This window comes from Camelina sativa, chromosome 19 (assembly GCF_000633955.1).
Source record: "Camelina sativa cultivar DH55 chromosome 19, Cs, whole genome shotgun sequence".
Lineage (NCBI taxonomy): Eukaryota > Viridiplantae > Streptophyta > Magnoliopsida > Brassicales > Brassicaceae > Camelina > Camelina sativa.
Window position 1 is genome coordinate 21,670,057 of NC_025703.1, and position 72,089 is coordinate 21,742,145.

At 38.4% G+C, this 72,089-nt stretch overlaps 6 protein-coding genes and 2 pseudogenes across 6 annotated transcripts in view; 5 read left to right on the top strand and 3 right to left on the bottom strand.

Moving 5' to 3' along the window:
* LOC104768073 lies at window positions 6,029-6,467 on the top strand (annotated as a pseudogene).
* LOC104768074 lies at window positions 17,307-19,843 on the top strand (annotated as a pseudogene).
* Window positions 20,054-24,035, bottom strand: LOC104768075. Its single transcript, XM_019240972.1, has 3 exons — window positions 22,001-24,035; window positions 21,098-21,878; window positions 20,054-21,038 (listed from the first exon to the last, which is right to left on the bottom strand). Exons 1-3 carry the CDS (start codon window positions 24,033-24,035, stop codon window positions 20,054-20,056), a joined length of 3,801 nt encoding a protein of 1,266 aa, XP_019096517.1.
* On the top strand, window positions 44,804-51,241 carry LOC104768076 (F-box protein At2g23160-like). Its single transcript, XM_019240973.1, has 2 exons — window positions 44,804-44,878; window positions 50,162-51,241. Exons 1-2 carry the CDS (start codon window positions 44,804-44,806, stop codon window positions 51,239-51,241), a joined length of 1,155 nt encoding a protein of 384 aa, XP_019096518.1.
* Window positions 61,815-65,983, top strand: LOC104768078 (F-box protein At2g15640-like). Its single transcript, XM_019241242.1, has 2 exons — window positions 61,815-61,970; window positions 64,856-65,983. Exons 1-2 carry the CDS (start codon window positions 61,815-61,817, stop codon window positions 65,981-65,983), a joined length of 1,284 nt encoding a protein of 427 aa, XP_019096787.1.
* On the top strand, window positions 67,248-68,077 carry LOC104766891 (calmodulin-like protein 1). The gene has a single exon (XM_010490868.2). The coding sequence runs from the start codon at window positions 67,395-67,397 to the stop codon at window positions 67,956-67,958; it is 564 nt and encodes a 187-aa protein (XP_010489170.1). The 5' UTR covers window positions 67,248-67,394; the 3' UTR covers window positions 67,959-68,077.
* LOC104766890 (pentatricopeptide repeat-containing protein At2g15690) lies at window positions 68,078-69,982 on the bottom strand. Its single transcript, XM_010490867.2, has one exon. The coding sequence runs from the start codon at window positions 69,913-69,915 to the stop codon at window positions 68,272-68,274; it is 1,644 nt and encodes a 547-aa protein (XP_010489169.1). The 5' UTR covers window positions 69,916-69,982; the 3' UTR covers window positions 68,078-68,271.
* LOC104766892 overlaps window positions 70,414-72,089 on the bottom strand; it is a 2,378-nt gene continuing 702 nt past the window's right edge. The window contains exons 4-7 of the mRNA XM_010490869.2: window positions 71,980-72,015; window positions 71,612-71,851; window positions 71,378-71,519; window positions 70,414-71,216 (exon numbers count right to left, since the gene is read on the bottom strand). Of these exons, the coding sequence (XP_010489171.1) occupies window positions 70,711-71,216; window positions 71,378-71,519; window positions 71,612-71,851; window positions 71,980-72,015 (924 nt within the window). The 3' untranslated portion in view covers window positions 70,414-70,710. The remainder of the gene's footprint in view (window positions 71,217-71,377; window positions 71,520-71,611; window positions 71,852-71,979; window positions 72,016-72,089) is intronic.

Sequence of the window (72,089 nt, forward strand, 5' to 3'; positions counted from 1 at the left end):
GGATAAACTTAAACGAACACAAATTGAAAGAAGCAACAACACATCGGATATCATGGAGGATACCAGCAAGTTCATTTACTATCTTCCCTGTGTTTAGAAGGTCCACCAAAGTTTTAGAGTCTGATTTGACTAAAACGTCTGTGTGACCTCTTGTTGCAGCTGAAAGGATACCTCTTTTAAGAGTTAGGGCTTCTCCTTGTAGGACTGAAGCAACAAAGATCTCTGTTGCCATTTCCTTGAAGCTTAGCGACCCTTGGATACGTCCCACTATACCAATTCCGCACGTCAACGAGTCTTCTCTCCAAGCTGCGTCTGTCTCAATGGTCAACAGGTTGTCTTGAGCTATATGGGTGGAAAAGCCGATCGTGACTGCTGTGTTGGTTGTGGTGGTTGGGTCGAACCCAGAGAGCTCGTTTGGCTCTGCTGCCACTGGTGAGCATCTTGGACGGCTTTTCTGAGGACCTCATCAAAGGAAAAACTCATGTCCTCAAAGAGGAGTTTGTTTCGGGCTGTCCACAGGTTCCAGAGGATCTAGGGATAGAGGGGGACCAGGGTGAGTCCTGTCAGAGGGAGGTTTATGCTTTGCTTAAGGGTTCGAAGGAAGTCCATTGGGGTTATGTCACATTTATTGGATGGAAGCCGAGAGAGAGGAGCTTTGTTCCAGACTGAATTCGCAAAGGAACAGTGTTGGAGCAGGTGCATTATTGACTCTGGTTCGCCACACCTTTTGCAGTTTAGGGCAGTTTGGATTCCTCTGATGGCCAGTTGAGAGTCAACCGGCAGGGCACCTGCAGAGATTTTCCAGAGAAAAGTTTTTATCTTTGGAGTGGTCTTTACCTGCCAGATAGTGGTTCGCCAGTTTGTTAAGCCTTGAGCTGAGTTAATATCGTTCTTCTTGGTGAGATTGTACCCCGACTTTGAGGAGTAGATGCTTGATTTGTCTGGTAGCCAGACTAACGAGTCAGTTGTTTTCTGCGAGCTGGGGTGAAGGAGGCGAATATCAGTTTCATGTTGTGGTCGCAATATCTCGGAGATCGCTGACTCGGAGATTGACGTAATGTTCTGGTGGGGTCCAACGGGAATACTTGGTAGCGAGGTTGATAACCATGGTGATTCCCACAGTTTGATGTTGCTGCCATCTCCTACAAGCCAACCCATACCCTTCCTTATCACCTCTCTTCCTGCCATGATCCCTCGCCAACCGTGTGAGGGATTAGAAGGTATCGTGCAGTCCATGAAAGGGGTAGAGGAACTTTCCCCAGGAGGATCTTCCGAGAAGAGACTTTGGTTTGGTGAGCAACCTCCAACTGATCTTCGCCAGGAGGGCATCATTGAAATTCTCAATCTCCCGGAAGCCTAGTCCTCCATGTTTTGGTAAAGCTAGTTTGTTCCATGAGACCCAGCACATCTTTCGTTTTTCAGGGTTGTTATCCCACCAAAATCGTGTGAGAATGGATTGAATGCGGTTGCAGAGTGAGACTGGAAGCTTGAAGCTGGACATAGCATGAGTCGGCATAGCAGCGAGGACTGACTTTAATAGTACTTCTTTCCCAGCGCCGGACAAAAACTTGTTCTTGTATCCATGGGCTCTTTGGTGGATGCGATCCACTATGAAGGTAAAAATTTCGCTTTTGCGCTGTCCAAAGTGCTTCGGGAGCCCCAAATACTTGCCGATTCCATCTTCCCTTGTGATCTTTAGGATGGACTTGGCCCTGACCTTTATTGCATTTGGTGTTTTTGAGGAGAAGGTAAGGGTGGATTTTGAGAAATTTATGCATTGCCCTGAAGCTTGTTCATATTTGAGGATGATTGAGGCCAGTGCTTTACAACTTTGTTCATCCGATCGACAGAAGAACATGGTTTCATCCGCGAAGAGAAAGTGGTTAATAGGAGGGCTTCCTCTGGCAACCATCACCCCCTTTAGTGTGCCGTTTGCTTCACCTTGTTTGCAGAGAGTACAGAGAACTTCCGTACACAGGATGAACAAGTAGGGTGAGAGTGGGTCGCCTTGTCGGAGACCTCGTGTTGGATGGACCTTTCCTTGTGGGGTTCCATTTATCAATAAGGAGTATGAAACAGAGGTTACGCATTTCATAAGCCATGTGGTCTAGCTATTATTGAAACCCATTTTTGAGAGGACTGCCCTATGAAAGTTCCACTCATTACGGTCATATGCCTTGCTCATATCGGTTTTAACCGCCATATAGCATCTTATTCTTGCTTTGGACGTACGGAGGAAATGTAGAATTTCATGAGTGATGGGCACATTGTCTGAAATGTCTCTCCATGGTACAAATGCGGATTGGTGCTCCAAGATGAGGAGGTGTAGATGAGGTTGAAGGCGAGAAATTAAGATCTTGGCAATGATTTTGTAGGTGACATTACAGAGTGTTATTGGACGGTAATCGGAAACTTTCTTTGGTCATGTTCCTTTCGGGATCAGACAGACATGAGTCTCATTCAAGCGGGAAGAGAGGACTCCGGTCTCAAAAAAGGTAACAACCTCCCTGCAAATGTCTGGTCCCACAATATCCGAGTATGCTCTGTAGAAACCAGCCGAGAATCCGTCAGGGCCTGGTGCCTTGTCCGGGTTTATGTTAAAAAGAGCTGCTCTGATTTCCTCAGGTTGAGGAGGAGATGAGAGAAGGTCATTCACTTCCGGTGGGACTGTTGGCAGTTGTAGCTCCTCCAGGACGCTTAAGTCGCTTTGCGGGTTAGCTGTGAAGAGCTTTGTGTAGAATGAAGACACTGTCGCAGCAATCTCGCTTTCATCATGGAACGGCGATCCTGATTCATCTTCAATGATTGTAAGCCTGTTTCGTGATCGACGATCCCTAGTGGAGGCGTGAAAGAACCCTGTGTTTCTATCACCACTCTGTAGCCATAGAATTCTTGATCTCTGTCTCCAATACAGCTCCTCTGCTTTATATTCCGCTTCCAACTTTGCTGTGGTGCAAGTGATTAGCTTCGTATCAGGTGAAGGTGCTGAAAGGGCCGCCTCCAAAGTTTCCTGCAACTCTTTGATGAGCAGGGCGCTATTGGCTTGTTTCTCTCTTGACCATTGTACCAGACAGTGCCTATAGGCACTTGTTTTTGCGAGGAAAGTAGTGAGAGAGTTGTCATTCCACTACATCCTTTATCAGGGCTCGAATATCAGGATTGCTTTGGAGGCGCCTATTGAACCGGAAAACACCCTTCCTCTTTTTCCTGGAGGTATCTAGGAAAGTAACAAGCGGTTTGTGCTCAGACCCTTCATACCTGAGGTAAGAGCACCATCCCGAAGGATATTTCTCTGTCCAGGCTGCATTGCTAATGGTGCGATCTAGTCGGGAGCGGACAAAGTGATCGTATCTCATTCCTCTCCAGGACAGGATATTACGAGCGTGTTTGACGTCTTAAAGTCCTGTTTGCGAGATAAAACTTCGAAAGTGTAAGAAGGAGCCTTCATGTCGTGGGGGACCCCCTATTTTCTCAGAGTTGTTGAGTATGTCATTGAAATCTCCTGTTAAGCACCATGTTGAGGTTCTGGATTCGCCTACAACCAAAAGGAGTGACCAAAATTCTGCTCTGTTTTCACAGTTTGGGGGTCCATACACAAAGGTCATCCAGACAGGGGTCCCTCTATGGTTGATTTTGGTATCTATGAGGTTGGGAGAGGAGCTTATGACCTCCAACTCAACATCGCCTTTCTAGAACAGAACCAAACCGCCACTTAGACCTTGGGGAGGAACGGTAAAGGAGTTCTCATAACCTAACCATTGACGAACTTTGGAAATGTAGTCGTCTTTGTTTTTTGTTTCCATGAGGAACATTACATCCGGGAACAGACTGAGTCTAATCTCCCTTAAGCGATGAACTGTGAAGGTGTTCCCCACTCCTTGACAGCTCCAGCGCGCTACGACTAAGGAAACGGACCTGGTGGATACCGAAAATCCACCATTCCAGAGGATGCACCTGGGGTTAATACCATCGTTGGGGTTGTTGAGGCTCCCCGGGTTGATATATTTGGTTCCTGGACTAGAGGGGATGGATCCAGGCACAGTCGCCTATTTGGAGCAGCCCTGGCTTTGGGTGTGTTACGTTTGCGGAGATTAACTCCTTCTAGTGGACTGCTAGCTACTCTGTTGCGGCTGAGGGGTGCTTTCTTCTGGATTTTCCTCTTGGGGGTTTGTCTTGCCATGGTTTTCCGAGAGGGGTTCTTTGCTGGTGCTGTCTTGGAGGTAGAGGGTCCTGTAAAATCATTGGCGGGTTGAGATTTTTGTTTTTGTTTTCTTCTCGCCCTACGTGGAAGGGACACCTCAGGTGAAGCAGCTGGCAATGGTCCTAAGCGCAGAGAGGTGTTGATTCAGCATTGTTCAATCTCCTGGTGGCTGCTTTCATTTTGATGCAGTAGAGGAGCGTTGACTGCAGGTAGGAGAGGTTGGCTCTCTCTAGGGGAGAAGAAGCTTTGTTGGGGGTAAACGTGAAACGGGTTAGCGTGAGGGTCCCCATCCGCACATTGTATTGACACATCTTAGAGGTGTCCCAAACTAAGATTTCCTCCTCTTCCTTGGGAAGGAGATATTGTGCAGTCCGGTTGAGAGAGTCTCTCAAGTGCTGGTCTACGCAATTGTGTTGGTGGGGAGACCTCCGCTGGTGTTAACGAGTGATTTTCCCTTGGTGATAGGAGGATCATGGGTTCCCTCGGAGGGTTTTGTGGTGGCTTATGCCTACTGGTGATAATTTGGGAGAGGCGTTGTGGGTGGACTCGTTGGGAACTAGAGTGTGAATGTCCGTTAGAGTGTACTTGATCATCGTGATGAGATTTGGGCCTTCTCTCAGGAGGTGGTTCCTGTGATCTCTCCCGAGAGGCTCTCCTTGGTGAGTTCCCTTAGTCTCTGTTCCCTGTGTGGGGGTAACATCTGGGTGGGGTCCAGCTCTGCCGATTTGTCTCTTGGTGGTGGTGCATTTAGGATGTCGAGGGCTTGAATTCTGTTGGCCTCTTTTTGTCTGTCAAGAGGGATACGACGTTTATGGTTTAGTTCCCACCGTTGGTGTGAGCGTTGACGCATGGCTATCAAGGAAGAGAGCGTGTTTCTTTGGTTTACTTCCGTAGGGTTACTTGAGTCGTGGGGAACATTGTCTGTTATCTTCGTGTCTGTTTTCCGGAGGAGAGAACATTCCTTTTGCTCATGGGACAAGGATACACAGTGGAAGTAGTGTTTTCCCAGATTCTCGTATTCTAGTTCCACCGTCGCAATTTCCCCGGAGGGTAAACGAATAGAAACCTCTCGTTCCAAAGGTAGAAGACCATTGACTACAACTTTGACCCGACCTTGAGTAGCATCTTGTGCTACGATTCGTCCAACCTCCTGTCCAATATTGCGGACTGTCTGACTATCCCAAAGGAGGGCAGGCAGCTTATGGATAGTAATCAAGAACTCGATAGAATTGGGGAAGGAGGCAGAGATAATGGGTTCCCACGGATGAAGGATGAGCATCCATTTTTTGAACTGGTAGGGGGAGTTAGACATGACTGTTTTTAGGTCTGTCTCTGATTCAAAGCGAAACTGGAAAAGTTCCTTGCCTAGGGCTCTCCCGGAGACTCGGTTTGTTAGATTCCAGATCTGCGGCATATGCTCCACAATGTCCTTGGCTTTTTGGAACCGTGGGTTTGTTACCCGGCCGAGCAGGGTAAGGTTGTTTTCTGCTGCCAGAGCCAAGGTATCTCTTGTCGGGATTCTTACCGGGGATCTTCTTTGGACTCGGAGAGAGCCCGCCACCCATTTACCTTTTTCCGTGTGCGAAAACCGGTGAGACATGCTTTAGTTTCGAAGTTGATGGAGAGGAAGACGAAGAGGCCAGAGAGTAGAGAGGAGAGTGAACAGACTGCACAGAGGCAGTATCGTGGTTATACCCCTTTGACATGGAATCAGAAGATATTTATAGCATTGGCTATCGCACGGGGAATTCAGTATCTACATGGCTAGCCAGAAAAAATTATATCCATAGAGACTTAAAGCCTTCAAACATACTTATAGGAGATGGCATGAGAGCGAAGATCTCTGATTTTGGTTGTATGAAGCTCATACCCGAGGGAATAAACTCAGTTGAGATAGCAACAGTGGTCAGGACCTTTGGTTATATTGATCCACATATGGTAAGTTGGTGCAAATTTAATAATTTTTGAAATTATATTTATAGGTACGAAGAGGGTTACAAAAAGGCGGATGTTTATGCGGTTACATGAAGAAAATGTGGTCATGCGGTTACATCCTAATATAAAAGAAAATGACGATACATTGAGAGATTAGGAACAAAATGTGGTCATGCGGTTACATCCTAAGATAAAAGAGACAATGTTCTTGACGTTGATTGATGGTACCATAGCAAGGGAAGAAGAAACCATTGAGAGCATCAGGAAGATTGCCAAATTGGCCGAATACTGCACATCTCAAAAGGTTGAAAGTATACCGAATATGTTTTAAACAGTGAATTGGATGGTTCCTCTTGTGGAGCTTTGGGAGCCACGACTCTTCTAGAAAATTTGCATAGGTGGAAAATTGAAGCAGGCGAAAGAACATCAATAGCTTTTTATGGTTATATAATGTATGTCACATGTATGGCTTTCTATAGTAATATAAAATCGATTGAAAAAAATATATTAAAATATTATAAAGAAAATGACACATGTTGTAATAAGAGAGTTAACATAATGTATGTCATATAAAGATGTAATGCCCTCCAATCAGAATCCCGGTTTAGGGGATGCACCGATCGATGCGGGGTATGCATCGATCGATGCAAGTGTTGGTTTGTGCAGAGCGATTAAGTTAAACACTTGTTTTTGTTGCGTTTTGCTTTTGGAAAACCCTTGGGTCGGGCATTTAATGGAGAGAAGTCGACAAGTGATGGGGTTTGGCCGTTCTTTGTATCCATAAAGATTTAGAAACGTTTCTGAGTTTTCTGTGAGTTTTAGGAGCTTTCTAGGTTATTTTTGGCGTTCTTGGAGAGTGAACAAGGAGATCTGAGCATGGGTGTCGAGTAGGAGTCGTGGGAAGCTTGTTTCTCGTTGGTCTTCACCGATTTTTGTCATACTCAAGATGAGTGTATGACAATGGCTTATCTGAGCATGGGATCTCGGAGTTCTTTGTGTTTCTCTGTGATTTTGGGATGATTTTGCATATTTGTTATGATTTTCGTGTTTCTCTATGACTGGTTTTGCTTGTGGATGTGTTGTCGGTCATTTGCTGATGTTGGAGGAGGATTCTCGGTCGATGACGGTGTCTGAAACTGTCGCTAGGGCAGCTGCATTGGTCGATGTAAGGTGTGCACGGTCGATGCAGTCGTGAGGATTCGCGAGCAGTCGAGGCGATGCATCAGTCGATGCAAGGGTGTGCATCAGTCGACACAGCTAGGGATTTGGAGAGTTGCATCGTTTGATGCAAGGAGAGCGGCATCGGTCGACACAAAGCGTGTGTCATTTGTGGTTTGATTGAATTTTTTTATATTGCTATTGTCATTTGGTGCTTGGATTTCTTATTGCTTGTGTGTATAGCCTAGTAGATGGAAGGACTGCCTCACTATATATTTCTGGTAATACTTACGCCTCTATTTTGTATTGTGGCGTAGTAAAGGCAAAGTGTGATCGTGGAATCAGGGCGATGAAGAGGAGGATGTTATAGAGGCTTGATTGATTGTTAACTAGCAATGGTTAGGTTGCTAGAGTTGAGTCAATAGAACATTGTAGGATGTTGGATTTTGGTTATTGACTAATTTGGTTTATTGGTTATTCATTGTTGGAATTTTATTGGTATAATGGTATTCTTTTGGTTATCCACTGTTGTTGATTGATGCTAGGTTTTTAGTGGGTATGGTATCAGAGCCATTACGTTTCTAGATCTAGGGTTCACTGTAGCTTTTGTTGTTGATGTTTGGGGTTTCATGCTAGAGTTGATTATTTGATTTAGTCAATTGTGTGTGGCATGGGGTCCAAGAACATCCTCTTCGAGCCTTCAAGTGATTCCACGGTAAGTTGTGTTCCTTGTGTAGCTAGGATCGTTTTTGTTTACTTACCTTTTTGTTCTTGGTGATACAGATGGTTAGAGGCAGAGTTGTTGCTTGTCGTGGACAAGGTCGTGGACGCGGTCGTGGTCATGGTAGGAGCAGAGGCCCAGTTGTCAAAGAGACTGTGGACCAGAGTGTGTCAACGGAGGGCATCAGCGACTCACAGGTGTTTCAGGAGGGATTATTGGGTGTGGCTGGTAGTGGTATCGATGGGGGCCGTAAGAGCCGCTGGATTTGGTGGGGGCGGTGTCGGTGCCGGGTTTGCCGGTGATGTTGGGCTTCCAGGTGTGAGGGTCGCAGCAGGTGGAACCCCTGGTCGAGATGATTGTATTGCGGACTTGTTGACACAGGTGTTAGAGCGGTTAGCGGGAGCCGTCCTGGTGCAAGCTCAAGTGGTGCCACCAGTTGTGGTGGAGGTGCTGCAGCCGAGGGATGCTGGAGCAGGTGTTCACTCTTAGTATGTCGTTATGCTACGGGAGATGGGTAGGATCGGTATGATGTGGTTCTCAGGCGATACCGACCCTACAGTGGCTGATGCTTGGAGGACGAGGCTGGAATGCAACTTTTAGTCTCTCAAGTGTCCTGAGGAGTATCGGGTGGACATAGGGGTCCATCACCTGGCAGAAAATGCTTATGTGTGTTGGAGATCGGTGACTGCCAGGAGAGTGCAAAGGGACATCACTTGGGCTGACTTTGCGGAGCAGTTCAACCGCAACTACTTTCCCCGGTGTGACACCTCAGTTTACGAAGAGGTTTAAAAGCATTGATTTGGCCACCTATGTTACAAAAGTGCACTTATCTTTTCAGTCAAGGGTCCTGAGAGAACTCCACAATTAAGCATGCTTATGCTTGAGTAGTCTCAGGATGGGTGACCTTCTGGGAAATGACTGTCGGAACTGTGCGAGTGAGGACAAAATACATAGAACGATCATGTGGTGATTTGTAGGGACGGGGACGGTAACAAGTCTTTAAATCCTCCCAGACGTAGCCAATCTTCGGATATGGATGGGCTCATGGGCCTAGTGAGAGGACGTGAGGCCCATTAAAGAAGGTGGGCCCATGGACTAGAAGTGGATATGGGGTCCACAGAAAAGTGGCGGTCATGGAGTTACAAGTGGTATCAGAGCTGAACCAAGACGAGTGTGGATTCGAGTGGGCGCACACCATCGGGGGTGACGGTCTTGGTGCGCAACGAGGACATTGCGATCTATTAGTGGGGTGAATTGTGACACCTTGGTTTCCGGAGAGGTTTAAAAGAATTAATTTGGCCACCTATGTCACCAAAGTGCACTTATCTTTTCAGTATATGATCCTGAGAGAACTGCACAGTTAAACGTGCTTATCCTGGAGTAGTCTCAATATGGGTGACCTTCTGGGAAGTGATTGTCGAAACTATGCGAGTGAAGATAAAACACAGGAAAATATCATGTGAAGATTTGTAGGGACAATAACAAGTCTTTAAAACCTCACCGATGTAGCAAACTGATATCAGATATGGATGGACTCACGGTCCTAGTGAGAAGACGTGAAGTCCATTAAGGAAGGTGGACCCATGGACTGGGAATGGACATGGGATCCACTGAGAGGTGGCGGTTGAGGCGATACACCCTCGAGGCACTAGATCGGATGGGGTACAGTTCATGCAGCTTATGCAGGGGTCTCGGTCGGTTCGTGAGCTGGAAATGGAGTTTTAGTCGGCTTCCGGTGTATAGGGGCCAAGGAGTCACATATCCTGAGGTCTTTGAGGGTGCTTCAGGATGAATTGCGGGTCCATTTGAGAGGGTGTATTTATGCCTCCAGATCGGATTTGGTTGAGTTCGCGGATGAGATAAAGGAGGACATGAGAGCTTATGTGATGACAGCTAGTCTAGCGATTTAGTCTACGAAGGGTCAGTTTCCTGGTGGTTCCGGCAAGGACAGCAAGCCTGTGCAGAGAACCAAGAGGAAGTGGAAAGCTACTCAGAGACCGAGTAGTGCGGGATGCTACGGGTGCGATAGCACGGATCACAAAGTGGTCAAATTTCCATAGAGGGTTAAGCAGCGGGCAGTGACAGAGCATCGGGCGGATACCCAAGTATCTTACCACTGCAGGGAGATGGGGCATATCAAACCTCGTGTCCCCATGTTGCAGCAGATGGAAGTAGCGGCGGTGCAGGCTAGAGGGCAGCCAAGAGTGCAGCTGGGTGTGTAGCCGGTGGGGCGGATCGAGCCGACGACGCGGTTGTACTCGACCGTGGAGACCAGTGGCACCAGTGTCGGATCGATCACATGTATAACTTCTAAGAATCAGACTTGGTCAATTCAGTAGTTCAGATCTAATGTTTTTTACATGAGGTTTGTGTAGGGACCTTGTCGGTGGGAGGGTTTATGTCCCATGTCTTGTTTGATTCTGGAGCAATCCATTGCTTCATTACCCCAGAGTGCGTTGAGAACGCCAATATTAGAGGAGTTTCCATTGAGAGATCGGGAGTTGTCAGGGTTGCAGGAGGCAAGCTCCTAAAAGTCCTTGGACGGGCGAGGGACATGGATATTCAGATCATGGGGAAGTCGAGGCCGACAGATTTGATTATCAGTCCTGTTGAGTTGTATGATGTCATCCTAGGGATGGATTGGCTGCATCGTCACATGGTACATCTGGACTACTATAGGGGTAGAATGGTATTCGAGCGTCCCGAAGGAAAGTGTGATTTTCGAGGGGGGAGACCAACTTAGAAGAGTCTCGTGATCTCGGTCATACATGCCGGAAAGATGATCGAGAAGGGGCGTGAGGCTTATCTGGTTACGATTTCAATGCTGGAGATAGTAGGGCAGTCTTCTGTTGGAGGTATTTGGGTGGTGGGGAGTTTGAGGATGTGTTCTATTTGTTGCAGGGGTTACCACCATCTCGGTCTGACCCATTCACGATTGAGTTGGAACCAGGGACAATGCTGTTGTCCAAGGCGCCCTTCATGATGGCTTCAGCAGAGATGGCAGAGCTGAAGAAGAAGCTGGAGAATTTGCTGAGCAAAGGTTTCATCTGTCCTAGTTATTCACCATAGGGAGCACCTGTGATGTTTTGTCAAGCAGAAAGATGGGAGTTTCTGCTTGTGTATCGACTATCGGAGTCTGAACCGGATCACTATGAAGAATAAGTACCCTCTCCCAAGAATTGATGAGTTGTTGGATCAGTTGAGGGGTACTACTTGGTTCTCCAAGATCGATTTGGCATCGGGTTACCATCAGATCCCGATACATGAGGAAGATGTGAGGAAGACTGCCTTCAGGTCGAGATATGGGCATTATGAGTTCGTGGTGATGCTGTTCGGTTTGACGAACGCGCCCGCAACGTTTATGAGATTGATGAACAGCATGTTTCAAAAGTTTATGAACGTATCTGTCATCATTTTCATCGACGATATCCTGGTATATTCCAAGAGTCCTGAGGAGCATGCAGTTCATCTGAGAGCAGTTCTGGAGAAGCTGCGGGAGCAGAAGTTGTTTTCTAAGTTGAGTAAGTGCAGTTTCTAGCAGCAGGAGATGGGGTTCTAGTCATATTGTTTCATCGGAGGGGTTTTAGTGAACCCAGAGAAGATTAAAGCCATCAGGGAGTGGCCGAGACTGCAGAGTGCCACTGAGATCAGGAGTTTCCTGGAGTTGGCGGGCTACTACAGGAGATTCGTTCTGGTTTTTGCGAGTATTGCACAGCCGATGACCAAGTACACTAAAATATTAAAGAAAAATGACACATATCGCAGTAAATAATATAATGTATATCATATAAAATCAATTGAAAAAAAATATAAAAATATTGTAAAGAAAATGACACCTGTTGTAGTAAGAAAGTGTGACATGACAACTTATTACAGTTTGTCAAAATAGAACCTTACTTTATTATTATTAAAGAAAAAATATTATTATTTTAAATAATTAATATGCAATCAGTTGTTACATTTTAAAGAATTAATATGCAATCAACTCTCATATATGATATGAATTTCAACATAATCAAATTAATATGAGAGTTACAAAATATGTGATGGAATATGAAATTTAATAAAATATGTGAGAAGGTTCATAAATAAATACATTTATTATTTTTCAAATATAAATAGTTACAATAACTAATAATATATTATATGAGTTCCAAGCAAAGCAAATTATATACATCTTATTATATAAACATTGGTTCTCAAAGTTAGTAACTCACCAGATCGTGACACGTGTTAATTTTAATGATTAGAGATCAAACTTAAAAACTCACCAGATCATGACACGTGTCAATTTTAATGATTAAATATCAAAGTTAGAAACTCATCAAATCGTGACACATATCAATTTTAACAATCATAAATCACATTTTTCAACCTTGGTAAAAAACATAATATAATTGTAATCTTATTATATTAAAAAAAACAACTAAAATAAATATACTATGTGCCATCCATATCAAAGTTTCATTGTTACAAAGATTCTCAACAACTACATAGTAAAATAAATATACTACATGTTTCATCCATATTTGGTCGTATAATTATACTATATAACCTAACACATTAAATTTTATGTCTTTGTTTGCACAAAAAAAAAATTAGGTCTCTACGGTTAGCCAATTTTGGACACTAAGTACTGCAACAAGATTTGTTAAGGTACATACGAAAAAAATGATAATCATGAAGAACCAATTGGCAGTCTTAGGAAAAAAGCTTGAACTGAAGTTTGAACTAATGTTTTTATTATATTAAAAATTTTATTATATAAAGTTGGGTTTTCAAATTAGCCACATGTCAAGTATACTGATGAGATAATGACACGTGTCAAAAATTATTATTTTTCAAAACAGCTAATTAAGAAAATAACATTAAATCTAAATAAAATTTACATGTTTATATCTAAAAAAATTTCTAAATAAAAAATAATAATAAAACTAATCTATTTTCCATTGTACGCTAATTATATTATACGTGATTCCTCAATAAGATTTTGACATGTATAAACAAAAAATTAATTCACTAAGATGTATATTATTATTAATAAATAAATAGTGAATAACAAATTTAAAAAGAATAACGTAAGTTATATCAAAAGAATTATTGTTTTTGAAACATAATAAGACAGCTAATTAAGAAAATAACATTATATGTACATAACATTACATGTTTATATCAAAAACTTTGATCTTTGATTTTTTTTTTCTGATATAATTTTGCCAATCTATTGTGTGGATCTTTGATTCGTGCGGGTTTTTCGATAGAAGCTATCAGATGCAATGAAATGAAATCGAAGTATATAATGCCCTCTAATTTAATCGAGGATGGAGACACTGATGGAGGTTCCAAAAGTTATTCTACAGTTAGTAGCATTATAAGTTTGGAAGATAAGTCGGTGGTTGATGTATCTGGTCAAAATTTAGAGTTTTCTTTTCTAAATAATGTTGATGATTCCGGTACTGAAACAAGAGCTGCTTGATCGAGTTATTGAGAAGCAGTTTCAAATTTGGGAAGTTGGAATGGTATAGCATTTTAAAATTGGTTTCTAACTGGATTTATATGGTTTTCTATCGTATTAGGTTCGTAAACCGTTTAAACCAGGTATATGGAGAAATATATGAGAACTTTTGATTCGGGTAAAAATAAGTTGAGAATTTATGATTCGAGAATATTTGAGATGAGGTCATAACTTTAAGTTGTTTTGGTATAATTGGATACTTCTGAAGAGTAAATAGGTCGTTGCTCTTTAACGTGATTATGACATATGTCATGTTTTGGATTGTATATAAAGTTTCTATTTTGTATATTTGAATTATCTAAGACTTATATATACCATCATGATTATAATTTTCAAATTTTTATTTTTATTATATTATATTAAATTTCTTTTAATTTCTCAACTTTTATTGGGTTAGTCATAAAATCATTGTAATCGAGTAGATAATTTTCACCTGTTGTTCATCCAATATCTTTGGAGTAAAAGCAACTTCATGGTTAAAGAAACTATGTCACAAAACAAATTTAGTAATTATAAGAACATAAAATTTGTTTAATTTGTTTAGAAGATATTTTATAGGTGGTAATAAAGAGCATACTTTAACAATAATATAATTTTGGGTATAAGAACATATTTTCAATGGTAAAACATAGAGTAAAATTATATGTGGTTACTTATTAAATGTTGCTTTGATGAATTTGTTGCATGTAAAATATTTTGAGAATAAGTTGTGAAACATTTTTGAAATTTCACAATAATAATATCTGTAATGATAAATATTTGGCAAACGTTTTAGTGGGATATAATTTAGCTTTAAATAATTGTAATAATTGTTATAATTTATTAAAAATATATAAATATAAATAAATGTATGAAGGTAAATACAAATATTCGCTAACTTAAATTATTTGTATATTTATTTTAGGAAATAAAATTTCTTTATATATTTTAAAAAAATTATTTAAGATTTAGTATTTATTTTTTTCAACAATTTTTAAACCTGCACATTGTGCGGGCCTTATCTAGTATTAAAATATACTTTAGTTTATTTTAATTAAAATCAAATTTCAAAATTATGTAATAATCATATCATGTTAGTTATTTCTATTAAAGTAAAGAAATAGAAGAGAAAATCCTTATTTTGGGCAGAAAAAAATGCTACACAAATTAAAAATAAGTTGAACATCTTATAATCTATACTATCAAATTAGATTTTGTCCTAAATATAAATATAAATAATATAATGTATATCATATAAATTAAATTGAAAAAAATACACTAAAATACTAAAAAAAATGACACATGTCGCAATAAATAATATAATATATGTCATATACAATCAATTGAAAAAAATATACCAAAATATTATAAAGAAAATGACACGTGTTGTAATAAGAGAGTTAATATAATGTATGTCATATAAAGTTAATTTTTAAAAATACCCTAAAATATTAAAGAAAAAATGACACATATCGCAAGAAATAATATAATGTGTCATATAAAATGAATTGAAAAAAACCAAATGTTGATAACTCAACTGGTAAAAACTCTCTGGTAAAGTCTAGAGGTCGCCGGTTAGAAAAACGACGCTTGGAAAGAGACCATATAAAATGATCTGGTTTATGGCCTGAGAGGCCTGGAACCTCTTAGTAATTAAAAGAAAAAAAAAATCAATTGAAAAAATATACTAAAATATTATTAAAAAATGACACATTTTATAATAAGAGAGTGCCACTAGTTTATCACAATATATAGACTATTCTAGTGCGAGAGAAAGAAAAGAAATTGTAGTTTAAAGAACATATTGCTAAGTCAGTTTAGCTTCAGAGAAAACATTGTCGATCCTACAATATTCAGTCTCAACACTACAACATGATCAGGTGCCTCTTAAAATATTATGATATTTAATGTAATCCCGGTAGCCTAAATCCATGAGGCAAGTAGTGTTAGAACAATGAAAGAGACAGAGGAGTACGCGAAAATAAAGAGGGAGAAGAGAGTTATTCGAGGCTACGATATCAGCTTCTAATCTTGTTCTCCATAAACAAACCATGAATCAACGTGCTTTAAGTGTAAAACGTCGCAAAATCTGTCTCCAAATTTTCATTATTACTAAAACCAACCCAAAATTCGTGATATAAAGTTGACAATTGTAGGCTTAGTTTCAAAATCTACATGATCCCAATGTCCATCCATTGCTGCACTGTCTTTGAGTGCAGAGAAGACAAAGTCGTTTCTCATTGTAGTTTATCTTTTCTTTGCACCAATTTGACAGTACTAAAGAGACTGAATGAAGGTTTTGCTTTTGATAACAACTTGGGTTATGTGGAGCTGAGTTCTCCTCTTTGAAATCTTGCAATGGCACAGCTCATGTTGGACCCAAGCCATTCGGTGCAACTGTGACCGATGTTCCATCCCGGGATATACCAAAATCAGCTAATCTCCGGTTACCTTGTAATGGAACAAACTGTAATGCTCCTCCAAAATCCCACCAAGGTTCAATCCTTATCGGTTAGGTTGTCTCGACCATTGCCTTGTCCGCTGTTAGCATCCTCTTGTTCACGCATTATCGTAGACGCAAACAGAAGCTTTGAACCGCTTATGAAATGTCGGACACCCGTCTCAACAACTCCATAGGAGGAGGCTTTAGGAAGAACAATGGTTCTTATACCAAAGGTTGGGATCCACTTTCAGACAATAGGAACCTCAGTGTCTTTGCTCAACAAGTTATCCAGAGATTTCGATTCAGCCTAAGAGAGGTTGAAACCGCTACACAGTATTTCTCAGAAGTGGATCTGCTTAGAAAAAGCAACTTCTCTGCGACTTACAAAGGAATTTTGAGAGACTGTCGCGATCAAACGGTTAAGTAAAACCAGTTGCAAATCCGAAGAACCTGAGTGTGAGAACCGAAACTAAATTCTCCTCTCGAAGTGTTTTTTGAACGAAGGGACCTATCACCGTACTAATTTCGAACTAGAATTTAGAGACAGAATGTTTCAATTTCGAACTAGAATTTAGAGACAGAATGTTTCGAGAATGAAAATGAATATTATTGCTTTTTGGAAGTTTTTTCGATCCCATATCATATCAAATCACGACCCGCGAATCTCGCACTCCATAATAAATGAGATCTTTGACCGCTCTCCGGATCTCCGAAGTGACTTGCCCGCCGTTACGCTCTACTTCGCTTCTCCAACTGAACTTAATGGGCCGGACTCTTCTGTGGCCTCGGCCCATATTGCATGTTGGTCATGAGCTGAGGCCCACGACCCGAGGTAACTAACTGTTGGTACCAACACTGAGTTGCTTCTGGTGACCCCAATTCTTTGAGCACCAATGGCATTAACCTCCAATGCAAATACTCCCAGTTGGTTGAATACATACAGCCCACACAACAATCATAGAAAACATAAGATGAGAAAACTTACATTAACATAGGCTGCATATTGACTCAAAAAAAACCCTAATTACGGACAACAATTCCTAATTCACATAATCCTAATATTAATCACAACCCTAATTCATCTAGATCTTACCAGATAGGAGGTGTACTCTCCAAGATACGAAACGGCAGCGTAACGCTTAAAGAAGAGAGCCCGAAGCTGGCAGCTCACTAGCAAGTTAAATTAGCCCATCTATGTTTTTCTTAACCGACTATAAAATCGTAAAAATATATTCACGAGAATATAATGGTAACTAGGTCTCTTTAGTACGTGTATATATAGCTAGGTTTAGGTTTATGTAGGTCTTAAATACAAGTTTTTAATATATCTCTTTATTCGTTCGATCCGCAAATCATGAATGCATCATCATCTCCCATATCGATTGATCTCATCATGGAGATCCTGTCGAGACTGCCTTCAAAGTCAGTCGCGAGGTTTCGTTGCGTGTCGAAGCTATGGGGATCAATGTTGGCTAGTCTATATTTCAAGGAGTTGTTCCGGACCAGGTCCTTGGCTAAGCCACGCCTCTTATTCACCATCGTAGAACATGATAAGTGTCGCTTCTTCTCGTTGCCTCAGCTTCACAACCCATACGAAAAGTCGTCGTCGACTCTTGTAGCAGCCGCCGAATTTCATGTGAAGTTCCCTCGAAAGATCCTTCACAATAGTGACCGACGATATTTTCAACATGGCTACGCCTCTGGTTTGATCTATTTCTATGGTGCTACGTACGACGAAAATGTTGTGATATGTAACCCCAACACTGGAGCGTATGGAGTCTTACCTTTACTGAATCGTTACCGAAAGACGTATAGTTTTTTCATGTTTGAACCGATTGATAAGCAATACAAGGTGTTGTTCATGGCTTATCAGTCTGGTTGTGATCGTAATCATAAGATTATTACAGTAGGAACCAGAGATATGAAGTGGAGAACGATAAAATTTTCCTAGCGACATAGATATTAGGGAAGCAAGATATGTATCTTGCGGACCAAGTAATATGGACCGTAAAGTCCATTAATGAAGTGAAGTCCACCCGAAGAATATTCTAGATTTTGATATTACTTATTGTACAAACTATTTCCTTATGTGTTTAGGAAAGTTTACATTATACAATATTAGCAATATGTCAAAGCTAATCACTATATATATGTATGCCTTAAGCTTATGAAAGAGAACTCAATAAAATAATTCTATTTTTATTATATATGACATGGTATCAGAGTAATCGATCTAGTGGATCAAAACTAAAAGCTTCCGCATCTTGTGTGATCTTTTCGTGATCATGGAAAATCTCATGGACGAAGAAGATGCTGACGATGATGATGGGATTGATCGTTAAGTTATCTAGATTTTTTTTTTTTATTATTATTAATTTCTGTTTCTCTCTTAAATTAAGTATGGAGTTTGGTGTTTTTATTTTAATTATTATTTGGAGGTTAGTGGTACGTGTCTGCATTTTTTTTCAAAGGTTTAAGTATTTGGCTTTCTATATCTGATTATGGTTTTATTTCGTTTGTGCGAGAGTTGTTAAGTGGGGGATTCTTACGGGTGGCTATAGTTAAGGTTTTGTGGGTTTAAGAGGAATTAGTCATGATTTTAAAAATATTTCAATATTTTAGTTTGGTAATAGTTTTAACATTGTGGGGGAGTTTGGTTATAGTTTAATCATTAGGGGATTTATTAGAACACTTATGTTAGGTTATTATTAGTCCGATTTGTGCACTTCCAAGATAAGGACAATTGTTTGTGGAGTTGCAGGATATGCGTCCACGGGATGTTGTTATTTCCTTTTTACCAAAATCGAAGACGAGCTGAAATTCCATCCCTTTCTCAATACTGGAGTTTATACTTTGATGAGTTTGTTGACATGATTTGTCCGTCCTTGACAAGTGTCCACGACATAGGTGTTCCGCTTTGTGGTTGCATAGTTTGCGTTTTGCGTCCCACCTTTGTCGTGCGGGGGAGTATTAGGGAAGCAAGATGTGTATCTTGCGGACCAAGTAATATGGACCGTAAAGTCCATTAATGAAGTGAAGTCCTACCCAAAGAATATTATAGATCTTGATATTACTTATTGTACAAGCTATTTCCTTATGTGTTTAGGAAAGTTTACATTATACAGTATTAGCAATATGTCAAAGCTAATCACTATATATATGTATGCCTTAATCTTATGAAAGAGAACTCAATAAAATAATTCTATTTCTATTATATTTGAACATGAAATTGCGAGTGAAGGAATATGCATCGATGGGGTTTTGTATTACTTGGGTGACACGTCCTCTTGGGATAATGATGGTCATAATTTAAATTCTGATTATGTGATAGTATGCTTTGATATTAGATCTGAAAAATTCACCTTTTTTGACACTAAAAGGTTTTGTAGATTGATAAACTATAAGGGCAAATTAGCGGTGATTTATTTCGAAGATGATGTCGACATTCTTTCGTTTAAGTATGATGAGAAGAATCATGTCAAGGCTGATGCCATTAATAAGTTGCATGTGTGGGTTCTTGAGGATGTGGAGAATCAGGAATGGTCAGAATATGCCTACACTTGGACCGATGATAAATATTTCCGTCGTCAACACGTAAACGTCGTTGGAGTGACTGCTTGGGGTGAAATTGTCTTTTCGGTGGACAAGTATACACCTAAACAACCGTTTTATGTTTTCTACTTCAATCCAGAAAGGAACACTCTCCAACGTGTTGAAATCCAAGGTTTTGGTAAAGGGTGGTGTAACATTTACACATTTGTAGACCATGTAGAAGATCTTAATGTTAACGATTTAGAACTACTCAAGTCATTCCATGCTCCATCTGTGAAGAGAGAAGAATCAGAATTTGATTCAGATTATATAGATTCAGAGTCAGAATCAGACTACTGACTGACTGAAAAGGGACAAGGTGAAGAAACAATGGGCATGTCACTTTCTGCTCTTATCTATGTGTTTTGTTTTTTTATTTTAATCTTAATTATCTGTTCGTTTTTGCTCTTTTGATATGTACCCTTCACATTTTAGATATTATAATAAAGTAAGTCCGATCGACCCTATCTTTTTCTTTTTTTTTGTCAACAACAGATCAGCTCAAACGAGCTAATTGGTAGGAAAATCGTTTACAAACAATACTTGGTGCGGAGATGTACACGCTTGGCGTGCCAAAGAATCCGCCCTTAAATTAGCATTTCTAGGAATTAAAGATAAAGAAAAGGAAGAGAATTCCTCCCTATCAGTCTTGATGTCGTCAAGGTACGCCGAGAACGCTGGCCAGTCGGAAGGAGAAGACACCATCTTCACCAAGTCTGAGCAGTCAGTATAAAAAGCCACCTCTCTGAAGTCATGGCCGATCATGCAGCGCATCGCCCAAAGGAACGCTTCAACTTCAGTATGTAATGGAGATAGACTTCGCCTGAAATTCTTGGCACCCAAAAACGGCAACGTTGTCTGGATCGAGGTACAACACCAACCAGCACCTGCATACAAATCCCCTGCTTTCCAAGATCCAGCTATGAAGCATCGATATCCTGAAAAGACCGAAGGAAGGGAAACCGTAGGCACCCTAACTGGCAACTCCGAAACTACTGGAAAGGTGGGACTGGTCACTAGATCATCCTCTATCTGAGCCTGCTGCCATGCTGCAGCTTCACCCTCTGCTACCCTAACAATATCCTCTGGCCTTTCGGCAATATTGTCAAAGACACGTGCATTCCTTGCTTTCCAAATAAACCACATAAGCCAAGGGAAAGCCGCAATATGGGCTCCCGGATTCTGCTGCCCTAAAAAGTGATCAACATTTGCATATACTGATTCCGTCGGGAAGGAATTAGGTCCCACCGGCACATTTGCTAGCGCCCAAACCTGACGGGCCGGAGGACACACAAAGATGGCATGATTTATTGTCTCCGAATCCGCGCCGCATCGTACGCACCGTACATCACAAGCAATACCCCGTCGTCCCAAATTTGCCGAAACCGAAATACAACCAGATAAGACCTGCCACATAAAATGCTGGATCTTAGGTGGGCAACGAGCCCTCCACACACTAGCGAGTAGGGGGTAATTTCCGGGCCATAACCAGTGGCTGCAAAAGTCCGAACCACGTCATGACGTGCAGTATGATAGCCTGATTTGACTGTATACTTCCCAGTTTTCGTGAAATGCCAACCGAAGGGATCATCCCTTTGGTTACCACCCAACGGAATAGCCCTGATTAATGCAACATCAAGTGGATCAAAATGCTCATTGAGCATATCCAGACGCCAAGAATTATTTTGTCGATCAATTAATTGATTCATTTGAAGAGAAGGGTCCTTTAACGGCCCCTTGCTGGAAGCTGGTCTCGGGAATTGAGCTGGTACCCAAGGATCTGACCATATAGAAATGGTGTCCCCAGAACCAACCCGTTTAATAAGCCCTTTATTAACCAGAGAGCGAGCAGAACATATACTCCTCCATCCATAGGAGGGAGAGTATGACCTAATTGGATCCAACGGATGCGTATTCCTATAATACCTACTTTTGAAAACCCTGGCAAACAAAGACTCTGGAACGTCTATCAGACGCCAAAGTTGCTTGGCCAGTAATGCCGAATTAAAGTCATCCACATTCCTAAAACCAAGACCACCCAACTGTTTGCTAACACATAATTTCTCCCAGGCAAGCCAATGCATGCCCCCTGTCTGACCATTTGTACTCCACCAAAAATTTGCCACTGCACTGGTAAGCTTGGATGTAATTGTTTTTGGTAACCGAAAACTAGACATCACAAACGTTGGAACAGCAGTTGCAACAGATTTAATCATCACTTCCCTTCCCCCTTTTGAAAGCAAATTTGCCGTCCAACCATTCGTCCGACTTTGAATCCGCTCCCGAACAAAAGAGAAAACCTTGGTCTTAGCCCCACCCAAACTTTCGGGTAAACCTAGATAGGACCCCATACCACCCAAAGTTGTGATCCCGAGAACATCCTGGAGCTCGGTTTTTGTCTGCTCATCAATCTTGTGCCCAAATTGTACCGAAGATTTTGTAAATTTATTTGCTGACCCGAAACAGACTCATATTGTTTTAGAATATCTAAGATAACCCGACATTGTCCTCTGTCCACCTTACAGAAGAAAAGACTATCATCGGCAAACAACAAATGCGTAATTGGCGGACATTTGTTCGCCACTTTTATCCCTGTAATAAGCTTCTCCCTCTCTGCTTTCCGTATATTAGCAATTAACACCTCTGTGCATAAAATAAACAAATAAGGAGATAAAGGATCACCTTGTCGCAACCCCCTCTGTGGCACTATCAAACCATTCGGCTGGCCATTAATACGAACCCTATACTCGACTGAAGTGACACAAAACATTATCCATGAAACCCATGACTCTGCAAACCCCATCTTCTGTAACAGAGCTGCCACAAAATCCCACTCAACCCTATCGTATGCCTTACTCATGTCTGTTTTGATGGCCATAAATTTCCCTTTGCAAGACGGGTTTGTACGCAAGCCATGAAACATCTCTTGAGCAATAAGGATATTATCCGAGATCAGCCGACCCGGAACAAAAGCCGATTGAGTCTCGGAGATAAGACCAGGTAAAACCCTCTTTAGTCGCTGACATAAAATCTTAGAAATGATCTTATACCCAACGTTACACAGGCTAATCGGACGTAATTCTGCCATTCGAGTTGGCTTTGCCACCTTCGGAATAAGGCAAATATGAGTCCGATTGAGGTCCTTGTCAAAAACTCTCTCCACTAAAAACCTATTAACCAAATCCACAAGGTCCGTCTTAACTATATCCCATGCTTTTTGGAAAAATAAAGCTGTCATCCCGTTTGGGCCTGGGGCTTTATCCGGATGCATCGTAAATAAAGTAGATTTGACCTCAGCCTCCGTAGCAGGTCCTGTGAGCCACTCATTATCCTCGGCAGTAATCACAGTATTGACCTCCCTTAGGACCTCCTCAAAATTTTCTGGATTTGTTGAAGTGAACAAATCTTCAAAATATGAGACTGCCGTGTGACAGATATCAACATCCTCAGTGGACCAGATGTCGTCCCTATTAAACAAACCAGTAATCCGATTACGAGCCCGTCTCTGCTTTGTTAAGGCATGGAAATATTTGGAATTCTTATCCCCCAATTTCATCCATTTACTCCAACTCTTTTGATACCAGTAGATCTCTTCATCCCCATACGCTTGACGTAAACGATTCTGCAATTCCGAGATTGTAGAAGGAGGAATTGAGTCATCTGCCAGAGCCACCTCCAACTGCCGCTTTAAGTCCTCAATGGTTTCCCTACCGTATGGGACTTGTGATTTACGCCACTGAGAAACCGCCTTCCGACAATTCACAACTTTTTGCACGAAGTTATCTGAGTCCTGATCCAAATCCCTATCCCACCTCGATGCTATTGCATCCATCAGCCCCGCCTTACCAATCCAGCAGCGGTCAAACATAAAACTCCTCTTCCCCCGCGGCCTTTTAGCCCCAATATTAACCACTAGAGGCTTATGATCAGAGGCTATCATTGGTAAATACTCCGTCACCGTATCCGGGAACAAATCATGCCAATCCTCATTCCCTAAGGCTCTGGCTAACCGACAACGTATAGGTTTTTTATCCCGCCAACCCCTCCAAGACAAACAATCACCAATAAAAGGAAACTCCAAAAAGCCACAATCCCGAATCATCCCATTAAAGGAAAGAAAAGAGAAAGGATGATGTAATTCCCCCCCCCCCCGTTTTTCATGGTTCCCTGTCAGCTCATTAAAATCCCCAACCAAAAACCATGGGGTGGACCGATTAGAGCTAATTCTTAGAAGGCGTTCCCACACCATATCCCGATTCTTAGGGACGGGATCCCCATAAACGAAAGTTAAATGGATAATCCGGCCTTTGAAAACCGCTTCAATATCGATTAATCTGTTAGACTCAAATAAAATCGATACCTGAAAATCATCTTGATTATAAAAAAGAGCCATACCACCACTATAACCAATAGGATCAATTGTTTTCAGATTCTTATATCCGAAATGACCAACAAACTTTTCTAGAATAGAAGTAGGTTGTTTGGTCTCCATGAGGAACAAAAAATCCGGCCGATGTTTGGACCATAAATCCCTAAGATTACCAATTGTAGCCTTATTACCCAGGCCTTGACAATTCCAACTCACAATATTCATGAAATAAATAAAGATTTTTTAGGGTAAAAACACCCAAATACATCCCCTCCCACCCTGGAGATAATATAAAATTGAAAAGTAAACCATATTACAAATCTTCCTAAGAAAACCATATTACCACCAAAAAAGCCGTAAAGCAAATGTCCAGAAAAAAAAGATACCCAAAAAATACCCAATATTCAAGAGAAGCGTATGACCATGAAGCATAACGACATAATATTCAAAAGAAGATCCCCAAAAATAGGCCACCCAAAACCCATGGAACATCCGTAACCCAACGTACCGGAAAAAACCAATACGGAAGAAAACATCCAGAAATTAAAAACCTTACCATGCAAATATAGAAGCATGCGAAGGGGATAGAACACCTTTGCTGCCGAGGGAAAGATTAGCAGGCCCAATAAGAGCCCAAAACCGGACCCCCATAATTTGAACTTAACCAACAGGTGATTTAAACTATATGAAACCCAACACGGAGACAAACAAAAAATTGAGCCAATGTACCAAAAAAGAGGCCAACAGAGATTTATTCTTACTTGTATAAATAAAAAACATCGGGTACAACCCAGAATAATACAAACCAAAACCACAAAGAAAATCCAAAACGAGATACAACGACAACCATACGGAGCTGACATTGATAACCTATTCCAAAAAACAAAATGTGAGAAAGCCAAAAAAAACCAAAGAAAACAAATCTTGCTTCCGGAGGAAAGACCAAGTGAGGTAACCAGCGTCCTCATTCTCTTGCTGCCCGTTACGAACTAAACCCATTAATCAGCGGATGGGGTTGGAGGCTTCCCTCCTTGGTGAGAACCAAGTTTCCCATTTTGTCCACCACCCTTGGCAACAACCTTTTTGCGCGGAGATGTTAAAGAGCACATGTTCCGCTTCTTAGTACTAGCACCTGGGAGAGCACTTTTTTGCTTGACCTGTTTGGCTCGTAAAGGAGGCAATGTTCCCCCTCCTTCTTCACCCGTGACTTGTCCTCAGAGACCTTCTCCATAACACCACTAACTGGTTCACTAACTGCTTGATCAGGGACATCCACCTCACCGGTGCTCTCCTCCACAACCTGCTCATCCGTTTCCTGTTCATCCGTGAGGAGAAAATCCTCCTGGGGAAGCCCCTCTGACACCGCATCTTGCTCCTCCATGATAGTGTCCATGAAACCCAAGGTTTGATCCTCACTGAGAGGAAACTCCGGGCCTAACAATGCACTGAGATCATCAGAGAAATGTACCACTTGCTGTGACAGACTCATGGAGCCTGGCTCCGTGACACTTGCATCACCAGCACCAGGAAACAAAGCCTTACACAACCTCTTGTTAACACCTTGTGCAAGAACTGACAATGACTCCACGGGAGGATCACCCGTAGCAACAGCCTCATCCACATTAGGACCCAAAAACTCATCAAGCATTTTCTGCTCATCAGCCATAAAGGTGTGTCCCACATCACTTGTACCAAGTTGAACTTGACCATCCCCCGAGATAGGGACCTAAGAGGTTGAAGCGGTAACAGAGACCACAGGCATACTCTTCTTCACAAACCTTTCATCCGCAGGAGCCCCCCTTTTAGTCTTCCTCCACTTACCACTGAAACCCTGAGCAGCCCGATGATTAAAGCCCTGAGAACCACCACCCCGCCCATTTCCACTAGCAGACCCTTGGTGAGGCACCCCAGAACTAGCACCACTCACCCCCGAAGCATTACCACTCGCCACACCATTTACCATTGCTCCCTTGTAGCTCTGGAGCTTATCTTCGGGCCGAGGATCAAAACCTTCCTCCACCCTCTGTTTCCCCTTATCTCCAAAGAGTGGACAGCGGGATACATCATGACACAGGCTGAAACAGCGCCTGCAATACCCAAATAGACGCTCATAGCTCAGAGATATTATCGTCTCCTCTCCACTATGAAACTCGACTGTGGCATCAAAAGTTAATGGCTTGAAGCCATCCAGCAGAATCTTCACCCGTCCATTATCCAAGTCGACCTCCTCAACATCGCCCAAGTCAGCCCTGATGGTATGGAAAGTCTCATCTGCCCAAAAGTGCAGAGGAACTCCCATCACCCTAACCCAAAACTTGATGAAGCAGGGGTAATGCGGATCCACCACCAGCTCCCATCTGACCAAAGAAATCATCCAGTGATCAAAATGGTAGGGCTCCATCTTCAGTACCTCTTGAATGTCATTCTCTTGCTCAAAATCAAATTGAAACCGTCCCAAACCCAGATCAGCCCCAATCACTCGCTCCTCCATCTTCCATATCTTCGGCAGCATAAACAGCAGCGCCTTCATATCTTGCATCATTGGATTCATGCATCTACCAATCAAGGTTTTAGCATAACCCTCAATCAATGTCGTATTATCAAACTGAGGCACCTTAATCTTCAGCTTACCCCCTGACCCTGACGAACTCCCTTTCATACCCTGAAGCAACAAAGCACTTTGAGACATGACCCACGATGGTAACCAATACCAGAAAATGCACCCGCTCCGAGATAAAAGACAACCCCCGTAACACTCAAAAAGAAACCAAAGACAAGTAAATAGACAAGCTTGTTGAAGCAATGTAGGATGAGGAATAGACATAGACCGTGAACAATCTTTAAAGACAGTCGTGGAAGACCAAACCCCACTGTCACTTAATGCCGGAGCAACTTTAGGAGAGAAAACCTCCATCCCGCAAGAACCGCTACCGAGATCCCCCGAATCTCGACCCTGATTTACCGCCCATGATAAGCCGCAATCAAAAACTAGAGGAGCCAAAAGAATCCTCGAGGCATAATCTCCGATCCCTTGAGTCAACACCCTCTCGCTCCAATCTAAACGAATCTATACCAAATCGACGAACCCGATATCATCGCCAGAATACCACAACACAAAAAGGAAATTAACGGAAAAGCGCTCCTCCATAGAACCTCCCTGTGAATCCAAACAAAGATATAGAGATACCCGGTAAACCCTCAATGTAAGAAACCCAGGACCCGAAAATCTCCATCGCAGATCTACAAAATCGTATTCCAGCAAAACCGAATCAACCACAGAGGATCTCAAGGCAAGATCCACCCTCATCAAAACCCAATCAAAACCAGATCGAAAACCAAATCAAAATTCTTATACCTGGTAAACCCTATCTTCTTTTTTTTTGAAGCTCATATAATTTTTTGGTCGCACTCAAACTTCTAAAATGTTGGTTCATCGTTTCCTGCTTTGCTTTTGTTTGCATTGTGCATATGAGTATACTTGAAGCTATATATGTTCTTGAAGCTTTGGTTGCTGTATCTCAGTATCTGTATTTATCATTGTGCATAGTATACTTGACGGCACGTGTATAATTTAGATTTAACTAAGCGCCTCCCATATATTGATATCGGTTTCAATTTTGTTGATGCTGAATCAAGTTCTAAGAGGAATATATGCCCACTAGTTAATTATCACTATAAAGAGGATTCTTGTACGAGAGAAAAAAAAAAACAAAATTATAGTTTCAGTAACATATTGCTCAGTCAATTAGTTTAGAGACGACATTGTCAACCCTACAGTATTTTGTCTCAGCAGTAGAATGTGAGATGCCTCTTAAAAAATTATGTTATTTAATCATATAATGAAACCACAATCTCCTAAAGCAATGACGCAAGTAGTGCTTGAGCAGCATAAACAATCCATGAATCAATGTGATGTAAGTGTAGAACGTCGCAAAATGATCTGTCTCTAATTTTTCATTATTACTACAACCACGGATCAAAGTATTGTAAGTTACCCAATATTGATGATCCTTATAACTTCTTCAACTTTCTTTCTTGGCACAATACATCGAACAGTCTTTGAGTTTTGTTGAGAATCGCAGTCCTAGATTCACACCAAGTATGCCCATATGAACTAAACAAATACAACAATATTTAATTTTGATTACAAACTTAGAAAGCAATTACATGTTTCAGTTTACCAAAGCTTCTTTTATTTTCCCTTTGGCTTTATCCACCAATCTCATCAATTGACAGCAAAATCTCACCAGGAAATTGAAAAGAATGGTATTTTTAGTCTCGAAACGATCATGAGAAAGCACAAATTCATGAAATAAAATTCTCTAGTTGAGTTCTTAGAGCATCCTCTTCGGTAAAGTATCTCAACAAGCGTATCTGCTCCATAAAAAATATTATTTGGAAAATGATTTTATTATCTAATTAAATTTTGTATAACTAATAAGATTTCACCAATAAAACGAGAACAGCTGGCTAAAGGTTTCTCAAAGTATCTCAACGTCCCTCAAACGAGAGACGTATCAATCTCTATTTCCCTGTTTTCTATTTTTTTTCATTATTTTAATTGTCAAATACTATGTTAGAAATCTTCAATGGAGATACTCTTACAACCACTAACTTTACCACAGCGATGGGTAGTTCATCATATGATATTTAGGGTGAAGAAATCGCGATTTGTAAATAAATTAGAGTGTTTTAATTTTGTATATATGTGATCTCTCTATTCTCTTTTTCACAATCGCAACCAGACAACAACAATGGCGTGACCTTGTTTTTTTCTTTAAGACAGCGGTGTAACTTAATGTCGGGATAATTGTGTTTCTTTGTCATTCACGATGAAGTGAAAATTGTTGGGTTTATGGCCTTTAATAAATTGCTGGACTTTAAAATATGTCTGCCCAATTAAAATATGTCCAATTAAAACAAACATAAATCCAATTAAAATATGTCCAATATATATACAATATATCTACCCGGATATCCAAATATCCGGTTCTAGTTATTATCACTATCCGGCTCCGGCTCCGGCTCCGAATCTACCCGGATTTGTAAATCCATTATTCGGATCCGGATCCGCTTCTATCGGATATCTGGTTTTTCGAAGCGGATATGGACGGATTCCAGATCGGAGACCGGATTCTGGATAATAAATCTCAGGACTAATAACGAGGGTCAATCTGCTTGACTAAATAGAAATAGAATATAGATCTTGACGAGACTGAGAACAGTCATTGAAGCAAGGGAAGGTGTAGCTTTGTCGGCAAGGTGTTGCAAGAAAGGTCATTGAGAAGATCTAACTGAGATGATCCAGATATTCTGTGCTGGAATGTGGCTCCAGAACCTACTGTTTAATTTAGAATAATTTGTCCTGCAAAATTCCCAAAATTACAAGAATTATGTTTTCTGTCAAACCCACAAAATCATGTTTTCGGCCAAATGCCCAAAATTGTGGAATTACCTTTTTGACCAAAATCATAGAATTGCATAATTACATATTTTTTCAAAACCGCAAAAAATATATAAATTGTTAACTAATGCATTAATAGAATTTATATTTATGGACTAATGACGAGAGCCAAAAACCCTCCCAGACACGAAAATCGACACACTCTCCCCATCCTTGTTTTACGGTGCAAGTGGAGCATCTGCTCGCCAGCGTCAGAATCTATCAAAGCCTTTTAACCTCCTTCATTTTCTGTTAAACCTTTGGACTCTTTTATTTGATTTTTTTTTTGGTGTAAATCTCTCCAAAATCCAAATCTATTCTCTACTATGGCTCTCTCTTTCTCCCAATAAACCCAAATCCAGCAATGAAGGAAGCGAACTTTGGCGAAACCCTTTCTGATCCATCCTCCGGTTGCAGCTTACTTTCTGAAGTGGGAAAAAGAGAACCTCTATAAATCCAGCGGCGCCTTACCTTGCAAATTTGATACCAGCCTCTCTGTATCTCTGGAATCCTCCAAATCTGGATTCATGACACCCTACTTCGACGACTCTGCTCACCGGACAGCGATGGTTGTAAGGTGTTCTCCCCACATGCGCTTATATCGTGAAAAAACTCTGCTACTGTGGAGGCTGAGACCAGCAGCTGTTCTGATGGTGAGGGTGACGACAAACAGTGGCAAAACTCTAACTGCTTCAGTGAGCTCCCTTAATGGGCTAGGCCCATTACTTCTTTGTTTGCTCTTTGATCTGATTTCGTCGAAGCCCACTTACACATGTGAATCAACAACTTAGGCCCAGGTTTGTTTTATCCTCTTCTTCACAAAACAAGTCTTTTACGTATGCTTTTGTTGTTAAAAATGATCAACATCTGCTGGAGAATTTAACCCTAAAACCCCATGTTAAAATTTTGCAAAAAAACGGCATTACAATCCCGTCTCCAAGGAACGGTGATTACCGTTTCTTCTCCAATCTTTTCTCCTTGCTCCCTCTGAATTATGCTTCCAAGACAGTGCTGAAAAACAATCTTAAGGCTATTATTCACAAAACCCGAAGCTTGAGGATGATCGGTATTATGATCCCCTCTCTAAGGAGAGTTGATTACCGAAGATTCCTCAAATTTGTCTTCCCATCTCCCCTGTTCACCCAGCGCTCTCAAGTTCAAGTCATTAATTTCAGAGAGTTTTTTTGCACACCTAAAAGCTTGAAGAATAACAGCATTATGTCCCAACCTCCAAGAAGTAGTGGTTACCGAAACCTCTTCAAGCAACCTCCACCCGAAAATAGAACCAAATTCAACCTCCTCCTTGCCGATGAGCAGCTCAACCCTTCTCTTCTCGCACCGCCGAGAATCTCGTCCTTGGAACCCTCTTCAAAGTCACTTAGTCTGTTGACCATGACCATAACTTCATTTAACGCTTTGTTTCTGGATGAATGCTCGGCAAAATCACTTGCACCAATTCGCTTCCCAGCGTTGGTCTCCAAGCTCTCATGGCCTTCTCGTCGAACTAGTTTAGCTGTCTTCGTGTAGCTCCTATCCTTCCCTTGATGTTCTTCTTATTTTGTGTTAAACTCCATTATCGCTTTTCTTATGATTTGTATGAACTTTGTTTCGTTTGATAAATATGAAAGAAAGTGTTTGTCCAAAAAAAAATGCACTAATAGAATTCTAGTAGAGCTGACTTATGCAATTACAAACATTAATATGATTATAGTGGAGCTGACTAGTGCAATTGCTACTAATAAGCTAAAATTGTAAAATCCCATATGTACTAACAGCTTCGCAGTTGTAGTACTTGGGGGTCAAATCCACAAGACTCTAGACTCACAAAAGAAATTGTATTATTTTTTAATTACACTAAACAAGATGGTTTGTATATAAATAGCAATGCAAAAATAAATAACAGCTTTGTATGTTTTCTTAAAACGCTAGGTCTAGAAAAAAATTCAGGAAATCATAGAAAAATTAGATTAATTAATTAAATAGGATTCAATCAATTAAATTCGTTCTTGAACTCTAAACAAAATTGTAAAATAATTAGTTCTCACTGTAAGCATTATCTAAGTTTAAAACCAGAAATCTAAATCTTTTGGCAAAATCCAAGAATTAAACCAGCTTTGAAATCAATTTTGGTTTGATCAAAAAATTACAAAATCATATCTCTTTGTTCTCGAGACCCAACCTTTGTTCTTCATAAACCCTGGTCTGCTCCAAAATTTTCTTTGCTTTCTCGTAGCTTTCCCTTGTGTCGATTTATGATATCAATTGTCCGAAGACTGCAATTGGAACATAATCAACCATTGGTGCTCTGTTGTTGCAAAGTTCATTTGTGAACCTTGTCATTAGGTTTGTTTAGGGTGGGTCTTGATTCAACTTTTGATGAGGACTGGCATTATGACCCCGTCTCTATGGAGCGTTGGTTATCAGTGCCTCTCGAAATTTCCCTATATGTTTCAGCTGTTCACTGATCTAATTCAAGTGTTAACCTGCAATTTGTGCTTTGAAACCGAAAGCTCTAGGAAGATCGGCATTATGATCTTCTTTTCTCCAAGGAGAGGAGGTTACCGAAACCTTTCCACTCTTCTTCCCATACCTTTCATGTGCCCTGAACTTTGTCGAGTACAAAACACCACTTTCAGGAAGGTTAGTTCACCTTGGCAAAGGCTGAAGAGTATCAGCATTATGACCATATTTCCATGGAATGTGGTTACCGAAATATCCTCAAGCAAGCCATGTCCAAACTTAATCCCCCAATCACCCTATTCCTTGCCATTGAGCAGATCAAACCATCTTGTTTCTCGGCTATGGAAACTCCCTCAACATCCCAATGTCAGCTTGATAAGGACCGTTTACCACATTTCCGCTGCAACTGCGAATGTTACGTCGACTCATCTTGAGATAGCTTGTGGTTTGATGCTTCTTTGCTCACACCTTCAACTCCTCTTGGACATGATTGTTGATCTACCTATCTTTACTTTGATGTTTATGTTGGTTATCAATATTTGCTTTGGAAATCCTATTGTAAGCTCTGCTACTTTGTTTGTTTAAATGAAAGTAAGCTCTGTTTGTTCAAAAAAAAAAAGATCTCTTTGTAAAAAGTAATTTTGTTCATAATTTTTTATCAGGAAATCAATCAGGTTCTCGTATAAATCAATTATCCTAAGATCTAACTCTAGTTGCATGATCAATCCAAAATTCACATTAAGAATATCCAAAGATGAAGAACAAGAAAGATAATGAATCCAATTAAATCAATCAATCTAACAAAACATGAAATCCCTAGGGAGAATCCCTAAACCTAACAAGTGAATTGCTCAGACATAACTGTAGAAACACAAATCATAATCTGAATAAATTGCATAAAAAATCAAAAGAGTAATAAAGGAGTTTGAAATCTTTTCTCTAAAGATGAGTTCAGACTTGTCTCTTCAAAGCTCTCAAAGTCTCTCTCTCAAAGGTGGCAGCAAAAATAAAGCATAAGGGTTTCTAAAATCCAAAAAGTGATTATATATGTCTAATACACGTCAGGGACCTATATTGCAATAGGGTAAACTTTGGAGCAATTCAACAAGTCCATAGAAAGTCTGATTACTCTCATTGAGCTAGAAGATTCCAAAGAGAAGACTCAAGACGCATCATTTTTGCCGATCTTACAAGGAATGAAAGAATCCGTTCTTTTCATCATTTCCGAAACAATCAATGAAGGGCTGGAGCATGCATGAGAGCTATTACCAAGGTAAGTGTTTGAATTCAAATAATAAATAATGGTTCTTTTCTTGTTTTGCAGGAATCGTCCGTTGGGTCTTTATGAGTCTTTTATTTATTTAGGCCTAAAATCGAGTCTGTTTTTTTTGCAAGTTTAGTCTTTTTATTTGTAATAAATTTCGACCCTAGAAGATCCTCCGCTGTTGGATCGTTATATAAGGTCCCTTCTCGGCATTGTAACCTTTCAAGTTTTTATGAAATAAAATGAGAGTTTTCATATGTTTTCTTCTGAGATAGAAGCAACCACCCTTTTCTCCTTTTTCTTGTGTGTGAATCCCTGAAGACTAAGATTTGACTTATCATAGATCCTTTCACAGATCTGTGTGGCATCCTTCAATCCACCCATCTATCTTTTTTTCTTCCACTGCTACCGAATAGTGAAAACAGTGTTTTCCACCATTTGTTTATTCACCATCTCTTTGCTGCATTCCATCTATCATCCAACGAATAGGCAGAACAGTGTTATCAACCATTTGTCTATTTTCAACTATCCACATGGGTTCCCTCATCCGGTTCCTATATCATCTGGTATCAGAGCTAAATGATCCAAATCAGGTTTTACTATCCCTTTTGTTTCAGTTTATTTCGCTTTGTTTGCTTCAGTTTGTGTCTGTTTCAGTTCATTTTGTTTCATTTCATGTTTCCCCTTTAGATCTGCTATTTTTGTGTCTTTTTTCTATTTTGATTGTTCATCTTGTAAAAAGAAAACCCTAAAAAAAAATTCGTTAAGATCTGTTTATTTGATTGGCTAACCCCCNCCCCCCCCCCCCCCCAAATTCTAGACCTGTCAGTTTTTGGACGTTTTCTATATTTGGACCTTTCGACTTCCTGTGCACTTGATCTCTTTTCCTAGTCTTACAGAAAACGTTTTGAACCATGGGAGAGCAAGGAGGAGAGGTGAACATGGCTCAAATGCTTGCAGCTATCCAAGCCCAACTCCAAACGCTTGGTGATCGCATGACACGAATTGAACAGCCCCCACTTGCACCAAGAGCACCAGTCCGTAACTTGCCTAGAGGAAACCATGAGGTTGATATTGGAGATCAGTCTGATTTAAAGGAAGAACATCAAGATCTTAATCAACTCCAAAGACCAAGGAGACACTACCAAAAAGGCAGGGGACGAGATGAAGGCAACATTAGAGAAAGAGGCTATAATCTTAAGCTCAATCCGCCAACATCTGCTGGAAAGGTTAATCATGAAGCTTACATTGATTGGGAAAGACGTATGGAGCATATCTTTGGATACTACAACTATTCCGAACAGAGAAAGGTATCTTTAGCTGCTGCTCAACTCACCGACAATGCCTTAGCTCTGTGGGACAGAGATGTGTCTGAGAGGAGGAGACATAGACATATACCAACCACCACTTGGGATGATATGAGGTTTCAACTAAGAAAGAGATATGTCCCAGCTTATTACCACCGAGAGCTACAAAAGAAGTTCCGCAAGCTCTCACAAGGAAGCAAATTTGTTGAGAAATACTTTGAAGAGTTTGAATCTCTTAAAAACATATTGGAGGTAGAAGAGTCTGAGGAGAACTTGATGGCGCAGTTTCTAGATGGTCTTCATGATCAGATTGCTAGAAAGGCGGAAAGACAAACATAGCATGATCTTGAAGAGTTGTTGCACCTAGCAGTCCAAGCTGAACAACACATCAAGAGGAAGACAGCTTCTACTAACCGCAGTAAGACTCCATGGACACCGCCACCTCAAAAAACTTTAGACAAGGGAAAATCTCTTGATGTGGACCAGAGATTTAAAAGAGCTGCACCTGAGGCATCAAAGGTAATCAAACCAGAGCAATGTAAGCCTACTAACCAAAGAGCTCGCGATATTACTTGTTTTCAATGTCAGGGAAAAGGACAATATGCAAGGGAGTGCCCAAACCAGCGAGTAATGATCCTTAAAGCCAATGGAGAGTATGAATCACAAGATGAGGAAGAAGAACGTGATAAATCTGAGGAGGATATTGTGGACTATCCAGAGATGGGAGAGCTTCTAGTCATAAGGAGGGCTCTTAGCACTCTTTTTGATCTTGAAACAATTCAAAGAGAAAATATCTTCCACTCTCGCTGCTCCATAAACTCCAAGGTATGTAGCTTAATCATTGATGGTGGTTCATGTACTAATGTAGCCAGCAAGTATTTGGTTGATAAGCTAGGTCTCCAAAAGACAAAGCATCCCCATCGATATCGACTTAAGTGGCTCAATGATGAGAAGGATCTCCGAGCAAATCACCATACCATTCACCATAGGCAAATATTCAGATCAAGTTGTGTGTGATGTGGTTCCTATGCAAGCTGGACACCTTCTTCTAGGACGGCCATGGCAATTTGATAAGGAGACTTTACACAACGGCCGAACCAACTACTACACCTTCTCACACAACAACAGGAAGCATACTCTAGCTCCACTCACCCCTCAAGAAGTGCATGAAATGCAACAGACCATGTCAAAGGGAGCTAAGTCAAACAAAACTAATCTTTACATAACACCTTCTACTGTTTTGAAATCAATTAATTCCAAGGACAAGGTGCTACTAATGATCTTTAAGGAAGGTTTGTTTTTGAGGTCAAGAAGAGAAAGACTTACCACCAGAAGTCCTTGAACTATTAGGAAGGTTTAAAGAGGTCTTCCCTGAGGAGATACCACCTGGATTACTGCCTATAAGAGGAATCGAACATCAAATTGATCTAGTTCCGGGAGCACCACTACCTAATAGACCAGCCTACCAAGTAAACCCTGAAGAAGCAAAAGAGCTGGAAAAGCAAGTTCGTGATCTAATGTCAAAGGGCTACATTCGTGAAAGCCTAAACTATTGTGATGTACCGGTTCTTCTAGTGCCTAAGAAAGATGGAACTTGGAGAATGTGTGTAGACTGCAGAGCACTCAACAACATCACTGTAAAATATAGTCATCCCATTCCAAGGCTTGATGACATGCTAGATAAACTTAATGGAGCTACTGTTTTTTCTAAAATTTATCTAAGGAGTGGTTATCATCAAGTGTGAATGAAAGAAGGTGATGAATGGAAAACGGCTTTCAAGACAAAACAAGGGCTATATGAGTGGTTAGTCGTGCCATTCAGACTCACCAACGCCCCAAGCACCTTCATGAGGTTAATGAATCAGGTCCTAAGGGAGTACATCTGTAAGTTTGTGATTGTTTATCTTGATGATATCTTGATTTATAGCACAAGTCTTGAAATGGTGATAAAAGCGCTTAAGGTTGAACATCTCTATGCTAATCTTAAGAAATGCACATTTTACACTGATCAAGTTGTGTTTCTAGGATTTGTTGTGAGTTCGTAGGGACTAAAGATCGATGAGGAAAAGATCAAGGCTATAGAAAACTGGCCAACTCCAACAACCATTGGACATATTAGGAGCTTCCATGGGCTGGCTAGCTTCTATAGGAGATTTGTGAAGGATTTTAGTACCATTGTTGCACCCTTGACGTCGGTGATTAAAAAGAATGTGGGATTCAAATGGGGTCAAGCACAAGAGGATGCATTCAATCTGCTCAAAAACAGCCTCACACATGCACCCATTTTGGTACTTCCTAACTTTGATAAAATGTTTGAGATTGAATGTGATGCTTCTGGTACAGGAATAGGTGTTGTTCTAACTCAAGGAGGAAAACCAGTAGTATACTTCAGTGAGAAACTCAGTGGAACTGCACTTAATTATCCAACCCATGATAAAGAGCTCTACGCTTTGGTAAGATCTCTAGAAACTTGGCAACATTATTTGTTATCCAAAGAGTTTGTTATTCATACAGATCATGAGACACTCAAGCACCTAAGAGGACAAACTACATTTAAGAAGAGACATGTAAGGTGGCTTGAATTTGTGGAGACATTCCCATATGTGATTAAGTACAAGAAGGACAAAGAGAACATTGTAGCTGATGCTTTATCAAGGATACATGCTTTGATTACTACAATGGAAGCCAAAGTCATGTGATTTGATCATATCAAAGGTCTATATGAGGAGGACCCAGATTTTTTAAAGAAGCCTTTAAGATAACAAGCAAAGCCGCTTATGGGTCATACTACCAACATGATGGATTTCTCTTGAAGGACAAAGGGCTGTCACTACAAGAAAAACTGTCCAAAACCACAATTGAGCTACAAAAAAATCGTAGCCATCATATGTTAGCCACAATTCATACACAAAATATTATCGTGTCTAGTTTGTAGCTATATCGTAGCAAATTTGTGTCTATTTAGCTACAAATATAATTCATTGCTAAGTCGTGACTAATAGCTACAAAAAACCACAAAATATTAGGAGCTATCTAATTTGATTTATTTTAGTAAGATAGCCACAAAATTTTCATATATATATATATATATGTGGCTATACGAAACTTTAAACTACAAACAAAAACCATAAAACCTTTAACTCTAAGAAACATATATAATTATTATAATATATCTAAATCTAATTTTTTTTGAATCAAATATTTTTCAAACTTTGAATCATAACCCCACATTAATTTATATACCACAAATTTTAAATTAATCATAAATTACTTTAAACCCTATTTAGCTTTAAAACTCTTAAAAATATAAATGAAATCATAAATGGTTAAACCAAAACAGAACCCACTATATATACACAAAACCAATAATATTAAAGCAATTTACATATCTACTTTACAAAAAGAAACTATTTATTTATAAATTTAAATTTCTAAACCAACAACTCAATTATAATATATACACATATATGTGAAACTTAATTTTTAAAACTGTATATTATAACATCTTAAACTTAAATTTAATATTCATACATAAAAGTAAACCAAAAACTACAAAACCAAAAAAAAAAAAANAAAAAAAAAAAAAAAAAAACTAAAGCCTCTCATTGGCTAATACATAGAGACAAAGATTGAGCTTTGGCTTATTCTCCACCATTGATAGATTCAATCCAACGGATGAAATCTTCTCCTTCTTTTTTTCTTTCTTTTGGTTAAAACTCTTCAGCTCCTTTCTCCTTTTCTCTTCATATCTCTCTCCTCTTTTACTTATTATCGTTTCCATCCTGATGAGAAAATCAATCCCATCCTTTTTATGGAAAAATTAAACAGTTTGCTTCCCATTTCCTCACATATCCGATCGCTGGAAGATGCAGCAGGTGGCGGCGGATGCTCTTACGAACGTCCCCGTGTTACTTCTCTGGCCTGAAGCGAAGGTGGCTAGAGTTTCACGATATTTGGGTTTACGGCTCCGGTGATCTCTGTGACGGATACCTAGCGGTAGATCTCGCAGCTGAGGGTGGTGACGGCAAAACCAGTGGCTGGGTTAAATCCTTTGTGGCTGAGGTTGGAGGTCTTTTGTGCTCGTCTTCTCTTTCCCGGAGTTCCAGTGGCAGCAGTTCATCTGACGGGGTTTGGTCCTGAGACGGGTTGTTGGCGGTGGTCCTGCGACGGGTTGTTGGCGGTGGTCATGCGGCAATGGTTTAACTATGAATTTTGTTTTTGTATTTTGTGTTTTAATTTTTTTTAATCAAATTAATCAGATAGCCACGACTTTATTTGTGATTAATCGTGTCCAAAATAACCATAAAAAGCCATAAAATGTTAAATAGCTACAAAACTATAGCTATGACATCTTGTGTTGCAATGTGTGGCTAATTGCTGCAAAATATTTTGTGGCTAGTTCGTAGCAACGCTTCCACGAATAGACACAATTATCAGATAGCTACGAGCTCAAAGACACAAAAACATTTTGTGGCTTTTTGTGGATATTGGCCTAATAGCCACGAAATTATGGGCATAGCTACAAAAAAATTCTTGTCTATAAGCAACTTTTCTTGTAGTATGTGCATTCCTCGCTCCTAATAGGAGAAACACATAGAGAAGGACTTGTGGGATATTTTGGGCGAGACAAAACTCTAATTGTTGTGATGGAACATTTCTTTTGGTCACATTTGAAAAGAGATGTGGAAAGGTTCTGCGCAAAATGTATCACTTGCTTGAAAGCAAAATCCAGGTCACATCCTTATGGTTTATATCTGCCTTTGCCTATCCCTAACCTACCATGGGTAGATATTTCTATGGATTTTGTTTTAGGACTGCCTAAGATCAACAACCAAGATTTTATCTTTGTTGTGGTGGACTCGTTTTCCAAAATGGCGCATTTCATTCCATGTAACAAGACAAATGATGCTTCTCAAACCTCTAAACTCTTTTTCAAAGAAGTTGTTCGTTTACATGGAATTCCAAGGACCATTGTTTTAGATCGAGACACCAAATTTCTCACTCACTTTTGGAAGACCTTGTGGAAAAAGCTAGGAACTAAGCTACTCTTCACCACCACCTATCACCCTCAAACTGATGGCCAAACTGAGGTAGTTAATCGTACTCTCTCCACTCTGTTGAGAGCTATAGTGGGTAAGAATCTCCGAAACTGGTTATCTTATTTACCCTATATTGAATTTGCTTATAATCATGTTAAGCATTCTGGTACCAAATTCTCTCCATTTGAAGTTGTCTATGGTTTTAATCCTCTAATCCCATTAGACATCACACCTCTGCCCAAAACTGTTTATTCTAGTGCAGAAGGAGTCACCAAAGCTGACTTTGTGAAGAAACTTCACCAAAGAGTTAAAGAAAATCTTGAGAAGAAAAGCACAAAGAACAAAGAGCATGCGGGTAAGCACCGCAAGGAGTTGAAGTTTGAACCTAGAGATTGGGTCTGGTTACACATGAGAAAAGAAAGATTCCCCAAGGAGAGAAAGTCCAAGCAGTCACCAAGAGGAGATGGACCACTTCGGGTCTTAGAGAAAATCAATGACAATGCCTACAAGATTGAGCTACCAGGTGAGCTGAACATTTTTCCTACCTTTAATGTTGCTAGTTTATCTCCTTTCCATGCAGATGAAATAGTTCTGCAGACAGAACTCTCTCAAGAGAGAGAGAATGATGCGGACATCAATAGTCAACTTCCGGAAGAACCCGTTCTGCCATTTCCCGAAGAACCCGTTCTACCATTTCCTGAAAAACTCGTTCTGCCAACAATGATACAAACACCTAGGACAAGGTTGGGAGCAAGAACCTTAAGGGAACAATTCAACAAATCCATTGAAAGTCTGATTACTCTCATTGAGCTAGAAGATTCCAAAGAGAAGACTCAAGACGCATCATTTTTGCCGGTCTTACAAGGAATTAAAGAACCCGTTTTTTCATCATTTCCGAAACAATCAATGAAGGGCTGGACCGTGCATGAGAGCTATTACCAAGGTAAGTGTTTGAATTCAAATAATAAATAATGGTTCTTTTCTTGTTTTGCAGGAATCGACCGTTGGGTCTTTATGAGTCTTTTATTTATTTAGGTCCTAAAATCGAGTCTAGTTTTTTTGCAAGTTTAGTCATTTTATTTGTAATAAATTTTGACCCTAGGAGGTCCCCCGCTGCTGGATCGTTATATAAGGTCTCTTCTCAGCATTGTAACCTTTAAGTTTTTATGAAATAAAATAAGAGTTTTCTTAGGTTTTCTTCTGAGATAGAAGCAACCACTCTTTTCTCCTTCTTCTTGTGTGTGAATCCCTGAAGACTGAGATTTGACTTATCATAGATCCTTTCACATATATGTGTGGCGTCCTTCAATCCACCCATCTATCTTTTCATCTTCCACTGCTACCGAATAGACAGAACAGTGTTTTCAACCATTTATCTATTCACCATCTCTTCGTTGCATTCCATCTATCATCCAACGGATAGACAAAACAGTGTTATCAATCATTTGTCTATTTCCATCTATCCACGTGGGTTTCTTCATCCGGTTCCTATATCACCTTGTGTCGCGAAAACACTATTTTCTGAGATTGTCTTTCAGCTTTTTAACTTCAGTCTCAAAGCTTAAATGTCCTCCAAATCACTCCTAGATGCTCCACTATGCTCATATTTGTGTCAAATGGTACCTAGTCCTATAAAGACTCCAAAAGACCCTAAAAAGAAAATCGAAAAAAAACATCAAAAACACATTTATATGATGGTTAAAAAACATAAAACCCATGATATATCAGCTACTCAATTATTGAAAGGACTTTATAAACATGCAATATTTAATGTTTATAAAAATTATTTTACATACATGTATGTATGATGTATGTAAACTATTTTATTTTGGGAAAAAAATCGTTTAATTTCAGAAAAAGTCATTTAAACAATGAAGTAAAACTCTCATCACAACGGCGTCATTTTGTCACTAGCAGAGAGTAGTTCACAATAGAGTAACGTGTATTAGTTGCTCCGTTATCAAATTTAGCTTCACATCTATTTTGATTTGGTCAATAAAATTTAGTATTTTAAAAAGATAGTCAACAGAATTTGATGTTCTAAATGGTTTTAAGCAAAACTTATGGTTTAAATAAATAGCGTTTTTTTCAAAATTTATTTTAAAATGACATTTTTCTATTTTATTTTCTATCTAAAATATGTTTTTAATAATTTAGTATGTTAGTTTCCAAATTTTTATATATATTTTTCAGAAATAGTAATCGTAAACATTTTTTTTTAATTTTTTAATGTATCTTACAGCTTTAAAAATATATAATTTGTTTTTATATATGTTAGAATATTATCGATTGATTACACATAACGTTAGAATCAACCCATTTCTTGCGACTAAACACGAGTTTATGGCCAACAGCTGTACTGGTATTGTTCTCAAAAGAGCAGCCTCGGTTTTTGTACCTTTACAGCTACCCCAGGGACGGATCTACGTTATAAAGAAATGGGGCACGTGTCCTATACTTCTTTTTAAAGTTCTGCTTTAAAAACATTTTTATAGGTAATACTGTAATATGTGTCATAAACTTTAATTAATATTAAAATTAATATTATTTTAATATAAACATCTTCATCGGTTTTTTATTAATTTTCTTTCTCCATTAGTCATTCTTTATACGAGTATCTTCTATGAACGTTTACAAAGAGGAAAAAAAAAACAATCAAAAAATCAAAAACAAAATTATAAACACACACCAATGAAATTATGACAGGTAAGGTATCTCTAAGAATATGACAATGTCTGAGCAGAGATATTTGAGACACAAGTTCTTTCCTGTTTACTTAATAAACTTTTATTTTTATTTTTTTTTAATTCTGTTTTAAATCTAGAGACACTCCAAAAGATGTGCAATGGAAGTGCCCTTAACATTATGCCATTAGAATATTACTTTAATGTAAACATCTTCATCGACTTTTTATTAGTTTTCCTTCTCCATTAGTCATCCTTCATACGAGTGTCTTCTATGAGCGTTTGCAAAGAGGAAGAAGGAAACAATCAAAAAATCAAAAAACAAAATTATAAATACACACCAATGAAATTGTGACAGGTAAGGTGTCTCTAAGGGTATGACAATGTCTGGGCAGAGATATTTGAGACACGAGTTCTTTCCTGTTTACTTAATAAACTTTTCTTTTTTTTTTAATTCTGTTTTAAATCTAGAGACACTCCAAAAGATGTGCAATGGAAGTGCCCTTAACATTATGCAATTAGAATCTTTAGCTTAGTTGGTAATTGTTTCGAATCTCAGTTAGTACTTATTATATTTTTTTTTTTTGGTCAGTTTTATATTTGTTGGAGGCTTTTGTTTACCTTTGGCATTTTCTTATTCCATTTTTTCTTAATTAAAACTATATGCAATTATTTCTATTTTTCACTTTATTCACATTTCTTTTATTACAAAGTAGACATATATCTTAATTTTTAAAAATATAAGTAATCCTACTATATTAATTGGGAAATACAAATATAAAATTAATCTTAAAATGTGTAAAAAATTACATTGAATTGTCATTAGAAAAACTTAGTTAAGCTTAGTTATTAATTAAATAAATATAATTAATTAAAAATAAAAAAAGCTGACAGATCAAATATAAAAAAAAGCTAGAAAAATAAAAAAAATATATACTTTTTATCTCTAATAAATTATGGACGAAAATTAATAAATATATTTTTTTAAAATATAAACCAATCAAAATTTCAAAAACTAAGATTTTATATCCAAGTACACAATATTTTTTTTTAATAACTAAATTTCAAAGATTTTCTTAAGATTTCAGATTGTGATTCTCCTATCATCTTTATTTTCTTTTACTTAAAAATTGTTTGGAATTTTCATATAATACTTATGATTAATAAAATACATAATTTTTTCTGCATATGTTGTGATTTGAATTTTTTAAAACAAATATATATTACCTAATCTATAAAAAATGTGTGTTTTAATTTCCACATTGGCGGGTTGGTAAAACTAAAATTTATATAAATAATAAATTAATAATTTTTATTTGTTCACAATTATAATATTAAAATTACTACTTCATATTTCACAAGATAATGATGCAAATACAACAAACAAACAATATAAAACTGTAATATATGTCAAAAATAAAATACTATATTATTCTAAAATAATTAGTATTCAAAAAGACTAATAGATTTACAGAACAATTAAAAATAAATATTATCTCAAACAAAATAATTTTTTAAAAAAATATAACAATAATTTTTATTATTATATTAGAAATTTTTTTAAAAATGTTGATCCGTGTTTAAAGCACGGAATATCTCCTAATAAACTATTAAATAAGTAACATTAAAAAATATTAACTCTTTTGTAGTTAATTTATTATTTTTAGGCTTTAAGTTTGTGTGATATGATAAGATAAGTGATTTTAAATATATTAAAAATATTTATATTTTATAATGAATATAAGTTTGTAATTCTGTATTTCCTAATTAATAAATTAAGTATGTATCTATTAAGCATAATCATAAACCAATATAAACAATATTTTCAAAAAGTTTGGCTCATTTTTTGGACTTCATTGTTCATACCTTAGAATATATTCAAAAATGCAAAATATATATTTTAATATAAATAAAAATATATATATATTTATTAACTATATTAAATCATTTCCCCATACCAAATATTGTCCTGGATCCGCGACTGCAGCTACCTTTAGGTTTTTTTTTTCTGTATCTTTGAATGATTGAATCTCAAGTACACTTTATCATCAACCGAGTTTGATAGCTAGGCTTCAAGAGAACAATATAATCCAAATCATCAGCCAATGACTTAGTTTATTTCGCTCTATAGATCCTTCCAAATCTTTACTTTTTTTTTTTTTGCTGAGAATGAATTAGGATCTTGCGAGTTGTGAGTGTAATGAACGTCAATTCTTTGTTCGAACTTCGAAAATCTAACGCCTCCTAATTACCACCCGTCTTCGAAAATCGAACTGCTTAAACCGGTCTTTTGCCTTTTACTTTGGCCTTTAACCAAATCAATGTTTCACACAAACTTATCCTAATTACCACCCGTCTTCTTAATTACACTCGAAGAAGGATATATGTAGCTAGTTTCCTCCTTTAGATTTTTGATCCTTCTTATCTCTCTCTAGTATTCAGTCCCTGGACAGTTTAATAATATTTACCGATGGTAAGTAAAGAAACCAGAAGCTGGCGGCCCACTTGGACGTTAAATTGGCCATTTGTTTATTTTTGTTAACCGACCAGAACATATTTATATTCACGAACTGTAATGGTAGCTAAGGTCTCTTGCTAGGTTCCCTCTACGTCGGCTTAATAGATATTGCTAGTGCTAGGTTTCTCTAGGTCTAAGTTTCTATCATCTCTCTATCCTCGTTGGATCGGCAAATCATGGGTTCATCGTCTCCCATATCGATTATTGAGGATCTCATCCCGGCGATATTGTCAAGATTGCCTTCAAAGATGGCACGTTGCAGTCAACTATTGAAAATAATTCAAAGGAAAAAGCTCTCAGACACGTTTTTCGAGGTAGGGTTTTTTCTCTTCTCTTCTCCTCCTTGCTCCTCCTGAGCTGGTGATGGCCACCACCGGCGAATCTTCTCTTCCATGACCAAGAAAAAACGTAAACTCCCTCCTCTTCTTCCAAACCCGCCACCCTCGAAACCCATCCCCAGATCTGAACCCCCTAATCCGCCCTCTCTTGAATCTGAAGTAGATCTGACAATGGCTGGTACTCCAGCTCTGTTACCATCTCTCTCTGCAAATGTCCCCACTGAACAGTCGCCCTCTCAAACCTGGGCAGAGCGAACGTACGGTGGTTCTTGCTGTTTGAAAAAGTGTGGCTCTCCTTTCCAACTCGAGTCGGGTGAGCTCTGTGTCAAAATCCCAAACAAAGTTATTGAAGATAGCAAGCCCCTTTGGCAGAGTTTTGTTATCGGTCAATTCTACCGTAAAGCTCTTTCCTTTGGAAAAATTCGTGTGGTTGTGAACCTAATCTGGAGTAAATGGCATAACGACGGTTCTGTTATGAAGCTCGGTACGCCAAATGCTTTTCTTTTCAAGATTCCTAACGCATCCACGCGACAACGAGTTCTTAAAGAAGGAATTTGGTCAATTGATGGCTCCATGATGTTCGTAGCTGAATGGTCTCCTGAGGTTATTCCGACCCTGCCGGTTCTCAAGTCAGCCCCTGTCTAGATTGAGCTCAGAAACGTCCCACTGGAATTCTATAACCCGGCAGCTCATATAGCTAGTCTAGTGAGACACCCAATTTGTTTGCACAGAGAAACTGAACAAATGACAAATGTTGAAGTTGCTAAAGTGTTCACGGAAATCAATCTATATAAGCCACTTCCTGAATTTGTGTGTGCTCAATTCGAGTCGGGCGACACAAGAAGAGTTGCAGTGTCTTGCCCTCATTTACCACCTAGAGGCCCTCTTTGCAACGAAGCTGGACACTCATCCAAGTATTGCACTAATGCACCGCCTCTATGTTCCATCTGCCATGAAGCTTATCATGCAGCTTTAATTTTCCCTAAGCGAAAAGGCAAAGAGCTGGTGACCTCGTTTACTCAGCATTCCTGTCCTGCCAACTCACTGGAAGTTATCAAAATAAAACAACAGCCAAAAATTTGGATAAAAAAATCTAAGGATGTTGGTTCCTCCTCTCTGAAAGCCTCCTCTGCTCCAGTAGCCCCACCTGACCCTGACATAAGCATCGACAGCTCAGAGGTGAAACCCCAATGTGCTGATGAGGCTGTCCCTGAGGTGATAGCGGACGCTATTGTGGAAGTCATTGATGGGATGCAGGAGAAACCCACGGATTTAGATCCTGATGGATTCGTAAAAGTCCTATCCAAAAGTCAGAAGAAGAAATTGAGAACCAAGCTCAAAAACGGTCCTATCAATGCGGGAAGGTTCTCCTTCCGTCCCTAATTACATATCTAAATATTTTTTATGATGTTGATGTTTTGTTGGAATATAAGAGGGATCAATGATCCAGATAAGCAGCAGCGGTTTAGATCTTGGTGCCAGCAGCAACGACCAGTTTTTGGTTACCTTTTGGAGACTCACGTTCTAGAACACAACGCGCAGCAGATCCTAAATAAAATCCTGCCGGGTTGGAGTCTCATCTCAAATTACGAACACCCCCATATAGGGAGAATTTGGGTGGTCAGTAGCAAACCTGTGATGCTAACTCTTTACAAGAAGTCGCGCCGGCATATCACTTGTGGTATATTTTGGCCAGACAAAGAGCTTCACTTCACGGTTTCTTTTGTTTACTGAGCATATCTGAGGTCTTAAAGACGTCAACTCTGGGACGATCTTTCAGAGATGTCGTCAAACTCGCCTCTAAGAAACTCTCCCTGGCTAGTTATTGGGGACTTCAAACAAGCTCTGCACCCTACAAGCATTCCAGAAGGGAGGACTATGAAGTCTACTCAGAAGGATGTAGAGAGCTCCAAAGTTGCATGAATCTGTGTGGTTTAATGGATCTGCCTGCTCATGGTCCAACTTACACCTGGTGGAATCACCAGCAGAGTACACCAATAGCAGAAAAACTCGATAGAATGCTGGGTAACCTTCTTTGGCTTCAAAATTACTCCAATGTAATAGCCACCTTTGAGGAACCTCTCTTTTCCGATCACGCCTCATGTTGTATCAGATTTCAAGAAAGAGGTCCCAGATTGATCAGACCTTTCCGTTTTAACCACCATCTGATGCAGCATGAAAACTTTCTTCAAGAGGTTTAAGAGTGCTTGACCTTAGAGCAGGTTCCCGGTTCTTTGATGATGTAGATATCTAGAAAGCTGAAGCTGTTAAAAGGCAAACTCAAGGAATTAAATCGTCAGACTTTCTCCGGGATTGAAAACCGAGTTCGTGTAGCCTTAGCTGACCTGAAAGGATTTCAAGCAAATCTATTAACCAACCCCATCCCTGAGCTTTCCTTAGCAGAGCGTAATGCTTACTCACGCTGGCAGAAGTTAGCAACGGCTGAAGCAACTTTTCTCCACCAAAAATCAGGTCTTAAGTGGATAACGGACGGAGATGAGAACACTAGATTCTTCCATAATAGTGTGGTGATCAAAGGCGCCTTTAGTGGCATTAAGAGGCTCAAGCTTGATGACGGGTCAGTCATCACAGACAAACCCTCCATCAAGGCGACTTGTGTGGATTATTGCACGAATCTATTTGGAACTTCCAGTCCTACGCCTTGCCTAAAATCTTGCATTCAATCCATTCATCCATTTCGCTGCTCAGAGACTCAGAGGAGATGTTTGGAAAGATCATTCACATCCGCAGAAATCAAGGATGAGTTCTTTGCCTTACCTAAGGACAAGGTTCCTGGTCCTGACGGATACACCGGCGAATTCTTTAGACATTGTTGGGGGATTATAGGAGTTGAAATAACAGCTGCAGTGCAAAGCTTCTTCACTAATGGAAAAATGGAGCCGAGTTGGAACTCTATTGCAGTGTCTATGATTACAAAGGTGACTAACGCTGAAACGGTTGCAGAATTCAGGCCCATATTTTGCCTTAACGCGGTTTACAAAGTTATATCCAAGCTTCTGGCTAAAAAGCTCCAACACATTTTACCAGAAATGATTCAAGATAACCAAACAGCCTTTATCAAGGAAAGACAAATTGTGGAAAATGTTCTCTTAGCATCAGAACTTGTGCAGGGTTATAACAACAATGGTATCTCGAAGCATGGTATGCTAAAGATAGACCTCAGGAAAGCTTTTGATTCCATCGAATGGAGCTTTATCCTGGATATTCTCATTGCAACTCAATTCCCCTCCAAGTACATTCATTGGATCAGCCAGTGCATCAGAACCACAAGGTTTTCTATTGCTGTTAATGGGGAGTTATGTGGGTACTTCAAAGGAAAGAAGGGCCTCAGACAAGGAGACCCACTTTCTTCCTACCTCTTTGTAATTGGTATGGATATCTTCTCTCGTCTACTTGATCTTCGGTTTCAAGCTGGGCAAATAGGATATCATCCAAAGGCTACCAATCCAAATGTCACACATCTTATATTTGCTGATGATGTGATGTTATTCTATGATGGAGAATCTAATTCCCTGCAGGCTATTGTTCACCTCTTAGAGTACTTCTCCAATCTCTCTGACTTGGTAATGAATAAGAGCAAGACTAAGCTTTTCCTTGTTGGTACTACAGAAGCGGACCGACAAACGCAGAGTGTCACTTATGGTTTCTCTCTCGGTACCCTCCCAGTCAAATATTTAGGGCTTCCTCTGCTCCCAAACCCCCTCTCCAGATCAGATTGTGAACTGCTAGTCAACAGAATACGGTCACGGCTGCACTCTTGGCAGAATAAGCATCTTTCATACGCAGGAAGGCTCCAACTCCACACCTCTGTCATTCAGAACATTATTGCCTACTGGTGTGATGCTTTCATCCTCCCTGCCAAATGCACTAAATACATTGAGAAGCTTTGTAGGAAGTTCCTTTGGTCGGGTTCCCCTGATATCCCAAAGAACGCCAAAGTTAGCTGGAGGAAAGTCTGTTCTCCCAAAGAAGAAGGTGGTCTTGGTCTAAAAGACCTAAGAGCTTGGAACAAGATCTTTGGTCTTAAACTGATTTGGAATTTGTTCTCCGCTTCCGGGTCCTTGTCGGTGGCTTGGTGCCGAAAGCACAAGCTAAGAAGGAAATGTTTTTGGCGCCTCTCCCGTAAAGGTAAAGGTTCCTCGATGTGGAAGCAAATGCTAAAGCTGCGTCCCACAGCTAAAATATTCCTCTCTTGCAAACTGGGTGACGGGACAAATTGCTCTTTCTGGTACGATAATTGGACTCCTTTCGGGGAGCTAATCACCTTCCTAGGAGCATATGCCATCAGAGAATTGGGCTCCCTCTTGACTCCTTAGTGGCAAAAGCTCATACTGGGAACGATTGGATTTTCAGAGGTGCTAGGAGTCTTAACGAAGAGCTTCTCCTAACCCACCTCACTGAGATAAATATCGCTGAGAACAGAAAGGACATTTACTTGTGGGCCACACCAAATGGAGACCCCAAGGACCGGTTTCATTTCTCTGAAACTCTAGAAATGTGCAGAACGCTGGCACAAGCAAGTGTGGTTCACAAGTTCTTACCCTAAGCACTCTTTTTTAATGTGGCTATGCTGCCTAGACAGATTTCCAACTCTCTCAAGGCTTAAGAACTGGGGAATTTTGAATGATGATACTTGCCCTCTTTGTGAGATCTATTTCGAGACAAGAGATCATCTCTTCTTGAGATGTCCTTACAGCTACGACCTGTGGAGATGGTGCCTTGGAAGGTTGCAGATTCCTTTCACGGGATTCAACACCTGGGACCGGTTCCTCTTCTGGCTTCAGAGGCCATCAAATGAAGAAAAAATGAATCCTCTAAAGCTCATTTCAGCCCACGCCGTTATCTATTATATTTGGCATGAGAGAAACGCTCGCATCTTCAATGGCACTCGCACGCCGGTGGAAAGACTTTTCTCTCACTTGGACCGACGCATTCGAAACACTTTCTCTGCTAGGCACTGCAACCCGAAGCTACAAGACCTGCTTCTACTATGGTTTCGAACCTCCCCTTCCCTCCCTACCTAGTCTCTATTATTATGTAACCTATTATCCTAGTACCGGGCTTGTTCACCCCGGAGTTTAACGTTGCTGCTGCAGGCACCTATGTATCTATGTAATCGATGACCGTTAAGTTATAATACCAGAAATTTTAAGGAAAAAAAGATTGTCTTCAAAGTCAGCCGCTAGGTTTCGTTGCGTATCGAAGCTATGGGCATCAATGTTGGCTAGTCCATATTTCAAGGAGTTGTTCCGGACCAATTCCTTGGCTAAGCCACGCCTCTTATTCGCCATCGTAAAAAAAGATAAGTGGCGCTTCTTCTCGTTGCCTCAGCTTCACAACCCATGCGAAAAGTCGTCGTCGACTCTTGTAGCAGCCGCCGACTTTCATGTGAAGTTCCCTCGAAAGATCCATCATAATAGTAACCGATTATATTTTGCACATGGATACGCCTCTGGTTTGATCTATTTCAGTGGTGCTTCGTCCGACGATAAACTTGTGTTATGTAACCCCAACACAGGAGGGTATGCAGTCTTACCTTCTCTGAAACGTTACCGAAAGACGTATAGTTTTTTCATGTTTGAACCGATTGATAAGCAATTCAAGATATTGTTCATGGTTTATTCTTGTTGTGATCGTAATCATAAGATTCTTACAATAGGAACCGGAGATATGAAGTGGAGAACGATAAAATGTGCCTTGCAGCATGAAATCGCAAGTGAAGGCATATGCATCAATGGGGTTTTTTTTTACTTGGGTGAGACGTTCTCTCGGAATAATGATGATCACGTTTTAAAGTCTGATTATGTGATAGTTTGCTTTGACATTAGGTCTGAAAAATTCACCTTTTTTGACACAGAAAGGTTTTGTAGATTGATAAACTACAAGGGCAAATTAGCTGTGATTTATTTCGAAGATGATGTAAACACTCTTTCGTTTCTTTATAGGAAGAGATATCATGTCGAGGCTGATGCCATTAATAAGTTGCATGTGTGGGTTCTAGAGGATGTTGAGACACAGGAATGGTCTAAATATGCTTATACTTGGACCGACGATAAATTTTTCCGTCGTCGACACGTAAAGGTTGCTGGAGTGACTGCTTGGGGTGAAATTGTTTTTTCGATGGACAAGTATACACCTAAAGAACCATTTTATGTTTTCTACTTCAATCCCGAAAGGAACACTCTCCAACGTGTTGAAATCCAAGGTTTTGGTGAAGCGTGTTGTAGCGTTTACACATTTGTAGACCATGTATAAGATCTTCATGTTAACGATTTAGAACTACTCAAGTCATTCCATGCTCCATCTGTGAAGAGAGAAGAATCAGAATTTGATTCAGATTATACAGAATCAGAATCAGACTACTGACTGACTGAGAAGGGAAAGGAGAAGAAGCAATGGACATGTCACTTTCGGCTCTTATCTATGCGTTTTGTTTTTTTTATTTCAATCTTAATTATCTGTTCGTTTTTGCTCTTATGATATGTACCCTATCTCATATTAGATATTATAATAAAGCAAGTCCGATCGACCCTATCTTCTTCTTTTTTTAAGCTCATATAATTTTTTTTGTGCATATGAGTATACTTGAAGCTATTTATGTTCTTGAAGCTTTGGTTGCTGTATCTCAGTATCTGTATTTATCATTGTGCATAGTATACTTGACGGCACGTGTATAATTTAGATTTAACTAAGCGCCTCCCATATATTGATATCGGTTTCAATTTTGTTGATGCTGAATCAAGTTCTAAGAGGAATATATGCCCACTAGTTAATTATCACTATAAAGAGGATTCTTGTACGAGAGAAAGAAAAACAAAATTATAGTTTCAGTAACATATTGCTCAGTCAATTAGTTTAGAGACGACATTGTCAACCCTACAGTATTTTGTCTCAGCAGTAGAATGTGAGATGCCTCTTAAAAAATTATGATATTTAATCATATAATGAAACCACAATCTCCTAAAGCAATGACGCAAGTAGTGCTTGAGCAGCATAAACAATCCATGAATCAATGTGATGTAAGTGTAAAACGTCGCAAAATGATCTGTCTCTAATTTTTCATTATTACTACAACCTCGAATCAAAGTATTGTAAGGAAAAAAAAATCCGAAACCAACCCAATTACCCAATATTGATAATCCTTATAACTTCTTCAACTTCCTTTCCTTGCACAATACATCGAACACTCTTTGAGATTTGTTAAGAATCGCAGTCCATATATGCTCATATGATGCAAACAAATACAATAAGATTCAATTTTGATAACAAACTTAGAAAGCTCATCAATTGACAGCAACATCTCACCAGGAAATAGAAAAGAATGGTATTTTTAGTCTCCAATCGATCATGAGAAAGCACCAATTCATCAAATAAAATTCTCTAATTGAGTTTTTAGGCCTTCTACAAGGCACATTTTTTAGAGGGTCTTTAATTAAAAAGTAATACGTGTCAAAATTGGATCAAGTTTGTCAAAACAATATGTCAACAGCTCTACCTTCATTCTCGGATCCATAATGGCTCCAATGGAAAGAATGGTACTATATTCTTTCCAGTACTTGTCAAATTTTGTCCTCATTTCATTTGCCATAGTTTACAATTCCAAATTTCCATCATTTGAATAACTATTCAGCAAGCATTCGATCTTCCAAATTTGTGCAAAATACAAGTTGGCCGTAGGATAACTTGTACCTGAAAAGGACTTGAAAATGTTTAACAAACATTTAATATTCTAAATCATATATAAAGCTGAAATATGATAACTTGTACCTGAAAACAGTTTGGTGATATCGTAGAACGGTTCTAAGAAAGCATAAATCCTTTCAGCTTTATCCCATTCTTCATTTGAGGGACAGAACTTGTAACTCCTATCAGCCCTTTCTAGTAGGGAGAAAGCTCGTCGATATTTTATTACACTACCAAGCATCAAATAGGTAGGATTCCATCTGGTGGTAACATCCATCTTCAAACCAGCTGCATACTTAAGACCAACATCTAGAACACATTCTTTGAATAAATCTTTTCTTCCTTCTGACCACTTAATCCATTTCACTGTCTCTGGAATCTTATGCAAAGGACCCTCAACAAATTTTAAGCCAACTTGCACTATAAGGTTGAGGTCATGAGAAGAACATCTGATATGAAAGAATTCACCATCACAGAGCAAACCATGACGTGATGAGAGTTGATCTTTAAGTATGTTTTGCATAGTATCATTAGAGGATGCATTGTCAAGCGTAAGAGAAAATATCTCTTCTCTATTCCCCAATCTTCCAAACAACTAAGTACCTTTTTAGCCAACTCAAATCCTGAATGTTGTGGAGGCATAGCACAAAATGAGATTATTTTACTCTTTAGCTTCCAACTATCATCCACATAGTGAGCTGTCAACATATATATCCCTCGATACTGATTGATCTCCACACATCACATGTCAAACATATCCTATTCCCAACTTTGGCTAGCTTGATACGATCATGAGACCATCTAAGATGATCCTTGAGTCTTGTTCAACACAAACGAAGTCGAAGATCAATTCTTCCAGCCAAACGACTATATGAGATACATTCTTACCTCATTTGGAGCATATCTCGAAGTGGAATCAGTCCAATCAAAGTTCGGATGAAGGAGTTATTTATATTACAAAAATGTGAACTCATGGCTACTCAATTTGAACATACGAGCATTCAACGGAGGATTCAGACCAAGTCAGAAGGATTCAAGGTATGAACCAAACTGTTCTGGAATCTTGATCCATTCTGAAACCATAGAGAATTGGAATCACATTGACATCAATTCATATGTAAAAGATATGGATATTTCAAGTCAATGGATCTATCTCAGTCCCAGTTTCACCTTTAAGACAAAGATCGTGTTACACAGACCAACTCAGAAACAATTTCGACATGAAACCACTTGGAGGAAGTTAATGGATCTCATATGTTTCCAACAAGCTCAGAAACAGAAGATTTGGCCCACGAAATACAAGGATACGCTTCATTGGCCAAAGAAAGTGAATCTAGTTCTACACTTGAAAAGACTAAGGTCCAATTGGTTTAGGAGCTTCCAGAATTATGTTTGGCAACCAAGAGGTGTTTCTACTAATCCCAAGGGGAAGAAATAGTACAGCTCATGTTGTTTCTCATCAGCAAGTTGGACCAAATAGTCAAAGTCAAAGAAGATCAAGGAAACACTTAATGGGTTAATTGACGAGCTTATGGTCAAAGAGAACATGAGAATTTCTATTGGGGATGATATTTATCAAGTCCAGCCCAGTTTGAGCCTAATACAAGTCCAAGAAAGCCCAAAATAATCACTTTATTTTGTGGTCAAAGAAAAGTGACGAAAGTAAGAGATAAATGCATAAAGAGTCACTTTGTTGGGAAAGAAACATGCACTAAGAGTTGGGTCTTCATTCAACTTAGTATCTTTAATGTTTTTAGTTTCAAGAATAATCAATACTTGACTTTGTGACCAAGTTTTCTATCTCTTTATAAACACACTAGGTCTTGAAAATATTTTGATTAAATTTATATATGATTGATAACAGTAATAAAAATATTATTTTATAGAAAACTTTAGATTACTATTAATGAAAAAATTAAATTTCAGATACCCAATTTTTTAAAATAGAAAAATCAGTTGTGTTATAAAATCAAATCTGATAAAAAATCTTGAATTTAACTCACATCCAATCGAGGCGAATCAAACTGGTGACCTCACATATCCTAAACATTTCTTTGACCACCAGAAAAACAGAACAATTTTGTAATCATGAATTTATCTCATTTTTCATATTTAATTGATCGCTATTACCTATGTTTTCGTGTTTTTTATTCAATGTTTTCTTATTATTCATATTCTTTCTTGTCGTTTTCATTGTCAAATTTTATGGTAATTATCATCGTTACTTTTACCGTCTGGTTCTTCGTTATACTCTTCTTCTTCTTCCTCATCAACTTCTTCATATTCTTAAACTTTTAAATGTTTAATACAGATTAAATATTTGAAATATTTTAAACTTTAAATGTAGTTTAAATATTTGTAACATTTTTTTTATAGAGTTAAATATTAATGATACTTTAATTTTTTATAGATTTTAAATAGTTATAATATTTTAACATTTTTATGGAGGTAATTATAATATTTTTAAACATTCTATAATAAATATTTAAACCTTTAAAATTTTAAATTTAAAATAAATTAAATAAAACTTCGAAATTTGGAAACTTGATAAATAAGCATAAATCAAGAAAAATTGATAAAATTATAGTTAAAAACATATTAGTTTTATTTATAATGGTTCTCAGCCATAGTCTAAAATTATCTAGTCGATGTGGGACGTACATATTTCTTTTATTTCTATAGATTTTACTTTTTATGTTTTCGTTTTCTAAAAAAACTTAATAATATAGATTACTACTATATTTACAAAAATGTTATTAGTGAAATATCTAATTCTTATTGGTTTTTTAAATCCTATATGGACACCTTTAGGAGTTTATAGCTTCGGCTTGTTATTAGTATAGATATAATATTTTTAAATTTCTATGGAGGTTAAGTAATTGTAAAATTATAAAACATTCTATGAAGTTTAAATATTTTTAATATTTGAACCTTTTAAAAGTTTCAATATTTATAATATTTTAAACTTTTAAAATTTATAAATTATAATTTTTTTGAAACCTTTTAAAAGCTAAGAAATTTTTAAAATTATATAACTTATAATATTTTGAAACCTTTAAAAGCTAAGATTTGTAGAAGTTTCAATATTTATAATATTTTAAACTTTTAAAAGGTTTCGAAATATAATATTTGAACCTTTTAAAAAGTTTCAATATTTATAATATTTTAAACTACAAAAATTTAAAAATTATAATATTTAAAACTTTTTAAAAGCTAAAAACTTTTAAAAGTTTCAATATTTATAGTATTTAAACTTTTAAAATTTTAAATATTATAATATTTTTTTCTGAAACTTTTTAAAGTTTTAATTTGATCAAATTAAAAACCGGATTAATCCGAACAAAACTTTTAAATTTGGATGCATGATAAATCAAGCTTTCCTGCTCATTCGTTATTGGAATCATATTAATCTAATTTATATTGGTTCTGAACCATTGTCTAAAATTTTTTTAGCCGATGTGAGATATTGTACATAGTTCTTTTATTTCCATAAATTTAAAACTTTCCTTTTTCTAAAAAATTCTGCTAATTTAAAAAATGTTAATGAATGACATGTCAAATCATGATAGGTTGTTTAAAATAATTCTTAATATAGAAACTTCTAGAAATTGTAAAAAATGTTAATGAGTGATATGTCAAATCGTGATAGGTTATTTAAAATCCTATGTGGACAGCTTTAGGAGTTTATAGCTCATACTTTTATTTTTAAAAGCTAAAAACTTTTAAAAGTTTCAATATTTATAATATTTAAACTTTTAGAATTTTGAAATATTATAATATTTTTTTGAAACTGTTTAAAGTTTTAATTTGATCAAATAAAAAACCGGATTAAACCGAACAAAACTTATAAACTTGGACGCATGATAAATCAAGATTTCCTGTTCATTAGTTGTTGGAAGCATATTAATCTTATTTATACTTGTTCTGAACCATTGTCTAAAAGATTTCTAGCAGATGTGGGATATTGTGGTTAGTTCTTTGATTTCCATAAATTTAAAATTTTCCTTTTTTCTAAAAAATTCTGTAAATCTAAAAAATGATAATGAATGGCATGTCAAATCATGATAGGTTGTTTAAAATAATTCTTAATATAGAAAATTCTGGAAATTGTATAAAATGTTAATAAGTGATATGTCAAATTTCTATTGGTTGTTTAAAATCCTATGTGGATGGCCTTAGGAGCTTATAACTCCTAGTTTTTTCTAAAAAATTCTGTAAATCTAAAAAATGTTAATGAATGACATGTCAAATCATGATAGGTTGTTTAAAATAATTCTTAATATAGAAAATTCTGGAAATTGTATAAAATGTTAATAAGTGATATGTCAAATTTCTATTGGTTGTTTAAAATCCTATGTGGACGGCCTTAGGAGCTTATAGCTCATACTTTTTGTTAGTATAGATTTAAAAATAACTTTTTAAATTTCGAAATTTTTCGATAATTATCTTTTTACGGTATTAATTATTTTTAAAACAAAATATTTTGTTATTGGTTGTAATCTCAAATTCCTCCTATTAAATATTAACCTTTACACATGTCAAAATCTCAGATTGATAACTTGACACATGTCCAAATCCTGTTAATGACTAATTTTCAAAACCCAACTTTATATAATAAGATGTAATCTCATTTGAGAAAATCATTCAATCCAAGAAGTCTTTTATCTTTTATTTGAGAGTGGTAAACTCCCTTTGTTCCTTTTGGAACTTGTTCTTTCTCCTTGGTGGGTTACATCAAAGAATTCTCCTTGGTGGGTTACATCAAAGAGTTTTCGGTATATCAAGTGATTCCGCCACACTTGACGTTGTCATTCATTAGATGAGGATTGAAGATTCGTTACAAGAGAGTCTAGGGCACAAGGATTTTCGGGATTCGTCTCACGCCTTGTCATCTGTCTCCGCGAAGCTTCTATCTTAAGTTCCACCGTCTTGCTTTGTTTGGTTTGTTTCAAGAGAGTTTAGGGAATAAGGATTTTTGAGTTTATCTCACGCCTTATAATCCAGCTTCGCGAGCCATCGCAATTCTAGGACTATTAGTCTACCTACCTTACAGCGTCGATTCCTTGGCAGAATCACATCGTAACTCTTGCTTCATTTGTTCTTTGCGAATCCCATGGAATTTAAGCACGTCCGCCACTGCAGTATTTCTACTAATTGTTCTATACTCAGGATTTAGATACTTCAAGAGTTCCCTAACCCGTGGATACTCTACAAAAGAGAACGGCAAGTCATGGCATATAATAACCAATGTTATCAATTCACGAACAACAGAATGATCAATCTTTCTTGATGCTAATCTTCCTTCTGCAGCAATCAATGTTTGCCTCACATCACCATTTCTTGCTCTTTTCTTACATCCTTTTGCGTGGCGGTTTAACGGTTGATGTTCCATGGTTTTTTTCCACCACAAGTATTCCAGCACAATGCTTGCATTTAACAGTTTCTTGACCTGATCACTGTTCTTTCCATTAAGATCGAAGTGATTCCAAACAGGTGAAGTAAAGCGACATGTCCTTCTTTTAACTTTTCCATTACTCTTCGTTTTCTTCTTCTGAGGAGATATGTCCTCATCAGTAAACTCGTCTGATTCAACATCATGAACATCATGATCATCCATGTCCATTTTAATTAATTCCTGTAAAAATATATTTTAATCAAGCACTATCATCAAAACAAGACCATTATGAATGAATAAATATTATTTAAAGATATGGTAGGAAAAGCATATTATTCAAGTATACGTATAACTAAAACTTCAAAGAAAACATCTCACAACATAAGGCCTCAACGTTTGTTTGTGATCTAGAAAAGAACTATATTGTTTGTAGCTTTTAGTGACGCAAAATTAAAACAATAAATGTACACATAGACAAACTTATATAATCTTCATGCGTATGATTAAACAAATAATTTTACTAAAATGATTAACGAGATAGTGTACTTACGTATTGTCAATTACAATGAAGGTTGATATGAGTGTAAGTTCGAAACCAATTTTTTTCTTAGATTTATATAGTACGGCACCATTAAAAAAACTAGGGTTAGGGTTTTAAGTCAATTAGTAGATAAACTAAAATGTTAACAAATAAAAATAATTTAAAAAATTACTATATTTTTAAGGGTTTTTCGGGTTAAACCAAGTCCGGTCGGACTAAGCCCAAAAAACCCTAAAACCTAAAAAACCCAAAAAACCTTAAAATCCAAGTCTGAACATATATATTTAAATTCGAACCCAGTATTTTTCAAGACCCTAATTGATATGCCTACTTAAACGAGAGACGTATCTATCTTTTTCTTCTTTTTTTCTATTTTTTTTCATTATTCTAATTGTGAGAGACTGTGTTAGAAACCTCTATCGAGGTGCTCTTACAACCACTAACTAGATACACCACAACGATGGCTAGTTCATAACGCAGGTCAATTTGGTTGACAAAATAGAATATAGATCTTGATGAGACTGAGAACAGTTATTGAAACAAGGGAAGGCGTGGCTTTGTCGGCAAGGTGTTCCAAGAAAGGTCATTGAGAAAATCTAACCGGGACGATCAAGATCTCATGTGCTTGAATGTGGCTCCAGAACCTACGGTTTAATTTAGAATATTTTTTCCTCCCAAATTGAGAAAATATGATTTTTGACTGTGAAATTGCGAGACTTATGTTTTCTGTCAAACCCACGAAACATTATTCCATGATGTTTTTCGTCCAAATGCCCAAAATTGCAGAATTACGTTTTTTATTAAAATCACAAAATTACATAATTAAGTCCAAATGCCCAAAACTGCAAAAAAAAAAAAAAAAAAAAATTGCTTTAATATAATTTTAGTGGAGCTGACTAATGCAATTGCAAACATTAATATGATTGTCGTGAAGCTCACTAAAGCAATTGCAAACATTAATATGATTTTAGTGGAGTTGACTAATGCAATTGCGACTTATAAATTAAAATTGTAATACCTCACAGGTAATTATAGCTTTGCACTTATAGTATCTGGGAATCGAATCCACAAAAACTCTAAACTTACACATTATATTGTATTGTTTTTTAATTACACTAAATAAGATGGTTTGTATTAGAATAGCAATGCAAAAATAAATAAAAGCTTTGAAAGTTTTCATATGTAAAAATATAATGTTGATTTTGAGGAAGATTTTGCACTAGTTGCTAGGATCGAGACTATAAGAGTCCTAATTGATCTCGCAGCTTCACATGGATGGGAAATCCATCATCCTGATTTAAAAACAGTCTTTCTTCATAGAGAACTCAAGAAGACTATTTATATTAGTCAACATAAAGGATTTGAGAAAAAAAGAAGTGAAGGAAAAGTCTACAAGCTAAACAAATCTTATATGGCTTAAGATAGGCGCGTAGAGCATGGAACAAGCTGAATCATATTCTGGAGAAGCTACAGTTTTTCAAGTGTTCAAAAGAACCCTTAGTATATCGGAAGAAAGCCGATAAAGATCTCTTAATTAAAGGAGTTTATGTTGATGACCTGTTTGTCACAGGAACAATTTTAGTTGTGATTAACAAATTTAAGGAGGAGATGACTGCTAAATTTGAGATAAGTGATATTGGGAGATTGACATATTATCTTGGTATGCAAGTATGTCAACATCAAAATGGCATAACACTAAGTCAAGCTCGGTATGCTCACAAAATTTTGGAGGAAACAGGGATGTCCAACTGCAACTCGGTTCTTATACCGATGGAGACAGAGCTAAAGTTATCGAAAGCCGAGAATGAAGAAGAGATTGATGCAATATTGTATAGGAATAATGTGGGGTGTTTATGTTACTTGCTACACACTAGGCCAGATCTATCTTATCGCGTGAGGATATTGAGTCGATATACGCAGAGTCCGAGACAATCACATGGAGTAGCAATGAAACATTGCTTAAGATACTTGAGGGGAACCACTCATCTTGGACTGTCTTATGACATGAAGTGAAGGTGCCGAAACTAATAGGCTAAAGTGATAGCAGCCATAACATCAACCCTAATGATGGAAGAAGTACTTCATGGCACATATTCTATCTTGGTGGGAGTCCGATCACATGGTGCTCGCAGAAGCAGGATGTGGTAACCTTATCCTCTTGTGAAGCAGAATTCATGGATGGAACTGAGGCTGCAAAACAAGCAGTATGGTTGCAGGACTTGTTGGTCGAAATCACTGGATCTGTGGAGGAAAAGGTTGTCATTCAGATTGACAACCAATCAGCAATAACTCTTACTAAAAACCCTGTTTTTCATGGTAGAAGTAAGCATATTCATAGGCGCTATCACTTCATAAGAGAACGTGTTGAGAGTGGTCAGATTGAGGTTGAGCATGTTCCGGGAAATGAGCAGAGAGCAGACATACTTACAAAGGCCTTAGACAAAAACAAGTTCAAGGTAATGAGAAACTTCATGGGAGTTCAAGATTTGTCAAAATTGAGTTTCAAGCTTAAGGAGAAGATTGTTGGAGTAAGCTTGAGAGAAGCTTGAAATGGAAGTTAATCATAGTCCTAACATAATTGTGCTTACAAAAAGATAAGGATCAAAGTGTATTAAGGAGATATTTAAATATGAGTGATTCCTATTATGATTAGGAATAGAAAAGTTATATATAAGACTATGTTAAGATGTGATATAGCTTAAGAGGTTTTGTGAGAAAGAGAGATTGAAAACTTAAGTTTTTGAAATAGTTTTCTTAAACTAATAAAGTGAGTTATACTTTATAAATCTTGTGTTCTTAAACAAACCTATTTTCTATTGTCTTCTCAATTTCACTCAAAGAAGAATGCTTTTTCTTATCCCGGATATATGTAGCTATAGTTTCCTCCTTAAGATTTTTGATCCTTCTTATCTCTCTCTCTAGTAATCCCTGGACAGGTTAGTATTTTATTTACCGATGAAGAAACCAAAAGCTGGCGGCCCACTTGGACGTTAAATTAGCCCATTTGTTTGTTTTTGTTAACCGACTAAAATCCGAACATATTTATATTCACGATCTGTAGCTAAGCTCTCTTGCTAGGTTTTCTCTCTACGTCGTCTCCTAATATATTCTATTGCTATAGGTTTCTCTAGGTCTAAGTTTGTATCATCTCTTTTTCTTCGTTGGATCGGCAAATCATGAGTTCACAAAACCAAAACCAAAAAAAAATCATGTTTTCATTATCATCGACTAATGATCTCATCCTGAAGGAGATATTGTCGAGATTGCCTTCAAAGTCAGTGGCAAGGTTTCGTTGCGTCTCGAAGCGATGGGATTCAATATTGAGTAGTCCATATTTCACGGAGCTGTTCTTGACCAGGTCCTTAGCTAACTATGAAGCACGGGGACAGCAGTTCCATGACGTCACCCCTCTCGGAAACGTTTCAGGTACCGGGACGGCGAAGAAACGGCATGGAAACGTCTCCGGGACGTTTCGCACACGGTGGAGACGGCAACAGTTTATGGGGACGGCAACGGTTCTAATCAAAAACGTTTCTGAAACGTTTCTTTTGTAAAATAGGAAATTTAACTGTTTTTTCTTCCACTGTCCCAAAAAGAAAAGAAAAATTAACCTTTTAAATATTGTCTAATTAGGGTTTACAAATATCAATGTTATATATATATATATGTCTCAACTCTCAAGCTTCTTAATAATTTAATATAAGTCAAATCTTTGTTTAATCAGTGTTTATAGATCGAAACAACGAAACTTATAAACATAGTAGTTGATAAGTTACGTAACTTACGTTTATATATTTTATATTGTTTGATTATATATTTTATAAGCGTTGGTTGATTATTAACTTACGTCTACGTAACTTTTTAATATTTATATGTAGGTTGATTATTGATATGGCTACTCAAGAAAACAGTGATAATGTCGATATTGATAGTGGATCTAGTCAAAACGGTGAAGCTCCATTATGGGCTTACGTGACTAAAATTCAGAAGCAAGGAACAACAGGAGGAACTTGGAAGTTTAAGTGTAAGATATGTAATGAAACCAAGGGGGGATCTTATTCGAGAGTGAGAGCACATCTGCTTGGATTGAAAAACGCTGGTGTAAATTCTTGTCCGAAAGTAACTAAGAGTGAAAGACAAAAGATGCAAGGGTTAGAAGATGATTTTGAGAAGAAGAAAAACGAGAGTGGAGCTAGAGAGGTTCCTTTACCTTGTGAAACAAGTTTTAGCTCTAAAAAAAGAAAGTCTGTCATCTCCCCTATTGAGAAAGCATTTGGTATTGAAATCAGAGACCAGTTGGATCAGGAAATTGCAAGGATGTTTTACACAGGAGGATTGCCATTTAATCTTGCAAGAAATCCGCATTATCACAGGTCCTACCAGTTTGCTGCTTCCCACAACATTGATGGTTATGTGCCTCCTGGTTATAATAAGTTGAGGACAACTTTGCTACAGAAAGAGAGAACTCATGTTGAGAAGTTATTAGAACCACTAAAGCTAACATGGAAAGAAAAAGGATTGACGATTGTGTCAGATGGTTGGAGTGATCCTACAAGAAAACCTCTGATTAATTTCATTGCTACTTTTGCTAGTGGTCCTATATGTCTCAAGGCTGTGAATTGTTTTGGCGAAGTGAAAGATAAATTCTTCATTTCTGATTTGATGAAAGAGGTTCTCAATGAGGTGGGTCATTAAAACGTCGTGCAAATCATCACTGATAATGCAGCAAATTGTAAGGCGTCCGGTGATATTATTGAATGCATGTTTCCTCACATCTATTGGACACCATGTGTTGTCCATACACTTAATCTGGCCTTGAAGAACATATGTGCAGCAAAGAATGTGGAAACGAATGTCGTAACATATGATGAATGCAGTTGGATAACAATAATTCATGACGATGCGATGGCAATAAAAAATTTCATCATGAACCACAACATGAGGCTGTCAATGTTCAACAAGTTCAGTCCTCTTAAATTACTATCAGTTGCTGATACTCGTTTTGCTTCCATCATTGTGATGCTTAAGAGATTGAAGCTTATCAAAAGAGGTCTTGAAGCTATGGTCATAAGTGAGGAGTGGTCTACTTATAAAGAGGATAATTGGGGGAGAGCAAGCTTTGTTAAAGAGAAGATTGTGGATGATGATTGGTGGGAAAAAGTTTCTTATATCATTGATTTCACAAGACCTATATATGATATGATTAGGTTTTGTGACACTGACAAGCCATGCCTTCATTTGGTGTATGAGATGTGGGATTCTATGATTGAGAAGGTGAAGCTTGAGATCTACAAGAAAGAAAACCGTCAAATGTCTGAATATAGTGTCTTTTACACTGTTGTTTATGAGATCTTAGTGGCTCGTTGGACGAAGAATAACACTCCCCTACATTGTCTAGCTCACTCTTTAAATCCTAGGTAAATTTTAAATTATGTGTTTAACCTTTTTGTTTTATTTCATTGACAATATATAATAGTTTTCATTTGTTGCAGATTTTATAGTGATGTATGGCTTAATGAGGATGCTACAAGAAAAGGTCCCCATAGAGATGATGAAATCTCTCGTGAGAGGATAAAATGCTTTCGAAGATTGTTTCCTAATGATGATGAGCATACTAAGGTTCTTAATGAGTATGCATTATTCTCCATGAGGACTGGTCATTTTGCAGATTTATCATGCATTGTCGGAATGGGTACTATGGAACCCTTTCGTTGGTGGGCTAACTTTGGTGCTGATACTCCATGTCTCCAAGCTTTGGCTTTTAAATTGCTTGGTCAACCTAGTTCATCATCTTGTGCTGAGCGCAATTGGAGTACTTACAACTTTATTCACTCACTCAGAAGAAATAAGTTAAATCCAAGCCGTGCTGAAGACTTGGTTTACATCCACCACAATCTACGCCACTTATCAAGGAATTCTGGTCAATATGAGGATGAAAAGACCAAGATGTGGGATGGTGGTGGAGATTCATATGATACCATGGAAGATGTCGGATTTTTGGAGTTTGCTAATCTTTCATTAGATGAGCCCGATCTTGAGAATGAGTTTCCCAAAGAATAATTTATTTTAACTATTATTTAATATATTATAGTCATGTTTTGTTTCATGAAATTTTTTTTATAAATGACTTTATTTATTTTATTTTACTAATATATGGATATTTTTATATTTTATATATTATAAAACTGACATACCCATACCCCTAAATATTTACTTAGCCGTTTCCCGTCCCCGTCTCGGTGCAGCATAGTTGGCTAAGCCACGCCTCTTATTCGCCATCGCAGAAAACGGCAACGAACAAGTAGACGTCTGTGTGTGGAACTTCTTCTCGCTGCCTCAGCTTGAGTATCCATATGAGCAATCATCGTCGTCGACCCTTGTAGCAGCCGCCGAATTTTATGTGCGATTCTCTCCAGGCAAAGTACGGATCAATCATCTTACTAACCTAAAATATTTTTCATGTGGCTACGCCTCTGGCTTGCTCTATATGTATGGTGATCGATACCAAGCTAGACCTGTGATATGTAACCCCATCACGGGACGGTATGCGATCTTACCTAATCGTTATACCTACAGAAAGGCTTATAGCTTTTTCGGGTTTGACCCAATTGACAAGCAATACAAGGCATTGTCCATGGCTTATCCATCTGGTCCTGGTCATCATAAAATTCTTACATTTGAAGAAGATGGAGATTTGATGTGGAGAAGGATCAAGTGTCCCTTACGACATGATATTAAGAGTGATGGGGTATGCATCAATGGGGTTTTGTATTACTTGGCTGAGACGTCGGAATGTGCTCATGTTATGACGTCTGAATATATGATAGTTTGTTTTGATGTTAGGTCTGAAAAGTTCACCTTTATTGATGTAGAAAGGTTTTGTCGATTGATTAACTATAAGGGCAAATTAGCTGTGATTTTTTGGGATGATGATGAAGACATTTATGAGAAGTGTCATTTGGAGTCGGATGTCTACATTTATATTGAGAATAGTCTCGACGCTGAAGCTATTAGTGAGTTACATGTGTGGGTTTTAGAGAATGTTGAGAAACAGGAATGGTCGAAATATGAGTACACTTGGACCGATGATAGATTCTTCCGTTTTCACGTTTTCGTCGTTGGAGCGACTGCTTCGGGTGAAATAGTGTTTTCAATGCGCAAGTATATATCTAACGAACCGTTTTATGTTTTCTATTTCAATCCCGAAAAGAAGACACTCCAACGTGTTGAGATCCAAGGTTTTGGTGAAACTTTTAAGAAATGTTTTAGCGTTCGCACTTTTGTAAACCACGCAGAGGATCTTGATGCTAATGATTTAAAACTACTCAAGTCAGTCCATCCTCCATTGGTTGAACCATCAGATTCAGATTCAGACTAAGAAGTGCGAAGGGACAAGGAGAAGAAGATAGGGATGATCATTGGAGTTAGGTGATAGCATTGGGCAATTAGGCATGTCATTTTTGTGTTCTTATCTGTACATACGTTTTTATTGTCAACCTTATTTATCTATTCGTTTATCCTCCTTTTAATATGTACCTTTTTTATTTTTACTATATTATAATAAATCAAGTTTTTTTTCAAATCTAAGTGTTCGTCATTGAAATCCATGCTTGGAGATTTAATCTAAGTGTACATACTTGTTGCTGTATTGTCTTTGCTCTTGTTCATTCGTTCTTCATTGCAGCACAGAAATATAGTGATTTTTCTTCTTTAACGATCGAGCTTTCTTCATTTTGGTATCAAGAAGATGGTTTTGTTGCTTCTCTTAGTTGTCTCTCTACTTTACTTTTAATCTTTGATTCTTCCAGATTATATATGTGGTCTGTTGTTTTTACAAAGTGTTGTTGGGTTTATCATTTCTGTGTGATAATGACACTAATTTCACGGTGAGATTTGAAACTTTGGTCTCAAATACTTTGAACTTGATACGGAGCGGGAGCTTCTAACTATGATGAATGCTTTGGTCTCAAATACTTAGATGCAATGTGTAAAAAGTTCTACCAATTCCTGGTTTATATTAGTCTCAGTTTTGGCTCTTCATGGTTCTTAAATTATGCAGAATTTCTTGGTAGCTTAGTTTTGACAGGTTGAAACATTTGGTTCTCTGTATCAGTAGGTCTTGTCTTAAACATCTTGCCAGCTGTCTACTTTGGTTATCTGTTTTTGGGGTCTCAAAAACATGGTTTTGTTGCTTCTCAGTTCTTTCTCTTTCTGAATGCGAGAGGATCTATGCTTTATTTTTCAACTTTGTTTCCTGTGTAGATAAGGATCTGTCCTCTGTTCTTTTTTTCAACGTAACATCTTGTTGGATTTGTCATTTGGCTGTGATCATATCAAAAATAAAGTATGGTAAGAATAGAATTTAGTATCCAGCTTTTGATACCAAAGTGATTTCTCTAACGTTAAACTAACATCAAAACAAGTAGGGGATGAGTTGGACGGACACAATTTTGTATAGCAACAAGACAATTATGGTATCAGATTCTTATTCTTATGATAAAGGAATCATCTTTGCGTTGCCTTGTTCCTTGTTAATCTTATCCTCTTCCTTACCGAAGCTTTTTCTCAACATGAAGCGTAAGTTGCCATGGAATAAAGTCACAAGGACAAGGTTTCTTTCTTCAACGCCNTCTCTCTCTCTCTCTCTCTCTCTCTCTCTCTCTCTCTCTCTCTCTCTCTCTTTTCCCCCAAAGGAATCATCTTTTTGCAGTATATAAATTGTGGGATCTGATCTGAAGAGTTCCCCTGAATCCCTCTCCCAAGAAAAGATTGGTAATCTCAAATCAAACATGTCAAACGTGAGCTTTCTTGAGCTGCAATACAAGCTCTCTAAGAACAAGATGTTGAGGAAGCCTTCAAGGATGTTCTCTAGAGACAGACAATCCTCAGGCTTGTCTTCACCCGGACCAGGAGGCTTTTCTCAGCCTTCCGTTAATGAGATGAGACGTGTTTTCAACAGGTTTGATACGGACAGTGATGGAAAAATATCTCAGACTGAGTACAAGGTAGTGCTGAGAGCGCTAGGACAAGAGAGGGTTATCGAGGACGTGCCCAAGATCTTTAAAGCCGTGGATCTGGATGGTGATGGGTTTATTGATTTCAGAGAGTTTACTGATGCATACAAGAGAAGCGGAGGGATTAGGTCTTCCGACATTCGAAATGCTTTCTGGACTTTTGATTTAAACGGGGATGAGAAGATAAGCGCAGAGGAAGTGATGTCAGTTCTAAGGAAGCTTGGGGAGAGATGTAGCTTAGAGGACTGCAAGAGGATGGTGAGAGCTGTTGATGCAGATGGAGATGGATTGGTTAATATGGAAGAGTTCATGAGGATGATGTCTTTCAACATCGTCTGAACAGACTTCTTTCGTTCTCTCTGTTATTGTAATTAAATATCATTCTTCATTCAATCCAAATTCAAAAACATGAAATCTTGTAACTTTGAATCGACATAATCTCCAAAGTTCTTCCAGAATAAGACCAATAATATAGATATAAAGCAAGCACTTATTCAAAAGTTAGTACATAAACTGAATAACTCATGTAAAAGCTCAGATGAAATTTGTTACAGCGTAGCAAATACTATTCCATTCCCAACTGCTAGCAGAGTTCTGGCAAGAGCTTAGAGCGCTATACATGATCCGAAACAAAGGCACATAAAACGCTGCTCTACCAGTAATCACCACAAGAACATTTACCGTCTTTGAAGTGATGGAAACGTTTGTTGTCTCTCACAATCAACTCCCTACCAATGATTTTGGACATGATCTTGATAAAGTTGTGACAGTCCCCACAAACACGGAGATTCTTAATGATTGTGAGGGTCTTCCGAGGTGGTGTGCATATGATTCCATAAGCAATTGCTAACCTCTCACTGTGGTAGAGTAGAGCCTGTTCTTTGGCCTCTTGATCGATATCATGCAGAACAAATCGTGTGTCTGGAACATAAACCACTCCCTTCTTTGCAGCCATCTCCTTTGCTTCATCCTTGTAAAATGTCAGATTCCGGAACTCAAGGATCCTACTCTTACTAGTAACCATATTTGTTTCCTTGAATGATTTGGGTGGAGGAGTAGGAATCTTGTTGGTTACAGCCTTTGAAGGATCAAGATCAACCATCAATTCCTCAGTGTAATCCTCTAAATCGATATCTCCATGTAGCCGAGCATAGTTCCTCATAGCTTCCCAGAACTCAGCTGTGGGTTCAAACGGAAGGTCACGGATGTATTGCTCTGCCTCAACAAGATGTCCACATTTACCAAGAACACCTAAAACACCCAAATAATGTTCTGTACTCGGAGCAATCCCATACTCGTTTTTCATCGAATCAAAATGCAGAAACGCCTCTTTAATCCCTCCCACAGTAGCACAAGCCAAGAAAACAGAAAGGAAAGTCTCCTCATTGGGCTTCAACCCTTGTTTCGCCATCTCCTCAAACAGATGCAACGCATCATCTCCCATTCCGTTATCACTATACGCACGCATCATCAAATGCCAAGAATCCATATCTTTATCAACCATATGATCAAACACTCTCTTAGCATCAGTAACACTGCTACACTCCCCAAACATACTAATCACAATATTGTTCAGTTTCGGATCACCTCTAAACTTAGACTGCAGGAAATGATCATGTACCTTCTTAGAATGCTCAAGCGACTTCAGATTCGCACAAGACTCAAACAACAGAACAAAACATTCTCTATCAGGCATAGCTCCCTTATCAAGCAACTCAATCGCATCTTTATATAGCCTACGCTGACACAAGCTCATCACCTCTTCAACACTAGGTGTAGCAGCTACCTCATTCCTCTGCTGATTCATCTGATTAGGGACCTGATTCGAGCTTCTTGGTGGTTGCTGCTGCTGCTGCTGCGGCGTGTAATACTGACTCTGAGGACTTTGCTGAACATTCTGATTCTGATATTGAGGCCGTGGACCACCGTATTGAGGCCTTTGACCACCGTACTGAGGCCTGTTCCCACCGTATTGAGGATTCTGAGGACTCCATTGGTTAGGGTTTTGTGGAAATCGTTGATTAGTGTTCGTCTGATTCTGATAACCTTGAGAATCGAAGCTTTGAGGTGGAGGATATGGCCGTTGTTGTTGAGACGGTGATCCAGACGGAGGATTCTGGTAGTAATCGTTCGTGGCGGCGGAAGTGCTAAGGTTTCTGATCGGAAGCGAGTTTAGGGTACCGGAGAAGTGGAATTGAGAGGAGAGCCTGGGAAATGAGGAACGTACTTGGAGAAGAGAACCTATTGTGACGATCTTTTGGGTTCGTGCGCAACGAATCGCCATTAGAGAAGACATTTTTGGGGGAGGAAGTGGTAAAGATTAAAACCCTGCGAAATGCAAAACCCTAGTCTGGAAAAAATGAGAGAGAATATTCGCAGGAGGAAAGAAAAATAGTATGATAAGATTTATATTTGGGCCTGAGTTGGGCTAAGATATTGCAACTTTAGCTTCTTTTGAGTTTTTTTTTTTTCTTTTCTGAGGATACTATTCTGGGGATACTATTTGAGTTAACTTCTTATAAATTATAACATTTTATTAAACAAGAACTAAGCATTTCATTAAACAAGAACTAAGCATTTACGAATGTTTTTTCTGTTTTATGTATTATCGCACTAACACTTTGTTTTCTTTTATAGTGTAAAAGCTTTAATATGTGTGAGTATTCGATGGAAGTACTGTTTAAGTGAGTGAGAAGTATAAAAGTCTTTGTAATCCTTTGTGTCTCTTCTACTTCATCATATAAACAAACCAAATCGGTTGACCAAAAAACAAAACAAAACACAAACCAAATCGATGAAGTCCGAGGAACTGAAGTTAATACATACACTAGTGGTACGTACTACAGTGTTTTATTAACACATTTTTCGTGTAAACAAGTAACAGATACGCTATACAGAGACTTATTTTTTGAGACTTGTACACACAAACATTTGTAGATCCCTCATGTATGTTACTATGTTAGGTTGTAGTAATCATCACTCTATTTACATCTTCCGCATCCTATACATCCCTCTTCCTTTCTAAAACATCTCTCTACTACTTCCCATATGGTTTCACGTTACCCCGTACCTTGCTTAGTTTCCCTCGATTTCATAGTCTTGAACGGAAAACGCGTTTCTTGAAACCAAGATTTGAGTTCTTACGGGAGGAGGAAGTGGCATATGGTTGGCCGTTGAGAGAACCCGCAAATCTAATATCCCACCCTTCGATGTTCTTTGGAACACACGAGTCGAATAGGAACTGCCCGAGAACGCTGTGAGCGTTTATACTCGTTGGTTGGAGTGGGCGGAAAGAGGATCGTTCTCTCTGTTCTTCTTGTGAAGACGACGATGGGTCGTTGCTGCTGCTGCTGTTGCTTTGATATGGTGCTGAGCTGGGTAAGAAAAAGTGGTCACATGGCCCAGTGGCTACTCTTCTTAAGCTTTGGTTAGATTTCACAGCAACTTTCTGAAGGTCACATATTAACTCAGAGATCTCATCATGCGTATGAGCTCTTTCTCCAAGCTGCCGGATTTTTTGTAAGTGAACTGACATGGCCTTCTCTAAAAAGTTGGAGATAACAGCTCGGTATTGTATAGGGTTATGTGTGTAGTGTCCTGAAGAAGAAACAGAGAAGCAAAACAAGACAAAAAAAGCTCAGGTTTTGTAGCAATGACAATCACGATCAAACGCAATCTCTAGGAAACAGACTAACCATTAAGAGACCCCGTAACATAAATATTTTCATAACCATAACATTTTACATCTCATGACTAACCTGCATGAGGAGAATTTTTCCACTTGACAACCTTAACTTCTCCTCCCAGTTCCTGCAATTGATGGGTGAAGCTTGAAATTACTTGATGGGGAGCAAGGTCGTCATTCTCCGAGCACAAAACGAGATATGGAGCCCCAATTTCCTGGAAAAGTACAAGGATAATTAGTTATCTTATGTTAGCTACAAATTTGAGAAGCCAAAATTAAGAAAGCTCAGTGGACAGTGGAAACTTACAACCGATGAGTAGAGTGCGTGCCAGTACTCACTGCGTTGGGATTCAAATCTTGTAAGATATAAACCGTCCAGCCCAGAAGAGATCCCTTTAGCCATCCAAGATACTAGTCTTGAAGGTCCAGACATTCGCCGTATGGTGGGATGTAGTGCAAATTTCACATTCAGATCACTTGTGAAATCCAATGGTCCAGAGTCGTAGACGTGTCCAGAGATACAGTTTCTAACCAACTGGCTATCATCCTTCACAAATCAGAAAACAACCTATGAGTCGAAATTGAACCGAGGAAGCAAACAACATAACTAGACCTCATGAGCTGAGACTTAATGACTTAAATATGAAGTGTATTGGATTTGGAGACAACTCTCACCGGATGAATTTGAGCTTCACAGTCACCCATGATCACCTACATCGTTTAATACATTTATATACCACAAAGAACAAAACATAAAAACCAGCACAAGATAACCAAAAAATTAG

Coding starts and splice junctions, on each gene's coding strand:
- LOC104768075 (XM_019240972.1), bottom strand. CDS start 24,035: ATGGAGACCAAACAACCTACTTCTATTCTAGAAAAGTTTGTTGGTCAT. Junction 21,879..22,000: donor ACAATATGAGTCTGTTTCGG/GTCAGCAAATAA, acceptor GGTCCTATCTAG/GTTTACCCGAAAGTTTGGGT. Junction 21,039..21,097: donor CATTTCACGAAAACTGGGAA/GTATACAGTCAA, acceptor GGACTTTTGCAG/CCACTGGTTATGGCCCGGAA.
- LOC104768076 (XM_019240973.1), top strand. CDS start 44,804: ATGGGTTCATCGTCTCCCATATCGATTATTGAGGATCTCATCCCGGCG. Junction 44,879..50,161: donor CAAGATTGCCTTCAAAGATG/GCACGTTGCAGT, acceptor TTGTCTTCAAAG/TCAGCCGCTAGGTTTCGTTG.
- LOC104768078 (XM_019241242.1), top strand. CDS start 61,815: ATGTTTTCATTATCATCGACTAATGATCTCATCCTGAAGGAGATATTG. Junction 61,971..64,855: donor TGTTCTTGACCAGGTCCTTA/GCTAACTATGAA, acceptor GGTGCAGCATAG/TTGGCTAAGCCACGCCTCTT.
- LOC104766891 (XM_010490868.2), top strand. CDS start 67,395: ATGTCAAACGTGAGCTTTCTTGAGCTGCAATACAAGCTCTCTAAGAAC.
- LOC104766890 (XM_010490867.2), bottom strand. CDS start 69,915: ATGTCTTCTCTAATGGCGATTCGTTGCGCACGAACCCAAAAGATCGTC.